Source organism: Micropterus salmoides, unplaced genomic scaffold, assembly GCF_014851395.1.
Source record: "Micropterus salmoides isolate LMB-PRFRI ecotype aquatic unplaced genomic scaffold, ASM1485139v1 Ms_hic_scaffold_9, whole genome shotgun sequence".
NCBI lineage: Eukaryota > Metazoa > Chordata > Actinopteri > Centrarchiformes > Centrarchidae > Micropterus > Micropterus salmoides.
Window position 1 is genome coordinate 6,130,363 of NW_024044681.1, and position 72,089 is coordinate 6,202,451.

General features: G+C 42.3%; 4 protein-coding genes across 4 annotated transcripts; all 4 read left to right on the forward strand.

Annotated features, from left to right (window-relative positions):
- Nucleotides 1-3,052: 3,052 nt before the first annotated feature.
- LOC119895618 (neuronal acetylcholine receptor subunit alpha-10-like) lies at nucleotides 3,053-26,342 on the forward strand. Its single transcript, XM_038708856.1, has 6 exons — nucleotides 3,053-3,205; nucleotides 18,978-19,123; nucleotides 19,207-19,361; nucleotides 19,482-19,728; nucleotides 19,804-20,089; nucleotides 23,026-26,342. The coding sequence occupies exons 1-6, from the start codon at nucleotides 3,148-3,150 to the stop codon at nucleotides 23,769-23,771; spliced, it is 1,638 nt and encodes a 545-aa protein (XP_038564784.1). The 5' UTR covers nucleotides 3,053-3,147; the 3' UTR covers nucleotides 23,772-26,342.
- Nucleotides 26,343-40,235: 13,893 nt separating this feature from the next.
- Nucleotides 40,236-42,126, forward strand: LOC119895462 (olfactory receptor 2K2-like). Its single transcript, XM_038708611.1, has 3 exons — nucleotides 40,236-40,639; nucleotides 41,148-41,374; nucleotides 41,704-42,126. The coding sequence occupies exons 1-3, from the start codon at nucleotides 40,236-40,238 to the stop codon at nucleotides 42,057-42,059; spliced, it is 987 nt and encodes a 328-aa protein (XP_038564539.1). The 3' UTR covers nucleotides 42,060-42,126.
- A 16,910-nt stretch (nucleotides 42,127-59,036) lies between these two features.
- LOC119895652 (olfactory receptor 52N5-like) lies at nucleotides 59,037-59,981 on the forward strand. The gene has a single exon (XM_038708906.1). The coding sequence runs from the start codon at nucleotides 59,040-59,042 to the stop codon at nucleotides 59,979-59,981; it is 942 nt and encodes a 313-aa protein (XP_038564834.1). The 5' UTR covers nucleotides 59,037-59,039.
- A 4,442-nt stretch (nucleotides 59,982-64,423) lies between these two features.
- On the forward strand, nucleotides 64,424-65,377 carry LOC119895463 (olfactory receptor 146-like). The gene has a single exon (XM_038708612.1). It carries the CDS (start codon nucleotides 64,427-64,429, stop codon nucleotides 65,375-65,377), a length of 951 nt encoding a protein of 316 aa, XP_038564540.1. The 5' UTR covers nucleotides 64,424-64,426.
- Nucleotides 65,378-72,089: the final 6,712 nt, after the last annotated feature.

Here is a 72,089-nt window from a genome sequence, read left to right on the forward strand (position 1 = left end):
TCCTCCAACTCTTTGACTGGCAGCTGTTCACAGCGAGCGCGTCAGGACAGTGAGGAACAGTAGATGGAGGAAATCTTCCCCGTGCAGAGAAGAACGACTGATGTGTTTAAACATCTGATTTCTGCATCATGATCCAGTGAATAATGAGGATGATATTATCCTAAAGTCTGACATTTAGAGAAGGCTTGTCTTGTTCTCTCACAGTCAGATGTTTCAGATGGATATCAGTTTGGTCTCTGTGATGATGCAGCCAGTGGAATCTGATGTTTGAAGTAACACCAATTAAAGGCACCAGACAGTGGTTTCTGTTTTCCTCAGCCCAGGCAGTGATGGGCACCACAAAATCCGGTCTGTTTGATTCAGGGTGTTAAAGATGTGGTGAAATTAATGAATAAGAACATTAACATTATTATAAATTTGTAGATCTTTCTACAAAATCAGTGTCACAAATCACTCTTAAACTCATAAGATCATGACTTACTTGTTAATTATTTCCATTGTTAACAAATGTTCTGACTTGTTTTTGTTGTTGCTTGTTTTTACCTTCTGTTAATAAGAACATGGCAATAATAACCGGTATGGCAATGGAATCGTTCCATGTCACCATCCATGATCCATTGTTGATCGGTGTTCCTATATACTTCACATTTTATGTAATAAAATAATTATTTATTTCACATGACAAGCCTCTTCTAGTTTTTTGTCAGTGTGCTGTCCAATGTTCATTTGCGTCACCTGATTCCAAGAATGGAAACTTCAGTCTTTATTTGTCACATATTATGACACCTTAGATATGTACATTATATAACTATACAGTTCAGTGAATTGCTATGTCGCCATGATCTAAGAGAAATTAATGCGTTCAAATAAGAGCAACAAAGTTAGCAACAATAAATATGAAATCTCTGGTTAGACTTTCAAAATAAAAGTACTTATTAATGTTAATGTGAAACGTTGCAATTTTAAAATTGAAATTACTTGTTAGGTTTAGGAAAAGATCATGGTTTTGGGTTAAAATAACTACGTTACATACAGCAGTTAAAGGTTCAGTGTGTAATATTTCTGAAGATCTATCGACAGAAATGCAGTATAAGATCCATAGATATCCATAGTTTTCAGTCATGACTGAGATCTATTTCAGCAGCTATCAAATTATTTATTTATTTATATTTTTTACTGCTATCAAAGCACCATAAACTGGCAGCGGGCCAGATATTATTGTTGGCGGGCAGTTTTGGCGAGGGTCCATAATCACAGAGAGAATGAACGTGTTTCCCTTCTCAATGTTTGTCTAAACTTTATCTAATGTGGTTTATAATGGACTGTGGTGCAGAAACAGTGACAGTGTTTCACACTCATGTTATCTGTCAGTGGCCAAGTCACAATAACATGTGGTTTTACTGAACAATTAAGTAAATACAATTTCTTAATAAATCTACCTAAAGAAACCTAATTTCTTGACTGACCACTGACACCTTTTGTCCTGTGTCAGCCACCGTAGCTGTCCTACGCTCTTTGAAAGGTTAGGGGGCAGTGGTAGAATGGACAGATTGTTGCAATTCACAACCCTCGCCACTAGATGGCACTAAATCTCACACATTGAACCTTTAACTTACGTAAATTAAGTAACGTTACATGCGTAACCTACATAACCCACGATGTCTATGAAGATTCTCAGTCATCCAGGTCATAGTTATCCAACGAAGGTTAAAGTCCAGGGCAACTGGATACTGGAAGAACTGAAGAAGTCCTTTGGATGAGGAAACGTCTTCTAGTATCTTCAACCAAGTCCAGTTGCCCTTGACTTTAACCTTCGTTGGACTACATAACCCACGTATATTAAAAATTTTAACTGTTGACTTTTTCTTTCACACGGGAAATCTCCTGTTTGAACGTCAAGCTTCTGGCCCACCCTCCATCTCAACCACCTCGTTACTTGGACATTTCTCTAAAAGAGGTGGTATTGCGCTCATTTTCAGGTTCAAAATCATATTTAGTGGTTGTACCAGAACAGGTTTACATGGTTTAATTTAAGAAAAAACACCATATGTTTTTGTCATACTGCACATTGCTGCAGCTCCTCTTTTCAGCCTGTGTTGAAGGCTTCGTTTTAGCTATGGAGTGATACATCTTGTCTCTAAATGATCTTTGTTGGGAGTTGCACATGCTCAGTTCCTAGTTAAGGACTACTAGCCAATCAGAAGCAGAGAAGGGCGGGTCAGCGAGAAGCCGGTAAACAGCTCGGGTTCAGCCGTACGTGTTGCCGACCGGCTCGGCAACACGGACTGGAGCGAGAGTTTCAGAGCGGTGAGTTATTAATCTGTATCCATAAAGTTTTAACTGAGCTCTGTCTCTACATCACAGGAACAACTTTCTGTCCACTGACTGCCTGGAGGGTAGCTAGTGTTTGGAAGGGAGAGGAGAGCTGTGTGCTGCAGCTCGCTGTTTCTGAGGGCGTGTCGGAGTAGCCGCTTGGCGAGCGTTATATGAGGCGCGTTTAGCTTTTATCCCTGTGACGTCACAGGGATAAGCAGAGTTTTCTGTGGGAGATGGGAACTCCCTTTGGGCTTTTTCACTTTGCAAACCTGTTACAGCACAAAAAAGGTATAAACTCAATAAACAAGAAGGGAAAAGCCAAAAAGCAGAATACTACCTATTATTATATATTACCTAGCCTACGCCTACCTTTACCGATCAAAAGTGACGCAACCTTTCCCCAGTGCATTACAAAGTGATGCAATCGGGTCTTAACCATATGTCCACATGTGACGACTTGGGAGTGAGAACGAGTAGCACAGTGAGGACATGCTGCTGATTATACGTACATACTTTTACTTAAGTAATGTTTGAATGCAGGACTTCTACTTGTTGTGTTTGCACAGTGTGGTGTTGATAAAGGATCTTCTTCCACCCCCGGTCACCAGCCTGTATGTGGCACTAATGACCCCTCATACATCACATGCAGCGACCGCCGCACTACAGCAAACACACACTGCCCCGCATCACCAGCTGCTCTCTCTCTCTCTCTCTCTCTCTCTCTCAGTGTGTTTCATCCTCTCCTCTCAGCGGTCAGATGCTGGCTGATCTGTCATCACAGTAGTGTAATCGATCGTTATTTACCGGATCAATAACAGTTATCAGAGCGGGATGAAGCTTCTCTGCAGTGGATCGATCGGGTTTCTCCTGCTTCTCTTCTTTCTTCCAGGTGAGAAAATTTTCAGCTTCACTTCTGCCACTTTAAAGGTAAATATAATATATTAATTAACACTCAGCCTTGGAACTCATGAACGAGAGTTAAGGTTTTATTCATTTACACTTTGTTATTTATTATTTCATTTTAGAAACAAGGTCATATACAGATGTTGTCACAGCCGCTTGTATTTTTATTTATTGGCAACTTTTCTGCAAATACAACAGGCTGATTTTCATCTGGAGTCTCTGAAGAGATGTTACAAAGCTCAGGTTTAAACTGGAAATGCTGTCGGTGATGCTGCAGACTGAACTGTAGGGGACATTTCACCTGCATCACGTCCAAGAAACACTAATTGTTCCAGCTTTAAAGCTTCAGTAATTACCCTCAGAGTCGTTTTGTGTTTTACACTAACATGCATTTCAACAGGGCTGCAAATAACAATAATTTTCAGAATCAGAACCAGAAATCCTTACTTAATATGTACAGTATGTGACAGAAAGTATAAGGAATAAATACTTATAATAATAATAGTGAGTGCTGATAATGCTGAGAGCTGGAATGGATTAAAATCCAGAGTTTGATGGTCACAAGCAGGAATGCGCATTTTGGACGGATGAGCGTTCAACACCAGCTACAGAGAGTCCAGTTCCAGCCTCACAACGTCAGGGGCCTTGTGGATCAGTTTGTTGAGTCTGTTAGCGTCCAGCAAATTGATTCAGCTGTCAGTTATTATCTTTTGATTAACTGATTAATCGTTTGGTTTAAAGAATGTCCAAATATAGTGGAACATGCACGTCACACTTAAGTCAGTCTTCAAATCTCTTGTTTTGTCTGACCAACAGTCCACAGCTTGAAAAATTACATTATGAAAAGCAGCTCAAGGCCGTAATCAAAATATATATTGGGTGGTACGCATCAACAGTTAAACATGATCAAAATGTCCCTCCTCAATATGTTGATAGGATATATAATACATATGTTGCTATTCTATGACAGGCAGATTTGGTCCTAATCAATTAATCGACTAATGATTTCAGCTTCAAAACTCCAAATGTAAATCTCAGTTTTTTGCACAAACCAAACCAAACTTTCACCGCACAGGCGTCACATCAGAATGTTTTTTACCACTGGTAGCAGCTTCAATAAATACAACAAAACATGCTTCTAACATAAGCACGCCTGCCCCAGCTTTAAGACGGATGACAGAGACGTGGTGGACGTGGTGTGAAGTGGCTGGTGGAGGGTTTTTAAACACCAATGAGCTTGTTCAGTGACTTAATAATTAAAGGGCCGGTACGACCACTCGTCTGATTTCTTTGTAACAGGAACCAAAACTCCCCCATCACCCCTTACACCTGGGTCCATATATTATAAATAAAGTCAGAAACTAAAGATACACAGCAAGTGTTCACGTCTCTTTAACGTCTTTCCCAGCTGAATGTGATGCCGCAGCTTGAATCTGCAGTAACAATCTGAAATTAAAGCAGATCAAATTTTGCACTCTTAATATTTTTAGTGATACTAGAGGCGTCGCTCTGTCGGTCCACCACTGTCGTCCAGGCTGAATGACCCTGCTTAGCATCAGCACGTTAGCCTTGTCATTTTGAGCGGATAAGACGCATGCCTTTGGAGTGGGAGATCGGGGTTCGATTCCCACTGCGACACGTCCACCAATGTGTCCCTGAGCAAGACACTTAACCCCTAGTTGCTCCAGAGGCGTGCGACCTCTGACAAATATAGCAATTATAAAATGCAGATGCAATTGTAAAGCACTGCTGTACTTCTGTCCACCCTCACAACTGCTAGCATGGCTGCAGACCCTGAGGCCCCATCCACACCACTCCATTTTGGTTTAAAAACAAGTTTTAAAACAAATACGATCTCCATGTATATTAAAACGACTGAAAACGCACATCTAGTGGCCGTTCAGTTACGCTGGATGCGAGCGTGCCGGTATAAACATGAAGCATGAAGAAAATTTGGCGAAAGAATAAAGTACTGCAGATGAAGAACCGCACCGGATTTTATTTTGCATGGACCAATAACGAGCTGGGACTTTTACTGAATATAACACGGGAGTTAAAAGTGGCTGTGGCGGCGGGAAACAGACTGGGAGATGCCGCAAAGTAAACGCCGACATGCACAGTACAAGTGTAGGCTGTAAGTGTTATTTGGATGGGACAAAATATTTTAACAAAAATAGCAACTCAAAAACTCTGTCAGCAGCATCGTGTTTCTGCTTTGCATGACTTATAAGAGCCAATCAGAGAGCCGAGCATGAGCGTCTGCGTCATCGATTCCAAAGTTATCTGTTTTTGCCCGTCTTCACTAAAACACTCTCCATAGTTTTGAAACGAAAAACAGGGTCTGCAGCCGTTTTAGTCTGGACGGGAGGAGCAAATGTAGAAAAAGGTCTCGGTCTTAAAACCAAAACGCAGCAGTGTGGATGGGGCCTCACAGTTATGCTAGAACTGGTTTGTTTTGACCGTCTTAATGGTCATCTTCCTGCAACATCTCGCCTCTCACGAGATTTCAGAGCATAAGGTGTCCTTGAGCGAGACTTCAGCTTCCTGTTAAAAACAAAGGGGGGTCACCTGGAGTCCCACGTAGGGATCCTTTCCATGATGTTGTGACACCTGGTGTAACTGGTGCACATATTTGTTGTTAATTGTTAATCTTTGTTGTTATTTTTCTATTGTCAATTTATATATTTATGTACACAATATTCTCTTCCGTTGCAACACGTCTGCACAACACAAACCCAGAATAATGCACATATTGTTCTTTCTCTGCAAATAGTTATTATTTTTCTTTTAATATTCTTATATAACTTGCATCTGTTTATTTTATATTTATATATTTCTACATTTATTTATGTCAACTGTATGTTTGTCTACGTGTAGCACCTCATCACCAAAGCAAATTCCTCGTATGTGTAAAACACTACTTGGCAATAAAGTTCCTTCTGACTCTGATTCTGAACAGTGTGAGCCTGTCGCTTGCAACAAGAAGCTCTTTCTGTGGACGCCATTTTGATGGGCGCAAACACCCCGAAGAAATACGTTGCAGCTGCTGCAGCTGGTTCAGCTGCCGGCTGAAGAATCTCCTGCATGGATTCAAAACTTTCTATACCTAAGAGTCATTTAAACACCAACATGTGTGGAAATGGTGGTTTAAAACACAGAAATGATCTTTTAACATTGCTAGATATTACCCAGCTTTTACATGGACTCGTGAAGACATTCATGTGGTGAACTGCCATGGGTTCAGGTTCGGGACATTTTTGCATGTTGTAGGTGTTTTTGTCTCTGTGTGTTTGAGTTATTCTTTATTGGACTTTAAAGCTAAGAATTTGCAACGGGACTTGCTGAATTTGTTTAGAACTGAGAGTGCAGGTAGATGTGATATAATCAAGGTGTTTGCAGAATTCTAAGTCAGGGAGATTCGGAGTTAACGTATCAGTTGGTTCTAACTTTTTAAAGTTGGTTGTCAGCTCTTGGACAACAGAAATACAGTAGCCTAATATTATGGAAAGGGTCTTCTCAAAGATAAAATGCATACTTCCCCATGCCACACATTTTGTAATGACATGCTGTACAGTAACACAGCTAAATGTGAATATCCTTAATGCAAAGTAAAAAAACAATGTTATTGGTGTGATATATTTTTTGAATAGGGTAACATGGGGTAAGACGCCCCCCCACGGTAATTCTAACAAAAAACACAAAATGTGGCTGGCTGCCGCTCGTCTCACTGAACAAAAATTTTCTTTTTTTTAATTGTGTTCAATTTAGATATATCTGTATATTTACATTAAGGGGAGCCTTAACATAAGTTATGCAATTGTTTAGAGAGAAAGATTTTTATAGTTTTTGGTTGAAGTAGTAAAATGCTAGATTAGTATGTTTGGGGTAAGACACCTCCCGGTCGCTGTGTCCCTTTATGGTTGATCTATGTAAGTTAGATGTTATTTAGACTCTGGATAGACCCGTCAGCCAACCAGCAGCTTCACTATGAGAAAGTAAAATTCTGAGGTTAGAAGCTCACATATGCTCACATTTCCAGCTAACTAGCTAGCTGGCATGCGCATATTTTACCTCAGACTTTCTGCTAATGAAGTTCCAGCAACCTGACTATTTAAAAGTCTGACAAATAAATGATAGGAAAGCTGATAACATAAGGAAAGGCAAGTTTAGTTTTACAGCATAGGTCTATAATCTTCTTGCTTTTAACCAGCTTACTTGTAGTTTACTTTATCTGCAATTTGGACATATTAAAGTGATTTCACATTTCAATATTATTTTACCCCACTCTACCCTACAATTTAAAAAATTACTCTAGATATGCTACTAGATATGTGCATTAAATTTTAAATTGAAACTCTGGATTTTTCTGAGGCACCAGTTCTTGATAAATGTTTATCAGGTCATGCAGCCAATTAATTAATGATTTATAGGTAACACACTAATTTATTCTCCCAACTCAAACAAATGTTTTAATGTTGAAAACATTAAAGTTAAATTAAAGAAAGACTTTGTACCTATTCAGCTACTCCACTACGGAGGTCCCCTCTTTGATAGGTAGTCACCAGTAAAGGTTGCAAGTCCCCTCCTGGCAAAAAACAAAAAAATTATTTATATTTTTGAAACATTTCTCTTCTATATTTGTTTTTTTTAATGAGCAGAATCAGTGGTCCACATTAAGTTGGTGTAAAATGATAGTCCACTGTTGGTGATGTAGGAGTGTGTGCATGTGTGTGGCTGATGTTGGGAGGGGGAGGCAGACTAAGCTGACAGATTCATCCAAAGCGACTTACAATTGCCATATTTGTCAGAGGTCGCCTCTGGAGCAACTAGGGGTTAAGTGTTTTGCTCAGTGACACAGTGGTGGATGTGTCACAGTGTGGGATTAAACCCGGGTCTCTCACACCATAGGGGGTAAACTCATCCACTGCTCCATCACCACCCCAAAAACCACCTCCTTGTTTATCTACTAGGCCTAAACTCAACAATGATGTTAAAGGGCTTCCCAATGCATTTAAAACTGATGCCAAGGGGTCCTGACCAAGCAATATTATTACGTATTTTTCCTCCAGTTGAAGGGCAAATGAAGATCAAAACAAAAACACATACGCAACAATCATCAGACCAGCTGGCTCTCTCCCTCTATCATAAATATGCCATCCAACATGTGAGCAAACAGGAAGTGCCCCAGCCCAACATCCTGGTAACATGATGTGTAAAAGACAAAATTTCAGTAACATAAAGATGAAGAAGAGCTTAACAATGACATTTAAAAGTAAAGAATGCAACTGGCTCTGAATGTAAATAGGATGAAACACACACAGGTCAGGTCATATTGACTTAACTTGCCATTAGCCATGATGCACACGGTTCTGGCCATCTGTGCACTTGCACAATGTATGGACTTGCTTGTTACCATGATGATGATGGTGATGATGAAAGAGATGAAGATGATGACATTACTGATAAATATGAGCTGCATGTGTATATGTGTGCGCGCCAGCTGGCGTGCTGTCAGAGCTGTTAGCACTAACGCTTTAACGCCGCCTCTCAAACTGCTGACTCGCCTGCTCACTGGACCACGAACACATTTGAACAATGAACAGAGACAGTAAGGGGCGGAGCTGCAGAGTGATTCATACACTTCAGACTTACGAGCTGTAAAAGATCTCACCTGCTAGAAAGTTTGCACACTCTATGTCAATGGATCTGTATCGCTTAAAATAAACCAGATCACATGCAGATCCCTTCTATACTGTGGTGTTCCTAAGTGGTTGTAGAGGGCCTTAAAGAGACTCTTAAATCAAGATAGAGGAGCTCTTCTTCCTCACCTGCTGATGTGAATGTCGCTGGTGGTTGGTAGACGGCTGCCAACGACCTTCTGTGCAGACTTTGTAGGCAACACCAAATTTATGTTTCACAACAATTAAAATATTTCATTATAAATATATGCACAGTGGTGGACAGTAACTAAGTAGCTTTACTCCATTACTGTACTTAAGTACAAATTTGAGGTATGTGTACTTTACTTGAGTATTTTCTTTTCATGCAACTTTCTAGTTCTACTCCACCACAACTCAGTGTTTACTTTCTACTTCACTACATTTATTTAACATCTTCACTTATTTTACTTTACTGGCGACCTGTCCAGGTTGTACCCCGCCTTTCGCCCGATGTCAGCTGGGATTGGCTCCAGCCCCCCGTGACCCTGTACGCAGGATAAGCGGTTGATGATGGATGGATGGACTTATTTTACTTTTTTAAGTTAAACTACCCAACAGTTTATACAAGTAGAGCTGAAATGATTAGTTGATTAATCAAGAAATCAATTGACAGATTAACAAATTTACAACTATCTCGATCACAAAGTCCTTTTTCATGTAAAACAAAGGTGTCACTTTGGGCTCTAGGCATTACTCATTATTTTCAGAATTGCTAAATCAAACATAGACTGTATATAGGAAGTGGGCGTAGTCATGGTGACATCACCCATTGGTTTGTGGACTGTTGTTTGGAAGCCTCGAGTTTGCCATGTTGATTTTTTGCAACCAGCGGCACCGGACGTGACCATATTTGGATGAGATGGAGCTAACGGCCGTGTGTGGAGCTAGCTAGCTTGCTTAGCTAGGTGCATCTGTAATTCGTTAACTCGTCATTTTAACACAGCTGATACTGTTGTCTTAAAACTAAATCTACTCACCAGAGAGAACAGCTGACTCCTAATAAGCTTTTTCAACGGCGCTGGTTAATTTTACACAGTGCCGTGCGTACAAGTCACTCTAAGCCTGATTGATGTCGCCATGGTAACAACTTGTCAACCATAGATAATCCCCCCCTAAAGCCTCCCCTGCTTCCTGGTCTCTGTTCCTCTAAATGGGACCATAATTTACTAAATGAACATCATGCTGTGTTGAAGAAGACTTGAAACTAGCGACTGAGACCATAAACTCATCAGGAAAGTGTTTACTGAGGGAATAAATCAGCTGACAAATAGAAACATTCTACCGTTATTTCTAATGGAACCGGTGTAGGTGCCAGATGTGCTCGGGTGGTCAGATCTGCTCGGGGGCCTGTGCCTGCTGGTAACGCCACATAACGTGATTGGCTGTACGTTTGTATGACGACGTGGCAGATGGTGATAGGCTGTATGTCGTAGTGTTTACAGATACTAGTTTTCGGTGAATTAATGTTACGACGCTAATGTTAGCTGCTGATCTACTTAAGCTAACATGTGTGTGTACGTTATTGCCATATTGCCAAAGTAAATGTGAAATAAAAGAAAAAACATTTAATAAAGACCCCGAGCAGATCTGATACCTATATTTATAACCAGGGCACTATGTAGTTTGTCCGAGTAGCTTAAGTTAGCTACCGTTAGCTTAACTTGATTGGCAGCTAACATTAGCGCTGTAACATTAATACACAGCTATTGGCAGGCTGTGTTAAGTCCCGTTTAATAATTAGAGCTGTATTTCACTGTATAAGTTCTCCCAGAGCCGTTAAATAAGATTATTTAACTTAAATAAGATTATTTAATGGCTCTGGGGTCTACATAGTTGATTTCAGAAACTGTTAAAACTATATCTGTAAGCACTCCGACGTACAGCCAATCACAATCTGCCACATCATCATGTTATGTGACATTATTGACAGGCGCAGGCCCTCGAGCACGTCTGGTACCTACACCGGACTTCTTTTTGCAATCAGAAGAGTTGCCCCCTGCTGGCCGTTCAATAGAATGCAGGTTTAAGGGACTTCCGCATTGGCTTGGCGTCTCAGACGGGAAGCACATTAATCTGTACTGAAAATAAGTATTGGTTTCAGTCCAACACAAAATAGTTCAAAATGAGCTCCAGTAAAACCCTGCTTTCACATGAATGCATGAGTAATAATAATCTGATGATATAATGTAGTATAACGGTCACAGGAAACCTTTTTTTTGTGCATTGAGTATTTTTACTTTTAATACTTTTTCCGTAACAAGTAAGAAGTAACACTTTCCATGCAGGACTTTTACTTGTAACAGAGTTTTGTTTTGTGTATATATATATATATATATATATATATATATATATATATATATATATATAAATAACTAATAACTAATCAACACTCATTAAGTTAAGTGTCATTTTCGGGACAAACAGTCTTGTCTGGTCACCTAGTTGAACACCTACTGGAGATTCTTGAACATTGTTAGAAAGCACTTTTCTCCACCATGAGGTTCTAGTTGTCAGTGACGAGGTTTTAGCAGGTAACTGAGTTCTTGTGGACACTGAGGAAGTTCTAGAGCTCCTTCAGGGGTTTATAGTGGGTCGTTAGGAGGTTCATGTGGTCACTGAGGCCGATGTGAGATTTTGGAGCGACAGCGCTCTCCTGCACCACCATCATCAAAACACCAAATAAGGGAATATGCTTGGAAAAAAAGGTGTTCATTCCTCCTGTAGAGATCCACATGTAGTCTCACGGAGACAATCTGTGACCAGGAACACTGAAGCCCTTCTCAACACCTTACGAAGACACATTACGTTGGGTTTTACCTTCATTTGTCACCAGTTTGCATATACAATGTCAAATTTAATGGAAACCTGGCCTGTAGTTGTTAGGATATCTTGCCTGGGGTGAAGGTGTTGGACACAGAGACAGGCAGCCCTGAGATGAGAAAATGTGGCATATTGAGTTAAAATGATATGTTGTCCCTCTTGTTGGTTTGAAGATGTTACATTAAAATAAGATTATAGATTTTCTACCAGCGAACGTATTTCCTAACGAGTCCTGTGTGTCTCACAGCCTGATGTCTCTTCTTCCTCTGAGCCTTCAAGTTTCATTGTTGTCCAGAAACGTTCAAAACCCTATTTACCTTTATTACCGCGAACACCATAGTTTTTTCTGACTCAGGCCCACATACACTGTCCTGCCAACACGTCCTCATACGTAAAGGATTTTTTACATTAAAGGAAATTTACATTACTGCTACATTTTGGTTTTAAAACCGAGACCTTTTCCTGCGTTTGCTCCTCCCGTCCAAACTAAAACGGCGAAAATGAAGACCTAAAACGGAGAAGTTTGAAAACGCTGCTGACCCCGTTTTTCGTTTCAAATCTCCAGAGGGTGTTTTAGTGCGGACGGGCAAAAACGATGACTCAGACGCTCTGATTGGCTCTCTGATTGGCTCTCATAAGTCCTGCAAAGCAGAAACACGATGCTGCTGACAGAGTTTTTGATTTGGTATTTTTATTGAAAGACTTTGTACCGTGCAAACAACACTTACAGCCTTCACTTAAGTACTATCTATCTGGTTCTTCGTCTGCAGTACTTTGTTCTTTCACCAAATCTTCTGTAACTACTGAACGAACCATCTGCTTCATGTTTACGCCGGCACGCACACGCCCAGCGTACGTGAACGGCCACTAGATGAGCGTTTTCAGTCTTTTAAGTACAGACGGGAGACGAGATCAACTCTGATACGCAGCTAAAACGCTGCTGTGGACGGAGATCGGACAAAATAAAACGCAGTAGTGTGGATGGGGCCTAAGGGGCCAAGACCACACCATAACCCCCCCTGCACCAAACTTTACACTTGGCACAATGCAGTCAGGCAAGTAGCGTCTCCTGGAAACCGCCAAACCCAGACTCGTCCATCGGATTGCCAGACAGAGAAGCGTGATTGGTCACTCCAGAGAACACGTCTCCACCGCTCTAGTGTCTGGCGTGCTTTACATCGCTGCATCCGACGCTTTGCATTACACGTGGTGATGTACGGCTCGGATGCAGCTGCTCGGCCGTGGAAACCCGTTCCGCGAAGCTCTCTACGCCCTGTTCTTGAGCTAATCCGAAGGCCACACGACGTTTGGAGGTCTGCAGAAAGTTGGTGACTTCTGCGCACTGCGCGCCTCTGCATGCACTGACCCGCTCTGTGATTTAATGTGGCCGACCACTTCATGGCTGAGGTTCTATTGTTCCCAGTCGCTTCCACTTTGTTATAAAACCAATAACAGCTGACCGTGGAAAATTTAGTAGTGAGGAAATTTCACCAATGGCACACAGGTTTGCACAGGTGGCAACCTGTCACAGTACTACGCTTAAATTCACTGAGCTCCTGAGAGCGACTCATTCTTTCACACGTTTGTAGAAGCAGTGTGCAGCCTAGGTGCTTGATTTTATACACCTGTGGCCATGGAAGTGACTGAACACCTCAATGATTCAGAGGAGTGTCCCAGAACTTTTGTCCATATAGTGTACACTAACATGTTGATTAAATGTGATTAGTTAACAACAACAAAAATATAGAATAATGCCAGAATAATCTAAGACTTGTGCGTGTATGTAAGACTGACACATAAACCAACACGTGGGTCAGCCTTAAACAGACCGAGCTGAGGGGAATCAGACCATCTCGTTCTCGGTATGAAATATCCTGTTTTTCATGCCTGTGTGACAGATTCACTTCCACATTTCCATTTATGCACAAAGGATGTTAACACTCAAACCCTCCGTCTACTTGTGTCTCAACAGGCATGTTGGAGTTTTCTTGTTATCTGAAGGCCATTGAACTGACCGTGGGCTTGTCGCTTCCTTTTTTGTGCAAGGCATGTTGCTAAACCTCTGTGTGTGAGTGTCTGAGTGACTGCGGCTCTTTATTTTTCTCTTTAATAGTGTCTCCTCTTGTAGTTAAGAATCTCTCTGTCCTTGTTGTTGTTTTCATATGATAATCCTGCTAATTCATTGGTTCCACTACTACAGGTTGGGGGGCCCAAGATAAATCTGAGGGGTCATTTAATGATTTAAAAATGAACACAATGAATAAGAAAGAAACTAAATGTTGTGGACAAATATGTTACCTTTTTTTCTACTTTGTGTCTTGTGAAATAAGGGACGGACACTAGAAAAATTCACTCTGGTTGCCAGTGAGCTGAACAGTCAGTTCGTGTTTTTGTGAAACTTTATTACATATAATCATGGGGGTGGGGGGGGTTGTGTTTGAGCTGCAGTCTGCGCCGTGGATGCAGGTGGAGGTGTGATGACATGATGCAGCTGCCAGCGTTCTCCTTCTCCCCTGCTGCTATCAAAACATTATGTTCACTCACTTTACTGTACTGTCACTCTCAAGTCAACTTTATTTCTAGAGCACATTTAAGCACAGCCTAAGCTGACCGAAGGGCTGTATAAAAATTAAAAAGGAAGACCCACAAAGCAAAACATACCAACGACAACAGAGGAAGGAAAGACCATCCTACCGGAAGCTAGTGTTAATTTTGTTCGTTTTAAAATTGAGTCCTGTGTCAAATGTCCTTGTTAGTTTTTGTCATATTTAGTCCACAGTATACTATTTTTTAGTCAAGTTTTAGTGGACTAAAAGTCTGGGTATTTTAGTCAAAAGACAATCAAAAGTATTTTAGACTAGTTTTAGTCATTAAGCATCATTTGAGTCTTGAGTCTGACTCATTAGGTCAATCTGCTCCAACCAAAATAGAGATATTTATCATTTTAGTCTTTATTTCACTGTTTTTTTGTTTTGTAAAATTTGAATTTCAGCTTTGTTCTCATTTTTATTGCAAAGGAGACATTAACTCAGTTCCCAGGTGGTTAGCGTTGATATGCTGCTTCAGGTTCGTGGTTGTGGTGTTTTTTCCAAAAATCTTATAACCACGTTGCTCACTGTTCGATATAATTAGGCACTCTGTCTTTTTTGTCCACCTCACTGTGTTTGAAGTAGGACCAAATATCTAAGTGCCTCTTTATTCCTAGCATGTTGTGTTCATCACCAGAGTTTGCTTCCTCCACAGGAACGTTTTCCTCAAAACAAACCGCTGAATGAACAAAAAGTGGAAATTTAGAGGGAGAAAATCTGGCCTGTAATATTTTGTCTCCTCATTATACTTACAAAAAGAAAGAGAGATTTTATTAACATTTTTATTTTATGAATTACATTTTAGTCTCGTCATTTTTCCTTCCTCACTTTGCACATTAATACAGCCACAGTCAGCGTCTAAGGACATTGTCGCCATCTCATTTTCATCAGGGAAAAAAAGAACGAATATATTTCGTTTAGTTTCTGACGAAAGTAACACTACCTGAAGCCGGGGTCAGTGATGTATCTCAGAACTGAACAGCAGCAAATAAATGTTTTCTTGAAGCCATGGAAAATCAAGACTTTAAACTATACAGGAAACCTAGTGGGAATTTTAATTTCTTTACAAAATACTCACTATGGTATTTAAAATTTACGTTTTTGTCGCACCAAATTCCTCCTTAATACAGACTCCATCCAGGGTCACGATGGAGAGGGGTGGTACCTTTGTTTGCCCAGGGTAAAAAATCAGAACTTTAGTTTTGGAACAGTTTCAGATCCGATGGAGCATGTTCCAAAATCTCTGCTGTACAGGGCACAGGAGGTCATAACTGTATCATCTGCAGACAGGTGATGTTTGCAGAATTTGAACTTGTCACAAATGCTGTTAATGTAAATATGAACATTTCCTCGTTACACAAGCCATCAGAAACTCCTATTTAGGTCTGACTAACTATAAATGTAAATCTACTTTAAATAACTCGCTATGCTAACAACATTAATGCAAATAAACACTTTCGTAACACTTTTCTAAGTTTGGGACCTCGACATTGTTCAGTTCTGTTGTAATTTCCAGACAAATAGTTGATCCACGATGGATAAAAACATTAATCAAGAACGAACTTAAGATTTTTTAGTTCTTGTATATTTTTCTTATATAAACTTTATATCTGAAAGTAAGTAAGAAATGACTCCCCAGAATGCACTGCAGCGTCCTCAGACCAGACGATACACTGAAGCACACGACAGCCAACACTCTCTCACCGTGACCTTTCAGGATGTTTCTTTGGCAGCTAAACTTCATTCCCCAGCTGTCTGAAGACGACCGACTGCACCTGATAGTGAAGTCTTTGTCGTTAGCAGATTTTATAAACAATTTACACGACAAGGCGTTTCACTATGTACTTATATGGTTACAGGACAAAAGATGCAGCCTGCTGTCAGCTCGATAGTTCTGCTCTCACTTTTCTGACATGTACTTTGAGTACATAAAATAAACATCTGCTCTTCCCATTTCTTATCATCATTCTTTATCCAGAGGTTTTTGTCCACCTGTTTCAAGCACTCCTCTGGTCTGATCAAACTTTTTGTGGATAAACACTCAGTGTGTGTTAGTGATTTGACACTCTGGCTGTTGTTGGGGGTTGTAATTAGGAAGGTGAAGGTGGTTTGTTTCTGTATTTTATTTGGACTACATGTTCATGAACCTATTCTTCTACTTGAAGATGTGACAGATCACTGTTCATCATGTCTTGTGGCTTCATTCTGGACATTTTACTTTCACTGTGGGTGTAATTATTTAGATTTATTCAATGCCACCTCTAGTTTAGGATCCTTCCTCTGGGAATCATGAAAATCCACAGGACATACACTGAGCAAAATTATAAAAGCAACACTTGTTTTTGCCCCCATTCATCATGAGCTGAACTCAATGATCTAAGACTTTCTCCATGTACACAAAAGGCCTATTTCTCTCAAATATTGTTCACAAATCTGTCAAAATCTGTGTTAGTGAGCACTTCTCCTTTGTCGAGATAATCCATCCACCTCACAGGTGTGCCATGTCAAGATGCTGATCAGACAGCGTGGGGACTGCACAGGTGTGCCTTAGGCTGGCCACAATAAAAGGCCTTAGACTGGCTACAATAAAAGGCCACTCCAAAATGTGCAGTTTCACTGTATTGGGGGGTCCTTCACATAGAGTTGATCAGGTTGTTGACTGCGGCCTGTGGAGTGTTGGTCCACTCCTCTTCAATGGCTGTGTGAAGTTGCAGTCAGGTCGAGACCCCGATGAGGACGACAAGCGTGCAGATGAGCTTCCCTGAGATGGTTCCTGACAGTTTGTGCAGAAATTCTTTGGTCTCAGACGATCTTGGAGGTGAAGATGCTGGATGTGAAGGTCCTGGGCTGGTGTGGTTACACGTGGTCTGCGGTTGTGCGGCCGGTTGGATGTACCGCCAAATTCTCTGAAACGCCTTTGGAGACGGCTTATAGTAGAGAAATGAACATTCAATTCACGGGGAACAGCTCTGTGGACATTCCTGCAGTCAGCATGCTCCCTCAAAACTTCCGACATCTGGGGCATTGTGCTATGTGATGGAACTGCACATTTTGGAGTGGCCTTTTATTGTGGCCAGCCTAAGGCCTTTTATTGTGGCCAGCCTAAGGCTTTTTATTGTGGCCAGCCTAAGGCCTTTTATTGTGGCCAGCCTAAGGCACACCTGTGCAATACCCATGCTGTCTGATCAGCATCTTGATTATCTCGGCAAAGGAGAAGTGCTCATTAACACAGATTGACAGATTTGTGAACAATATTTGATAGAAATAGGCCTTTTGTATACATAGAGAAAGTCTTAGATCTTTGAGTTCAAGTGTTGCCTTTAAAATTTTGTTCAGTGTAGATTTATTCAGTGCGAACTCTGTATTAGGCGCCATCTGAAAAGTGGCAAAGTGAGCTTAGAAGTATGACATCATGTGACGTATATGTAGAATTTATTTATCATTTAAGTATCTGATCCATAGCCATACATTGTCTTGTATACATCTAAAAATATGCAAATTCAAGGTCAATTCAATTACACTGGGGGCCTTGTTACCTCCTTTTGTTTTAGTTTTTTATTGACATGGTGGAGACATTTTACAAAATATATTGGAAAGACTCACACTAGCATCCTTTCTGTCTACCATCATCATTAGGTGTCACAGGATTTAAAGGAATTATCAGTCCGCTGCCGTTCTGCAGACGTTTTCTGATTAATGTTAAAAACCTGAGGTGATTACCAGGTTAATTGAACTGGGAAATGTGGTTTCGGTGTGTGTGTGTGTGTGTGTGTGTGTGTGTGTGTGTGTGTTTCTGTGGGACAGACTGCTGGAGACATGAGACACAGCGAATCGCTGCAGAGAAAAAGACTTTATACACACTTCCAACCTCATAACATTCAAAAATAATATGCAAGATCAGGAATCAGGTTAACACTCGACACATGAAGAGTCACATCAGAGCTTAGAGAGTCAAAATAGGGCAATAGTATGGTTTGTGTAGAAGTTTTCTAGGTTGATAAGAGTCCATCCTCACCTCCACCATCACCATCTGGTACGCTGCTGCCACTGCCAGGGACAAGGGCAGGCTGCAGCGCATCATTCGCTCTGCAGAGAAGGTGATTGGCTGCAATCTTCCTTCTCTTCAGGACCTGTACGCCTCCAGGACTCTGAGGCGAGCAGGAAAGATTCCAGCTGACTCCTCCCACCCCGGACACAAACTGTTTCAGACTCTCCCCTCTGGCAGGAGGCTGCGGTCCATCAGGACCAAAACCTCTCGCCACAAAAACAGTTTCTTCCCGTCTGCAGCCTCATCAGCAAGACCCGGGTCTCCTACTGACACTCCTTTCAAATACTGTATATCGTTGCACATACCCGGTATATTGCACATATTTGTTGTTTGTTGTTAAGCGTTATTCTTCTATGTTTTATGTTTTGTCAATTTATATATTAACATCTGTTTATTCCATATTTAAACTGTTTGTCTGCGTGTAGCACCTTATCTCCAAAGCAAATTCCTCGTACGTGTTAAAAACTACTTGGCAAGAAAGCTCCTTCTGATTCTGATCATCTTCATGTCCTGCTGCTTGGTTTCAAAATAAGTGTTAAGTTATATAGTAAAGATGTCTCTCTCATTCTCTCTGTTTTCCAGTTTACTTGGCCGCTCATGGGCGCTATGCTCAGAAGCTGATGAGCGACTTGTTCTCCAACTACACCAACGCCTTGCGGCCAGTAGAGGACACTGATCACATCATCAACGTCACACTGCAAATCACTCTCTCCCAGATCATCGACATGGTGATCACATGCTGACTGCCCGTGCAAATGTTCATGTTGTGTGTATTCGTGCCTGTGCTGATGTTCATGTGTCTTCTCACCAGGACGAGCGGAATCAGATTCTGACTACCTACCTGTGGATCCGCCAAGTTTGGATGGACGCCTACCTCACCTGGAAGAAAGAGGACTATGACGGCCTCGATACCATCCGCATCCCCAGCAGCTACGTTTGGAGACCAGACATCGTCCTGTATAACAGGTAGGTGTGGCGCCCTGCTGTCGATCTGCCTGGCCACACAACATTCGCCATCGCCCCACCTCCAATCCTCTGCTTCCTCTCCCTGCCTTCACACAACTCCCTCCACTTTCTCCACCACAGTGCGGACGACGAGTTCTCCAGCTCAATGGAGACCAACGTGGTTCTTCGTAACGACGGTCAGGTCATGTGGGACCAGCCAGCCATCACCAAAAGCTCCTGCTCTGTAGATGTGGCATTCTTCCCCTTTGATTTGCAGGAGTGTCACCTAACCTTTGGCTCCTGGACTCACAACGGCAACCAGATGGACTTGTTCAATGCTTTAGACAGCGCAGACCTGGCCGACTTTGTCCCCAATGTGGAGTGGGAGGTGAGTGGTTGCCTTGTTCATGGGTTCAGAACAAGGCCTCGTCCCTGAATCTAATCAAATACTTTTTCTAATCAGGTTCTGGGCATGCCAGCCAAGAAGAACGTCATCCTGTATGGTTGCTGTTCGGATCCCTACCCGGACATCACCTTTACCCTCCACCTAAAGAGACGTGCCTCCTTCTACATCTTCAACCTCCTCATCCCCTGCATGATGATCTCCTTCCTGGCTCCGCTGGGCTTCTACCTGCCGGCCGACTCGGGTGAAAAGGTTTCTCTGGGTGTCACGGTTCTGCTGGCTCTCACTGTGTTTCAGTTACTGGTGGCCGAGAGCATGCCGCCCTCTGAGAGCGTCCCGCTGATAGGTGAGAAGGCTGAGGAGTCTCTGATTTTTGAAGTTTACTTTGAGACCTCTTGCAGAGGCTGGGTTCCCATTCACAACGGTTTCCAAATTCCTGAGAATAATTTAGTTTTAACCTGATCAATCAGTTCTGCCCATGGATGGCTGGATGTGCACTTCAAAATATCCCAGAGTTTCATGTGGTACTTGAGTCTTGGCGAACAGGAAAGGCTGACTGAAGATGGCCAAATATTTTTCTAAACCAGTGTTTCCAAAGCACTGATTTCAAGCCTGAGAGGCAGAGACCAGTATGCTTAAATAATACTTGGCAGCACATCACAAACGCTGTGTTTGTGACATTGTCTGTCTGAATCCTGTCAAACAAGTACAACTGCTTCTGTTTGCTTGTTCTCATTGTAACATTAACGTCAGAGCCAAAGCAGAAATTATTATTCTGACATAGAAAAACTCATTGGACTCCATAAGATAACATTCAAAACAATCCTTTATAGCTTCTACTTTGGAACCCTTTGGTCATTTAACAAGACTACCGCTGATAGGAACATAGACTACGTTCTTACATATCTTGGACCTGTTTCGCAAGTGTATGTCCTATAGCTCCAGGGTGCGCACCTTGCTCCAGATTGAATTGTGTGCCAAAGGTTTGTCTATAATTATGCCAAACCAGAAATGCAGTGCATCGTCATCCTGAGAGTTACTGTAAGCCAAGCAACACTGGACAGACCGGAGAGGTTCGACATCACATTTCACATTTCATAGATGAAAGTGAACGTTTGTCGGAGCTACAGCAGAGCTGAAGTCGAGATGAGTTTTCTCTGAAGTACAATCTGAACACAGCCAGTAATACTTATATCTTAGCTCAAAATCTTGTCAAATATAACTTGCATTTAAGTTCAGAATAATTACATGTAATGTAATCTTAGTTTTACAGTACAATTTTGCTTTTTGACACTTTTCTTTGTATTTACATGGATGCTGCCAGCTGTCTGAAGATTAGTTGTCTGGATGTGTTCCCCGCTCCAGTTGCCACATCATGTGGACACAGCTTCTGCAAGAACTGCATTACTAAATATGTTAACTGACCTGAGCTCACTCAAGTCTCACAATAACACAACAACAACAAACAAAAGTCAAACAACACAAACTAACTAACCAACCGAGGCAGCGGTAGAGCAGCAACTTCCATGTTCTGCAAGGGAAAATTACTTTTTTTGTCAATGGAGTCTGGTGGCTTTGACGAGAGCGATATAGCATCTGTTAAACATTCTCTGTAGGAATCCTTTCCATCATGTTGTCAGACGCCTATAATAACAATCTGAGCCTGCCTGCAAAAACAAGCTCTTTAGTGAACATACTTTAATGGGGAGCAATTGCCTGCAAGGATTATGTTGCAGCCCTGTTTCACTGCTGCTGACTGCAGCACGCTCATGCAATACTGGATCAACTTCATTCAATGTGGTCCCAATGAGTCACATAGACACAAAAACATGGGAGAATTAAATCAAAATACCAAAGTAACACTTTAGGCAAATAAGGGTTAAATGCCATCCCCCCTAATATTGTGTTCCAGTTGGTACATGTTTTCTTCTTTTGTGTTGCCTTCAAATGGAAGTCGTAAGATTGGATGGTCAAGATGGGAAGTTAAGTACACAATGTGTATGTATGTTATTTATTGTAGAGGTGAGAGTATTGTTGCTCTGCACCTGACAACAAAACGGACACTTTTGTGATGAATAATTTTGTGTATTTTAGAAATGAGCAACGCCAGCCTTCATAACAACTCTGAACTTTCATCAGTGGTTCAAAGAAGGGGGTTTTCACACCTGCCACATTAATCCGGTTGAATCTTACCAGAGTTCATTTTGCCCCTTGGTGCGGTTCTTTTGAGCAGGTGTGAATGCAGCATTCACACTCGGGTGCGCACCAAAAGCAGACCAAACAAGCGTAATGAGACTTCCTTGAAGAGGTGGTCTTGGTATGGTATTGGTTCAAACTAACTCTGGAGTAGTTTCATTTGCGGTGAGAATGTGATCAGATCTCGAACAGACAACCCTCCCTTTTTTCACGGGATTCTCCTGTTCAAATGTTTTCAGCGTGGGGGATGGATGATACAAAGCTCAACAGAGTATTTCATTCAGGGGCATATGCTCCTAAAATTAGATACGTGAGAACTGGAAGACTGATTGACAATGTGCGCGTAAAGGCTACAACCTACAGTAATTATTCTGCATGAATGGATATGATTATTGACAAGTTAGTACTTAGCATTAATAAATTAGGGACCAGTGTAGATTGCATTTCTTGCACAAGGATTTAATGATTGTAAACAACCCACAGAATTTATATTAGGGTTTATCGTATTGGTAAACTATATATTGAATTATAATGAATATAGTGACTAAGTAGTAGTATGTTGACATTAAACTAACAGTATACTATGGAATTAATTTTATGGGATTTGTTTTCTTCCGTAAGTTCAATTGGAATTTTCTCAGATGTTAATTGTAACCAATCAAAGAGCAGGAAATACGTTCAGAGACACATCTGACCAATGACTTATGTTGCTGCTCTTTGGTTTCACCAACTCATCAACTGATTCAGACCAGAGCAAACAGTGTGGTGTGAAAAGGAACTACAAATGGCTGAAAAACGCTATTTAAATTTTTTGCCCTTGGGCTGGACCACATGAACCCAGATGTGAAACTCTTCTTGTAAACTGAGAATGTCCATCCAAGTAAACAGATGGCATTGGTCATTCCTTCAAAGGCTTAATTTGAACTATATTTATATTTTTCAGATGTGATTGTGTGAATAATGGCGCAGTGGTACACTTCCTGTATTCCCCACCAAATCTCAAAACAAAGCAAAACAGACATTTGTCTTTGAGACCTTAAAGATTTTACCGTACTCTTAATGATCTTTACTTTCCTCTTTCAACAGGAAAGTACTACATTGCTACCATGACGATGGTCACTGCTTCAACAGCGCTCACCATCTTCATCATGAACATCCACCACTGCGGACCCGAGGCTGGGCCCGTCCCACGATGGGCCGAACGCTTCATCCTTAACTACCTTGCTCGCATCTGTTTTGTCTACGAGGTCGGTGAGAACTGCCTCAGCGGGACTTCATCCAGGAAACAGCCTCTGTCGCAGGAGGAGTCTGAAACCCCATCAGCCAATGGCGGCAACGCCAAAGACACAAACTGGGATGTGAACGGGCAGGTGTGGGCAGGGAGGGTGGAGGACAATAGGGCTGGGGATTTGATCAACCAAACGGACTGGAAGGAGGATCTGTTTGTGATCATCGACCACTCGGAGGAGGAAGGAGCTGCTAGAGGACATGAAGGGGAGCAGGAGGACTCAAACAGTGCCAGTGGAGGAGGAGGAGGAGGGGGAGGGGAGGAAGAGCATGTGGAAGAGAAAAAAGGCGTAGGAGGTGAACGGGGAGGCGGAGCTGGGCAGAACAGGAGGGAGATCTTGGTGAGAACCCAGTGTGTGTGCTCACATCAGGGGCTGCGCAAGAACATTGAGTACATTGCCAACTCATACCAGGACCAGCGCGCCGGACAGCTGCGCATCGGGGAGTGGAGGAAGGTCGCCAAGGTCATGGATCGCTTCTTCATGTGGCTCTTCTTCATTATGGTCTTCTTCATGAGCATCCTCATCCTGGGAAAAGCCATCTGATGGAGATCCGGCTTCGAAGAATCACGTGAGAGGGTGTAGGAGCTGGTACACCGATAAAATATTGTCCATTAAAATCAGTCTTCATCTTGTCGAAATAAGTGATCAATTTTGTTCAAATATTTGAATTTTTGTTGGGTTTACAGGCTCAATCCACCATTTTTCCGTGCAGCACATCAACCCGCCTTAAATTTTATTGTTTGGGTGTCAATGGAGCTGTGGATAAGACAAATGCCTTGCTGTGGGCGATCTGGGTTTGATTCCCTTTGTGACATCCACCAATGTGTCCCCCAAGAAAGACACTTAACCCCTAGTTTCTCCAGACCTCTGACATACATAGCAAATAAGTTGCTTTGGATAAATGACTAATTATTATTATCGTCTGGTATCTTTTCAAATAATGTCTTCCATCAGAATTTAAAAAATGTAGATATGTGGGTTTGCACAAACTGTCAGAAGATCTGTTTGTCTAAAATTGTATGTTGTAGCACTACGATTTCCCTTAAGAAACACCACACCATGAAAAAACAGCCCCTGACAAAAGTATTGGGACAGGGGTGTCCCGGTACTTTTGTCTATTTAGTGTATCTCTGACTACTTCTTCTGTCTGGGTGACATGTCCAGAAATATGTGAAAAATCCTGGTATAAAACATTAAAAACAACAACTAATTTCAGGAGTTGTTGATTCATCCACGTAGAAATCTGTATCCAAACATACCAGGTGTCTCAAAATGGAACGTCCTCCTCACTAATGGTTAAAACTATAAACCAGCAGAAGAATGACAATTACAAACGTGGACCAGCATGTTCTGAACAGACAGTACAGACACTAGGTTATGAACATACAACAACTCAAGAGGTGAGCTGAACTTTTCTCTGCAGCGGCCAACAAGCGATTCTCCTCTTCTGTAGTCACACGCAGAGCTGAGCTTTATTATGACGTCATGGCTTCTTATGCCTTCCTGTATCTGCTGCTGTCTCTTCTTCTGCATCAGTGAAGTTAACATGATGATCTTCTGATACTGTTTCTAATAGTTATAGTGGATGGGCAGATGTGGAAAGCATGGAACACGTGTTTTATCATTTCATATATAATCATATATCGTTTACATAGTGTATAATAGATCACCAGATTTGCTCACAGCATGTGTAGAAAATACAACAGACGCCTAAACTATCGCTGCACAGAGCAGAATCGAGATCTGCCTCGCTGCCGGAACGGACAGCTGCCTCAGAAGGCATCACTTTCAAGTGAAGGCATATTTCAAACGGCCTTCTAGGGCAGCACTTACGGCAACACGTGACGTCAGCACGCCGTCTTGCCTCTCCTCTGGCTGTCAGAAGGGACGCTAGCCTTAGAATCAGCTAACTAGCTATTGAAAAGCCAAACAGCTGACAGACAGAAATCCTACTGAACAAACTTGGTTGGTTACAGTCACGGGCTGATATGATAGGTCAGTGTCTAGTTCTTGCAAACTTCCCTATAGCCAAGCGAGAAAACTGCTAAAAACCTTTTTAAAAACATATATTTGTAGACAAATTTAGCTTGTTTGTCCGCCATCTTGATCATGTTTCATAAGCTGCCGCAGCCGCGCTGGTTTATGGGTGATAGGCAGCATCAATGCTGCCTTCAATACCGGCTGTTACTGGGGCAGTTTGAAGGCGTCTTAAGAGACAGGAAGAGATCGTTCAAGACATTTGGAACAGCACTCGATGCGTCGCTGTCCTGTTAGAAACCTGCTGAGACAGCAGTTCAAACCGTGTAGAGCACAGCCCACTTCTTAGATTTGCCATAGTCAAGTAGGAATTTCTGTAATGTTGCCACGGTATGCGATGCGCTTCAGTTTACGGCCTCCATCTGTTTGTGATGATCAATTTGTTAACATGAAGCGATGACTGATCTGCTCTGCAGCCAACTCACTACGTCTCACAGCTGAACACACTCACAGTCGCCACACGTTTTTATATGAATATCTTTGAGTGTTGTTAAATTTTGACTTTAAAATGCATGCAGCCTTGAAGAAAAGTATTACTCACATTGAAATGGACGATATCTGGAACTGCAATTAACAATAATTTTTTTCTATTTGTCAATCTTTTTTAGTACACTATAAAATGCAAAATATGGCCGTATTCTCACCTCAAGTCTAGAAGCTTAAATCACCTGAAGTTTGAAAATTAAAATTGGACAAATCTCTTACACTTCAATTATCATAACAGTTACTCGGAAAAGCAATGTATAAAGGGGAGGACGTCACAGTTTAATGCCACACATGAGTTTACTTTAGTGTCACTCACTGCATGACCATTCATCATATCTGCACCTGCAAAATGTTTGACGAAAGTGAAAAAAACGTTTTGGCCTGAATCAAAAAAATGTTACTCAACTTTCATTTTTTGTTTGTGTTCTTCACAATGTAAAAACAAGAAATGCCAAATTCTTCACTTTGACTACTTGTTGTTTATCCTGTTTGTGTGGTGCATTTGTCAAAAGACATATTTACACGTGACACAGAGTTAATACCATGAACTACATTAAAGATTTCTTATTAAAACAACTTTGTTTACTAGAATTTGTTGCAACTTTTTTTTTCCAGAATTCCACCTTTCAACACTTCATATTATTATTTTTGTGCAAACAGGAAAACAAGGACCTGGACCAAAAATGCTGAGCAAGAAAGGACCAGTTTTCTAGTTTATATAATGAAAAAAACAAAATATCTAAACTTACCATGGGTGCAGACAGTGTCCAAGATCATCCAAGAAACATTCACAAACTAAAGTAAAATAATCCAAATAAGGAATGGCCTTTAACTCCAAAGTCTGCAGACAAAACAAAAACACAATAATCCAGGCTGAAAGCAAAGAAACAGGCAGATACCGACACATACACACAAGCAGGCAGGTGATGAACACAGGTGAGACACATTAGGGGATCATGACAGACAGGAAGGAAGTTCAAACAAGACACAGGAGGCAGACGGTGTCAAAATAAAACAGGAAACAAAGCAAACTTCAAACCAAAACGTGACAGAAAGGTGCTTTGGAGGGAGGAGAGCTGAACCTGGGGGGGTAGGAGATATCATACATAGTCAAGAGAAGGATGCAACAATGAAAAGAAAATAAGAGGGAAAACAGGTTTGTTTGTTCATGAAAGAAAATCTCAAACACTATGAAACAAGGGCATCACTTTGTGTTGACAAGAGCTCAAATTCGGGGTGGAGTATCAGGGTCATGAGAACAAGACGAGAAGATATTTGAACACTAATGTCAATGCTGAATGCTTTTTAGCATTTAACACAATTTCCTACATTCTGGAGAAATTTTCTGCACCAGTTTATGGTGGAAATGTCAATGTCAAAATTCAGGTGGCAGGTGACAACTCAAAATATATTTTAAAAAATGTAGTAATCAATAATATATATAAAAATATCAAATATAATAAAAATATCAAATATAATATTTTTTTGGACAATTCACATCTGTTTCTTCTTCTATATTTGTTTTGTTATTATGCAAATAAACCTTTCTCAAAGTATTTTCATTTGTTATTTAACATTTCTTGTTGCAAGCCATTTTTCAGAACATTTTAATAAATGCTTTCAAAAAGTGATGGGGACATGTCCCCAGCGTCCCCAGTGTAAATGACACCTATGCTATGAAACAATTTCTCCTGTTGTTTGGTTCATGCTTTTCCTCTTGTGCATATTTGTGCAAATACGTAGACATCTTCAATATATCCAGAGATTTACAAAAAAGTGTCTGTATCACAGTCAGACTGTTTGAGCTGCAGTCTGGTCTGTCTGCAGCAGAGGGCACCGCTACAAACACCGCTGTGTGTCGGCGGTGGATAAAGTGTTCATCGGATGGTTGGATGTCTCAGCAGGGTGACGAGGCTGAGTACAGACTTGTGGTGGTGGTGGTGGGGGACTTTGTCATATGGTGCGAGCAGAACCAGTTACAGCTCAACATGATTAGGAGCTGGTTGTGGATCCAAGGCACCAGGGACCCCTGTTTCCATCCAGGGGGAGACATTTCTACATTTATTCATTCAGCTGACGCTTTTATCCAAAGCTACTTACAATTGCCGTACATGTCAGAGGTCGCACGCCTCTGGAGCAACTAGGGGTTAAGTGTCTTGCTCAGGGACAAAATTGCAGATGGGTCACAGTGGGGAATTGAACCCAGGTCTCTCACACTAAAGGCAGGCATCTTATCCACTGTACCATCACGACCTCTACAGGAAGGGCCAGAGCCGTCTCTACTTTCTGAGGAGGCTGAGGTCCTTCAGCATCTGCAGGACGATGCTGAGGATGTTTTATGACTCTGTGGTGGCCAGTGCTATCCTGTTTGCTGTTGCATGCTGGGACAGCAGGCTGAGGTTAGCGGACGCTAACAGGCTCAACAAACTGATCCAAGGCCAGTGACGTTGTGGGGGCGGAGCTGGACTCTCTGTCGGTGGTGTCAGAGAGGAGGATGCTGGCCAAACTACATGTCATCTTGGACAGTGTCTTCCATGACTTGCTGCTCAAATACAGGACTCATCCCCCATAATGCACCACAGAGCGCCACAGGAAGTCCTGCCTGTGGTCATCAAACTCTACAACTTCTCCCTCTAAGTGTCTGACACACGGACACTTAGTTTAAACTGGACATTATTATCTGTTTTTGTGCAATATTCTCTGCTGCTATTCTGCCAGTATTTATTCACTAGTACATACCAACACTCCTTTATATTTTATATTTATACTCATATTTATATATTTCTTTATCAACCAACTTTCTATTATTATTTCTATACCTCCTGCCTTGATAAGTGTGCAACTGTGAAAAAAGAATTTGCCCTCAAGGATCAATAAAGTATTTCTGATTCTGATTTCTGATTCAGATCCTTTGCTTTTAAGTAAAAGTATTAATACCACATTGAAAAAATACTCATTACTGCATTGAAAATCTTACTTAAGTAAAAGTATGTATGTACAATCAGGAAATGAACTTAAAGCATTAAAGTAAAAGTACTAGTACTAGTGCACATTGAAACATGTCCCCTGTGACTGTATCACCATTATCAGTGTGACAGCAGGATTTTACTGTAGTAGTTGGTTACGGTTGAACTATTTTGTATCTATGATGATATTACTGATCATTTTCATTATGGATTATTATCTGTTGATTATTTTCTCCATTAATACATTTTTTAATTCTCAAAACAGAGAGAGATCACAGTTCATCCAGAGCCCAAAGTGACACCTTCCTGATGGTTGCTTTGTTAAACCAGCAGTACAAAGTTATCAAATAAATAAATCGAAATAATTAAAAGGAAAAGCAGCAAATCTTCACATCTGTGAACCATAAAAATAGTTGACAATTCATTTCACGGTCAGTCTAATAATCCTGCCGTACTAGTCTAAAATGCTGGGGAGGTTAATTTATAACATAACATAACATTTTCTAAACTCTTCATGTGTTTGTGTGTAAAAATCTGACTTTGTAAAATAACTGAAGCTGTCAGATAAATGTAGTGAAGTAAAAAAGTACAATATCTCCCTCTGAGAGATTGAGTGGAGCAGAAAGTGGTATGAAAAGAAAATATTCAAGTAAAGTACAAATACCTCAGTTTTGTACCTGGAATCCATCAAAACAGTCACTGCAGTCTTTGCAGAAAAAAATGAGTGAAATGAACGAGTTGCAGCAAGGACTGAACATTGTGTGGAAATATTACCAGGAAAGTATTACCAGGGTTAATAGTTAAATTCCTTGTGTGGCTTAATGGACATCGTTGAAAACATATGCAGACGTATTACTGTTAGAAATGTGATATTAAAAATTTCTAAAGTTAATTTTCTTTCTTTGTGGCTTGAGCCTATTTTGAATCAGCAGGATCTCTAAACTGCAGTATCAAAGAATGAGCAGCAGATGGAGCTAAAGAACTGTAAAATTCACCCTGAACTCCAGACCAGACCACATTTCCAAACAAGCCTCATTCATTCCTTAATATGTGCATTATCTGTATTTATTCTGTGTCTTTGGCATTTAAAGCACATTAACAAACATTCCTGTTAATGTGAGTGTCACCAAATATCAAAGCTTGTACGGAGCTGCCGTGGTCAAAGGATGACGAGCTTTGGCCTCGCTGTGCTCTGGTTGTTATGATTACGGCTGTGACACATTTGTTTTTAACACTGGCTACGTGCAGGGCTTATGGTTGTGCTGGCTCAGCGTTAAACATGAGTCATATCTGATAGAAGCACTGTGGGTTCCAATCCTGAGTGTCTCCTGTTAATAGAGTAGTTACAGTTTAGCTGATGTAGCCACAGTGTTAAAACTGAACTGAACTGTTCCTGTGGATCAGGGGAAACCCAAAAAATATTACATGAAGAGTCATCAAAGATAAACTCACATCTCAAATATCTTACACTATACTGCAGGTCTTAGGTTTGTGATTATGCACAACTTGTTTAATCTTCTTTTATTGCTGCTCTGTTTGATCTTGGAAAGGTGTATTTTTTTATGCCTTTAGGCTTTACTTACTATCAATACCTGTATTTATTATGAATGTGCATTTATATATTACCTTTATTCATTTTATCCTTTGATAATATTCATTTATTAACTGCTGTTCTCTTTTCTTTTCTACTGTATTTATTGCTGTACTCGCCATGTCAGTGCCTACAGGTGGTTTTTCCTGAGTGTCTAGACTGTGAAGCAGCAATGTGCACTATGTGCCCAAGAAATATTTCTCCTTGGAGGCAATAAAGTTGACCTCATCTTGGTCCTGTTTGCCCACTGAGCACAAAGGCTGCCTTCAGACTGCACGCCAAAGAGACTCACATTTGATTTGTTTAGAACAGTGTGAACAGGTCACATGGAATCTAAACTTTTCCAGTTCGGATTTGTGCCAGTTTCATACAGTATGTTGTCCAAACGATGCAGGTCAGATTTTTAGAAATGCAACCTCAGTCTGGAGATTGGTGTTCATGCAACTCTGACGTCACGCTAGAGCGTCCATTGTCACAAATCTGCACTAATGTGAACTAAAAATAATCTTTCTCTCCATCCTTATTATTATGACTTCTCTTTCTTCCACATGAACTCAACCTAAACAAAAACCATGTAGAGGCTAACCTCTGTGGCCTCCATGTTTAATTCCGTGTGACGTCCCTTGCAGGTCATTTTTAGGCTGTTCAGGGTCTGATATGGACCAAATTTACAAGATAATGTAAACAGTAAATCAAAAGATCAGATCTTGGCAATCCTTCAGAAATGAGCATTAAGGTCTGCAGTGTGAACGTAGCCAAAGAGACCTGAACAATTAATCCTGGTAGTAGTACTGTGAATTCCCTTTACATTAACACTGATACCATAAATATAAAATTAAACTTTGACTGATTTCAGATTCAGTTCATCCTAGTTGCATGTTGGTTCTAACTATGTTCTGACTCTGTACTGCATTCACACTAAACAAGTACAAAGTATACTATACAGAGCATCCTTAAAGTTTACATTAATTCATTTAGCTGATGCTTTTATCCAAAGCGACTTACAATTATTATATACACGTCAAAGGTTGCACACCTCTGGAGCAACGTGGGGTTAAGTTTCTTCCTCAGGGAAACATTGGATTTGAACCCAGGTCTCTCACACCAAAGGCATGTGTTTTATCCACTGCTCCATCACCACACCAAATGGCAGCATGCAAACAATAATCCTTGGCTTTCTGTGTGTGACATACACGTCGGGCACTGTTACCCCACTGAATGGAAACTGGGAAGCTGTTCACAGCTGGAAAGAGGGGAAATGTGAATGCTGGTACATAAACTTTTGAGTTGTTTCATTTATAATAAAACATGGCATTTTTTAAGCTCTTCATACGTTTTGTATGTAACACTCGCAACTGAAGTTAGGGTGACTGTGGCTCAGGAGGTAGAGCGGGTCGTTCACTAATCAAAAGGTTGGTGATGTGCTTGGGAAAGATACTGAACCTGCTTTGGTTCATGCTACACTCGTATAGACCATTTACCATAAAGTTATCAACTTTTCTCTAACAGATAATTAAAGCATATTATGAAACTGGAAGGCAGTGCAAGACTCACTAAACAAACAAACATGGCCAACAAAAGAGCTGCTGTTTTTTTACCTTTTACATTTCAGTAGCTTAAATTGTTCCATTTTAAAACAACTCACTCCACCCCGTGTTTTTTCAGTTGCCCACACTCTACGACAAAAAACCGTCAGTAATCGGTCAGCTCCCTCCTCATCCAACAGTCTGGTTTGGATCAGAACCAAACAGCCAGGCAAAATAGACTGCCCTCATGTTTAAAATCTAGTTTAAAACCTTTATTTTTTTAGTTTATTGTCTGCTCACAAGGTGCATTGTATTAAATCAACTTAGAAATCACATGGTTACACTATATTTGGATAGTTAATTGTGTATTTGTAACATTTCAACAGCTTATTATTTGAGATTCAACAATTCAACAAACAAAACGTTTGCCATATGGTAAATCTGGAGCCTGCTTATATTCCAGCTGAGGTGTTCTGGCTGGTTGCTGGTAAATTAAGTTTGTGTAGTCTGTTGTGTTCACTGTGCTTGATGTAAATGTTTGCTCAGGGGAGCCCTAACAGGTCATTATGCTATGCTGGTGCTTACCTGTCCACCATCCAGGACTTGTACAGTGCTTGTACGCCTCCCTGGTCAATAAATGGGAGATTGGTAAATGGTATGGAGCACCATACAACAAAACAACTAGACACTAAAACAGTCTCAGAACACAATAATCATGATTCTTATTCTGACTGTCCAAGAGCAGGACTGAAATAAATCTAAAAGCCAGTCCAACATGGGATATTTAGTAGTAATAATGGCTTCCTGTGCTTCCTGTGAGTTTTGCATTGTAAAACTTTGTTGTGAACAGTAAGCCAAAACATTGTAAAACTATAAACTGTCATGATTGGCACTCGGGGGACTACACTGTCTCCTGGTGGTCTGTCAGTTTCATCACTGTGTGTTCCAGTTGCCACAGCAGCCAGTAGCGAGTGTTCATGTTTCTGAAACAAAGGCGACCATTAATGAGGTCCACTGTGAGCTGCTTCCTAACAAAACATTTATCAACAGTTTCTGATGGTAATTAGCCCTCCGGGAGCAAAGAGAGAGGCCCAGTGATAGATGTTAATCAGAGCTCAGAGGATAACACTGATTACACGCTGCGTTAATGAAAGCTCCTGGGATCTACAGGGACCCCCTTCACTGTCACTGCATCATGAACCTTGTACTGCAGGTTTTCCAACATACTGTGCTTTGGTTTCCAGCAGAAAACTAAACAACTATCCCTAAGCAATCTAGGTGAACCCTGACCTGTCCAGTAGTGCCAACATTTGCTGTTTGAACAGATCACATAAGACATATAACCTAAAAGACTCCTGTGAAACTTCACTGAGCACACACAACTTTTGGATTTGAATGACTCATGATTTCCCAAGACCCTGCATAAACTGGATGAGTGGGTATGGACTCCATGTATTTCCTGGTTTGGGCTATGTCCCTTATTTCCAATGAAAGGAAATCTTCATGCAACTGCATATGACGATATTTTGGACAATAATAACTTTGTGGCAAAAGACCTTCTCCTGTTTCAAAATGACTATGTCCCAATGCACAAAGAAATGCTTTTCCCGGTTTGCAGGAACTAAATGCTTTATAAATAAAGTTGTAAACTTATTAACCTGGAACCGTGACAGCGGCTCATGCCAGCCAGGTGAAAAGCCTTTCCAGAACACACTCTTCTGCAGGTTCAGAGAAAGTGGCGATCATAAGATGGACAGAAGGAACAGAGTGAAAGAAGTGTGAATATGAAGCAAGAAGGCCGGTCTGCAGGCTGGAGTCTCTCCACAGAGGGGGAGCAGCTGTCCGTTGCTCCCTGAACGCCCCATTGCAGCTTTTAATTCTATTAACCTGCTGGTCACTGAGACACCTGGGAGCTCAGAGGCCTCCAGGACACTCATTAGAGCCCAGTAATAACACAGGTTTGAAGGTGTACACACACACACACACACACACACACACACACACACACACACACACACACACGTACACACAGGTTTCAATCCAGGCATACCAACCTGGAAAGGACCCCTACGAGGGACTCCCGGTTACCCCCTTTGTTTTTAACAGGAAACTGAAGTCTCGCTCAAGGACAGTTCTCGCTCTGAAATCTTGTGAGAGGCGAGTTGTTGCAGGAAGACGTTGGTGCAAATAATGGAGAGGAGTTTGTTATGAATGTAGAGAAGCTGCTAGTAAGACTTTATTTCCTAACATTACTCCTACAAAACAAATTCCTCTCTCCAACTCTGACTCACGCTCATACTACTGTATAAACGTGACCCATCAGACAAGGCCACCTTCTTCCATGGCTCCGTGGTCCAGCTCTGATGCTCAAGTGCTCATTGTAGGTACTTTCGGCAGCTGACAGGGGTCAGCATGGGCACCCTGACTGGTCTGTGGTTCCGCAGCCCCATACGCAAACAAACTGCAATGTCGCCGGTCCAACACTTTTCCTTTCTTGGATCACTTTTGATTGGTACTGACCACTGCAGACCGGGAACACCCCACAAGAGCTGCAGTTTTGGAGATGTTCTGACCCAGATGTCTAACCATCACAGTTTGGCCCTTGTCAAAGTCAGAATCAGAATCAGTTTTATTGCCAGGTATGTGTACACATACAAGGAATTTGACTCTGAATTGTATAATACAAAATCACAATAATAAAAATAAAATAAAATCAGACACAGACTTCTGTGTAGTCGACACAAATATACACTATGAACAAAAACAATATAGACATATTGACAAATAGTGCAATGAAGCATAGTGCAAAGGATGCTGGAATAAATAAGTATAAGTATTTTGTGCAGGAGTTATGACCTGAGGTAGGTGTATTGGTATACAGTATATACAATATGACATAGTATGAACAGCACTGAAATAGAGAATGGTGAATAAATAAATAATAAGTGGTAACCAGTAAACAGGTGCTGATTAGAGGCAGAGTTACTGGGTTATTGCACAGGAATTGTTCCTGACACTGTGAGTCAGAAATCAGCTGTTCATCAGAGTGATGCCTTGTGGGAAGAAACTGTTCCTGAGTCTGTTGGTTTTGGCGTACAGTGCTCTGTAGCACCTACCAGAGGGGAGGAGCTGTAACAGGTTGTGTCCGGGGTGAGATGGATCTGCAGTGATGTTTCCTGGCCGTTTCCTGTCTCTGGAAATGTATAAGTCCTGAATGGAGGGCAGGTTGGCACCAGTGATGTTTTCTGTAGTCCTGACTGTCCGTTGTAGTCTGCTCCTGTCCTTTTTGCTGGCAGATCCAAACCAGACAGTGATGGAGGTGCAGAGGACAGACTGGATGATGGCTGTGTAGAACTGGATCAGCAGCTCCTTAGGCAGGTTGAGCTTCCTGAGCTGACGCAGGAAGTACATCCTCTGCTGGGCCTTCTTGATGATGGCGTCAGGGTTGGGCTCCCACTTCAGGTCCTGGGATATAGTGGAACCCAGAAACCTGAAGGATTCCACAGCAGACACAGGGCTGTTGAGTATGGTGATGGGGGCAGAGTGGGGGGGCTCCTCCTGAAGTCCACGGTCATCTCCACAGTTTTGAGCATGTTAAGCTCCAGGTTGTTCTGACTGCACCAGAGAGCCAGCTGATCAACCTCCCATCTGTAGGCCGACTCATCACCGTCCCGGATGAGGCCGTCAGCAAACTTCAGGAGTTGGGTGAGTTTGGTGATGATGGTGTTGAACGCCGAGCCACAAACAGGATCCTTGCATTTGTCCCTGGTGAGTCGAGCTGTTGCAGGATGTAATGCAGACCCAAGTTGACTGCATCATCCACTGATCTGTTAGCCCTGTAGGAAAACTGCAGGGGGTCCAGCTAGGGGCCTGTAATGTCCTTCAGGTGGGCCAACACCAGTCTTTCAAAGGACTTCATGAAGTCGCTCAAATCTACTTCCGCTTGCCCATTTTTCCAACACATCAACTTTGAGGACAAAATGGTCACCTGCTGACAGTGGTCATAGTGTTTTGGCTAGTCGTTGAATGTGAAATTTGGCCCATTATTGTTGAATTTCTAACTTTGATAAATTACTTAGAAAAATTCAATGCCATTTCTCATACCTTGGTGGGAAATTATCACGTTGATTAAATTACTGAATGTAATTATTAAACTTATCAACTTATCTTAGAAATTAATTAAAGTTTAAGTAAATATTCATAACCGACATGTATCAAAAAGCCGATATTTATGACAACCCCAGGGCCCAGGTTTAAAAACACTGAAATTTAACTGTAATGTAATTACTGAGTTTGAATTGAATTATAATCTTTTACACTACATTAATTTAACAACTTACTCAGTAATGACTTACTGCCCAAAACTACGCCAATCGGAGGTCACTAAGATTAATGTTGAGTCGGTGTGTACATATGCAAAAACAATGTCTGGACCCCTGCCAAATCTGACCAGTGATGACATGTATAGCCGCATGACGTCATTCCGCCGCCGGTTGTCGAGGTGGTGTCCAGCAAACGATGTGGGCTTTGTAGATCATTGGCAGACTTTCTGGGGAAGACCTGGTCTGATTCGAAGAGACGGCATCCATCCCACTTGGGAAGGAGCAGCTCTCATTTCTAGAAATCTGGCCAAGTTTATTAGTGGACCAAATCCATGATAACCCAGAGTTGAGACCAGGAGGCAGAGTCGCAGTTCTCTGCCCTTCTAATTCAGCAGTTACCCACCCAAAACCCTATGCAGAGTCGCAGTCTCTGCTCCTCCATTTCAGGAGTTACTTAGTGAAAATCCTATAGTGACGGTGTCTGCCCCCCGACCATCGAAATTATTTAAAAAGGTAAACAGAAGAGGAGCTGTGCATAAAAACCTCATAAAAATTAAAACCACAAGAGCAATAGTGCAAATGAATAGGAGAGTTAAATGTGGACTCTTAAACATCAGATCTCTCTCTTCTAAAGGTGTACTAGTAAATGAACTAATATCAGATTATGATATTAATTTATTTTGTCTTACTGAAACCTGGCTGGGTGATGGAGAATATGTTAGCCTAAATGAATCCACCCCTCCCAGTCATATTAATACGCACAGGCCGAGGAGGTGGAGTTGCAGCTATCTTTGACTCTAGCCTACTAATCAGCTCTAAACCTAAACTAAACTATAACACATTTGAAAGCCTTGTTCTTAGTCTTTCGCACCCAAGTTGGAAATCACTGCAACCAATTCTTTTTGTTATAGTGTACCGAGCACCTGGTCCGTACTCTGAATTCTTATCTAAATTTGCAGAGTTTTTGTCAACTTTAGTCCTTAAAACGGACAAAGTTATTATTGTAGGGGATTTTAATATTCATGTGGACGTTGAGAATGACAGCATTAGTACTGTGTTTATCTCTCTGTTAGATTTCATTGGAAGAATCCCTCTTTATCTGACCACTGCTTGATAACTTTTGAGTTTGTATTGCTGAACTACTCGCCACTGGGCAAAAATTTCTATACAAGATGTCTGTCTGATAGTGCTGTAGCTAAATTTAAGGATTCCATCAGCTTTAAATTCATTATCAAGTCACAAAGTAACGGAGGACTCCTATGCTAATTTCAGTCCCTCCCAAATCGATCATCTTGTTGATAGTGATAGCTCGCTGCGAATGACACTCGACTCTGTAGCCCCTCTAAAAAAGAAAACAGTAAAACAAAGACGGTTAGCTCCATGGTATAATACTGAAACTCGCAAATTAAAGCAAATATCGCGGAAACTTGAGAGAAATTGGCATTCCACCAAAGTGGAAAATTCTCGTTTAATTTGGCAAGATAGTCTTAGAACTTATAGGAAGGCCCTCCGTAATGCTAGAGCAGCATACTACTCGTCATTAATAGAGGAAAATAGGAACAACCCCAGGTTTCTTTTCAGCACTGTAGCCAGGCTGACAGAGAGTCACAGCTCTATTGAGCCAAGTATTCCCATAGCTCTCAGTAGTTACGACTTCATGAGCTTCTTTAATGATAAAATTCTAGCTATTAGAGACAAAATTCACCAAGACCTGCCCTCAATTGGCACCGACTTATCTCTTAACTCAGGAACCTTAGAAACAGCTGTAGAACCAGATACATGTTTAGACTGTTTTGCTTCCCTCAATCTTTACCAACTAACTTCAATAATTTCTTCATCTAAACCATCAACCTGCCTCTTAGACCCCATCCCGACTAGGCTGCTTAAAGATGTTTTACCCTTAGTCAGCACTTCTATACTAGATATGATCAATCTATCTTTATCAACAGGCTATGTACCACAGTACTTTAAAGTAGCTGTAATTAAACCTCTTCTGAAAAAGCCCAAACTTGATCCAGATGTTTTAGCCAACTATAGACCTATATCTAACCTTCCATTTCTCTCTAAGGTTCTGGAGAAAGCAGTTGCTAAACAGCTGTGTGACTTTCTACATAGTTTATTTGAGGATTTTCAGTCAGGATTCAGAGCTCATCATAGCACAGAGACAGCACTGGTGAAATTACTAACGACCTCCTTATTGCATCAGACAAAGGACTTGTCTCTGTACTGGTTTTATTAGATCTTAGTGCTGCATTTGATACCATTGACCATCAGATCCTATTGCAGAGACTGGAATATTTCATTGGCATTAAAGGAACCGCTCTAAGCTGGTTTAAGTCCTATTTATCAGATCGATTTCAGTTTGTACATGTTAACGATGAGTCCTCCATGTTCCTCAAGGATCTGTCCTCGGACCAATTCTGTTCACTTTATATATGCTTCCTTTAGGCAATATTATCAGGAAATATTCCATAAGCTTTCATTGTTATGCAGATGATACTCAGTTATATCTATTGATCAAACCAGATGAAACTCATCAGTTAAACTTCAAATGTGACTTCAGGATGTTAAAATCTGGATGACCTGTAATTTTCTAATGTTAAACTCAGATAAAACTGAAGTTATTGTTCTGGGGCCTAAGCACCTCCATGACACATTATCTAAAGTTATAGTTTCCCTTGATGGCATCGCTCTGGCCTCCAGCACCACTGTGAGGAATCTTGGAGTTATCTTTGATCAGGACAAGTCATTTAAGTCTCACATTAAGCAAATTTCAAGGACCGCCTTTTTTCACCTACGTAATATTGCGAAAATCAGGAACATCCTGTCTTAAAATGATGCAGAAAAACTAGTCCATGCATTTGTTACTTCTCCTGTCTTAGCTTCCCTGCACTGGCTTCCAGTAAAATCCGGAATAGAATTTAAAATCATTCTTCTTCCCTACAAAGCTCTTAATGGTCAGGCACCATCTTATCTTAAAGAGCTCATAGTACCTTACTACCCCACCAGAGCACTGCGCTCCCAGAATGCAGGGTTACTTGTGGTTCCTAGAGTCTCCAAAAGTAGACTAGGAGCCACAGCGTTCAGCTATCAAGCTCGTCTCCTGGATGGAGGGTGTATGGATCAAACTGTCTGTCTTGTGTTTAGGTGTTGAGCACAAAGGTCGAGGGCAAGAGGAGGGATCCCACCCAATTGAGAGGCAAACGTTTTGGAATGATTGGCCGCCATGAAGCTAGGCAGCCGTGGGAGACGCTTCATGAAGCTCGACAGCAGTGAGTCCTTTCTCTGTATAGTTCAAAAATTAAACAAAACACACAAAGTCCAAACAATCCAGCAGGTAATAATTCTAAAGGCAATTGGGGATTTCCGTGCTGACTGTTCCATCAACCCAGGAACGACTAATCGAACAGTCAGCATGGAAATGTTCCCCATTTGCTTTTAGAATTATTTACCTGCTGGATTGTTTGGACTTGGTGTGTTTTGTTGTTAGTATAAAGACATCACTCAGGTGGTAAGAGGATATTCAGTCATTCTGTATGATTAGCATTATCTTTAATATAGGTAAAATGACATTCCAAATTATTTTAAAATCACTGCCAATCCTTCACCCGCAGTACCAGCTTGAGACACTTGATGGATGGTTTAAGGCGGGGATTATGTTTCTAAACAGTGAATTTGGGCAGGGATCTGTGTTACTGATGGACGCTCAGAGCACAAAGTCAAATCATAAAAAGAGAACACGCTCTCCTCGACAAGTCAGAGCATCGTCAATGCTCTGATGAGAAGACAGTAGGGCAAAGCAGGCTATTCACAAGAACCTTTATAGCTTTGTGATCATTAGACATTACCTTTAGTTCTATTATTCATACGTGTGTGATGAAATATTGAATTGCTCTTAGATGCCTGTTCACTAACTGTTATTTGTCTGTTTTACTGTAGGTACCACAAAGAAAGACATATGTCACAGGTTGTTCACATTTATGTGTTTAACAATTCTTTACTGGACGTGTGGTTGTTAATCTAAAGTTATTATCACTATCCATGATGTCAGAAAAATGACCTGTTTGGTGGGTTAAGATATGCTTGTCTTTTACAGAACCTTACTGTGGTGGATGGAGAACATATCAACTCCTCTCAAGCAGCCTATCGTGTTCGAGGTGGAGGGCTTCTATGTACCACCAGGCTACGGCACTTTCCTGTTCTTCCTGGCTCTGTTAAATTTCTTTGTAACGCTGTTGGGGAATAGCATGGTGGCGTGCGTCATTATCATAGACAAGAACCTCCACAGACCCATGTTCGTAATGGTTTGTAACCTGGTAGTGTGTGATCTGCTGGGGGCCATGGCGGTGCTGCCTCACCTGATGGTGCACTTCTTGACGGGACAGAAGACAATCGCCTACATCCCGGCCATCGCCCAGGCCTTCTCTGTGCACATGTACGGTGTTGCAGCGCAGACTATTCTGGGAGCGATGGCCTATGACAGGTATCAAAACGCACCACATCAAGAAAAATAGTCAAGGATTGAAGTTTTACTGTCATGCATAAATGGCACAGACTGACTCAGAGACTAATCTGTTTTACTGTTTCAGAATTCTAATTTTAGCTTTATACTATTATGTCAGACTGGGTGTTATTGTTGTGCTGTTACTGGACCTTGAAATGTTATTAATGGGTTAAGAAAAGACCTTTGCTGCATGTGCTGTACCTAAAAATAATTTTTAGAGAAACCTTGAGAAAATAAATTACTTCAATTTGCCATGATTGGCTTTCTCATATAAAACCATCCTCCACCAGTCTGGCCATCTTCTTTGTTGATTTTGCTGCAATAAAGTGTAACTGGTCTGTATGTGAGCAAAGCCTAAATAAGAGCAACTTTAGGTTATTTTCTTGCATACAGAAACAGATACCCGCAGTTAGAGATGCTTTGATCCTGTTAAACTTGGAAAAGCTAAGGATGGTTTTGATGTCTCTAACAGTGCTCCTCTCTGCAGGTACATTGCGGTGTGCGAACCACTCAGGTATCACAGCATCATGACATCAGCTCGGCTGCACTCCTGCTGTGCTCTGGCCTGGCTCGTCGCTCTGCTGTGTATTGCTGTGCTCTTCTCCTTCCACATGAATGTCCCGCTGTGTGGCAATACCATCAAACATGTGTACAGCAGCAACCGTGCCATTCTGAGCCTGGCCTGCAGTCCCACCCCTATCAGTGATATCTATGGTCAGTGCATTTGTTTAGAATGTAAAGACATACAGTATGTTGTTGAACACTAGCCCTTTTAATCAGGCAATCATGTTGAATCAGGGAAAGGAAGAAGAAGTAATTACATTCATTTATTACAGTTTGTCTTTATTTTTTGTCACTTCTTTTACTTTTTTCTTTCTTTTTCTTTCTTTAAGTAAAATACCAACAACACTAATGCAAAACAAAGTAAGACTACCTACAGCTTGAAGTGAGACCATTTCAATTTGACAGTGTAGTCTTGCTGGAGGGCAAAATGAGGCAATCGCATGACGGCAAGATGAAAAATTGGTTTTATGTTTCTCTAGGTCTGTCCATGACCTGGTCTGTGAGTACAGGGATCTTCCTCATCATTGCTTTTTCCTACTTCAGAATCCTGCGTGCTTCTATAAAATATGGCGCAGCTGACCGCATCGTCCGCAGCAAGGCCTTTCAGACGTGCACATCGCACCTTGTTGTGTATGTGCTCTACGAAATATCTTCATTGGTCATAATTGTGAGTCAGAGGTTTCCCTCAGTCTCCCAAAATATCAAGATGTTCTTCAGCATCTTGTTTATCATCATTCCACCAGCCATCAACCCCCTTATCTACGGACTGGTCAGTGAAGAGCTTCGTGCCAGCATCATCAAGCATTTAAGCATACACATCCATTATAAAAAATGAGAGAGGTTTAATATCCTCACTGTATTGCTGATAAAAATGTTGTAGAGGAGCTATTATTTAGGTTTTAGGGCATACCAGTGGCCTAGTGGTCTAAGCTACAAACCATGTAATGGCTTTGTCCCTTGTTTGGTTCTAGCTGAGGAACTTTACTGCATCCGCTTGGTATCCCTATTGTGTCCGGTCCATATCTAGTTTTAACTGTCAAAAATATACTATAATTATATATAATACAATATACACTATATATCTAAACTACACAACATCAGCATAAAATGTCATAAATTACATAAAATGGAATGAAAAAGTGTGTGACAATTGTTTTATCCTGTGTCGTGTATCATAGTGGACGGAAACTGACACCACATCTTTACATTACATTACATTTATTAAGTTAACACATTTATCCAAAGTGACTTCCAATAAGTAAATGTAAATGCTCTGTATTTGTATAGTGTCTTTCTATTCTTTGCGACCACTCAAAGCGCTTTTACACTACATCGCATTCACCATTTATACATTGAGCCTAAGTGCTCAAACAGAAACTAACACTCACACACATTCATAAACTGGAGGAGCCGAGGATTTAACCACCGATCTTTCCATTAATAGGAAACCCGCTCTGTCTCCTGAGCCACAGCCGCCCTTACATGCATTCAACCTTGTCGATACAAAACAAAAATTGACATCACTGAGCATAAAATACATGATTTTGAATATGATGTTAATACAGAAAGTTGTGTGTTTATTCATATCAGTGACACCTATAAATATACTGATGACCAATTTAATGACATGATAATGATAATCTTTATCTAAACCTTACTAAGACCAAAAATAATTTGAATACATTTAAAAGAAAATGCAAATGAAAAGCTCAATCTGAGACAAGGTTAAATCAAGAGAAAGGTATATATTTCCATATTGAGAGATATAAGTGAGATTATATTAACAGATAAGAGAGGAGGGGGGCCTGGCTCTGTATGTGTCCAGTAATTTAAATGTAAACCAGATGGATATATGACAGCTGTTATTGATGATTTAATGGAATGCATGACTGTGAAAATTGAAATAAAAGGATGAGATTTATTGTTGTAACTTGTGTATACAGAACACCAGGGTCTAACATTTAAAGATACGTAGTAATATTTAATAAATGGGATAAATGAAAGGGCATTTATAATATGTGGGTAAATCAAAATTGACCCCTTACCTAAATGTATATTAACATAAAAACACACCAGATTTCCTCGATGCATTATACAGAAGAGGGCTTTACCCAGTGATCACCAAGCGCAGTAGAATAACTAGAATAATAATTTTTTCAAAAGTAATTAACATTTTTTCAAAGGTCATATAAAACACTTAAAAGTGGGCTGGTAATAAAGATAGATATATGATTGTCAAATAAATAGAAAGGAGGAGGAACTATACAATAGATCTGTAGGTGTAAGAACTGATGAAGCAATAATCAAGTTCAGGAATGACCATTAACAAAGAGTGGAAAAGATTTTTTGTAGAAAAGGTAAATGCTGCAAATGAAACATGTCTAAATATCACTGCATGTTAAAATCTGTCCAACAATACCCTGCAAACATAATTGTAAGAAAGCATTGGATAATAACCAATAAATATAGAACAAAGACCAATAAAAAGCAGTACAAGGTTTATGAGTAAGTTTACAATAATAAAAAACAAGCCAAGAAAGATTATTATAATAAAGAAGAAAATAAAATTTACATCAACAGTACTTGGAAAATTCTACACAATGGAACTGGTAACGGGAAACGATAGTTACGTATTGTAACTCTTGATTCTATGAGTATAGGCGTAGCCTTCTAAGTCTATTGCTATTGTGTTTACCCCTACGCACGCATGTACGGCACTGAGAAAAGCTTGTCTACGCCCACCTGCGGTGTGGGCCTCTCCTACGTCCACACCTTGTACATATACAACGGTGAGACCTGGCCAATCGGCTCCCATAATGGGTTGTCTTCAGCACTGAGAACCACAGGTCCAGTGAGGCCCACAGCTTAGAGGGCCGCGCCTATACTTATAGAATCTGGAGTTACAATACGTAACTATCATCCTATTTCGTATAGACTTTGCCCTCTAAGGCTATCGCTATTGGGTTTAGAGGCGAACCAGTCCCCTGTAACCCGCTGTATTGGTGTTGCCGTGCGCGCAATCACCAATGGCATGGGAAAGCAGAGAACCAACCCATGCGTAAAAGGCCAGGGACTGGATGGGGAGCCCCACAGCTGTGTTGGTGCAGACGAGGTCACAACAGCCATCCCGCAGGTAGAAACGAACACCGTGCAGATGTTGCCCACCAACATTCCACCGTGCAACACCACAGAGGATGAGACGCCTCTCGTGGAGTGTGACCTGATACCGTCTGGGGGAGATTCACCAGTTAACACATAGGCCTGTGAAATAGCCTCGCACAGCCAGTGAGACAGGCGCTCTGCTGACAGAGGAAGCCCTTTGTACTATTCCATGGAGTGCACAAACAGGCCCTGTGAGCAGCACAACGCAGCCGTGTGCACCACGTAGCAGGAAGAGGTTGGACTTAGCTTCATCCTCAGACCCATGGGGGGGGAAGAAGCCCGAGAGAGTAATCACCCATGACCGAATGCAGGATTAGGGCGCAGGACAGCAGAGCTGCCGTCACCCTGGATCCTGAGACGCGACGGAGCAACAGAGAGGGCAGCTAGATCGCTGAAGGTCTTGGGCGACGTCAGAGCCACAAGCAAGGTGACCTTGGCTGGAAGGAACCACAGGTCTGCCGTCTCAAAGGCTCGAAAGGGGCTTGGATCAGGGCGTGTAAAACCAATGCCAGACAGGCCACCGGGTCCAACCCCCGGTCCAAACACCAGTGTTGGAACGACGATCATTTGGAGGAGTAAGAGGCTGCTCTCGACCCCTGGATGGTGCACACCACGTCATGGGAAAGACATAGACCCTCCAGGCGCCGCCTCTCAGCGTCCAGACCTACAGGAGAATTGGATATCTCCTGATTGCGCCCCCCGCCTGAGAGAGGGCACCCCCCTCGGCCAACACAACAGCAGCACCTGGAATCAGGGAAACCAGGATGTGCTCGTGTGTTCCGGAGCCACCAGGATCAAAATCACCAAGGATGAAAATTTTAGGCAGTCCAAGAGGCTAAGAAGTAGCAGAAAACATACAACAGCCAAGGAGGCCACAGGGGGAGTGCAAAGGCGTCCACCCCCAGAGGGGGGTAGTCCCACGAGCTTAGTGAAAACCACAGGGCACTCAGTTGCCAAACAGATCCACATCTGCCACGCCGAACCTGAACCAGATCTGGGCAATCAGATCGGGGTGAATGGTGCTACTCGTCTGCGCGAGGGCCCCCCCTCGACATATTGTCCGCACCCCACCCTTCACAAAGGCTCACCAACACTGGACAATAGAATAAGGAAAAACGTTGCCTGGTCTGATGAGTCTCGATTTCAACTGCGACATTCAGAGGGTAGGTTCAGAATTATGTGTAAACAACATGAAAGCACGGATCCATCCTGACTTGTATCAATGGTTCAGGCTGGTGGTGGTGGTGGTGGTGTAATGGTGTGGGGGATATTTTCTTGGCACACCTTGGGCCCCTTAGTACTAACTGAGCATTGTTTAAACCCAACAGCCTACCTGAGTGTTGTTGCTGACCATGTCCATCCCTTTATGACCACAGTGTACCCATCTTCTGATGGCTACTTCCAGCAGGATAATACACCAGAAAAATAAGGAGAGGCAGACTCTGTCTCTACATAAATGAAGGTTGGTGTACAGATGTCACAGTGTTGAAGAAATCATGCAACCCTCACAGAGACATTATTCATAAACTGTAAATCTTTTCATTCACCACAGGAGTTTTCCTTGTTTATTCTGGTCGCTGTTTACATTCCACCTCAGGCCTATGTTAGTGAGGCATTACTACACCTGGCCGACCAGATAACTAACGTGGAGAAAAAACATCCAGACTCCCTGTCCAATGTTCTCGGGGACTTCAAGAGAGCAAACCTCAGCCATGAACTTCCAAAGTACAGACAGCATATTAAGTGTCCCACCAGGGGCACTAACACACTAGACTACACAACATTAAAGGACGCCTATCGCTCTGTTCCCCGTGCAGCCTTCTGGTTCATCTTATCCCAACATAAAGGCAGAAACTGAAATCTGCTAAACCTGTTGTAAAGAGTGTGAAAAGATGGACCAACGAGTCAAAGCCGGAGTTACAGGCCTGCATTGACTGTACTAACTGGAGTGTTTTTGAGGCTGCAGCCACTGACATGGACGAACTTACAACCAAAAACCCTGGTTCGCAGCAAAACTCAGGCAGCTTCATCAGACCAAAGAGGCCTTCAGAAGTGGGAACAGAGTTCTGTATAACCAGGCCAGGAACACACTGACTAAAGAGATCAAAGCAGCTAAGAGGAAAAGCTACACTGAAAAGCTAGGAAACAGCTTCACAACCAGTAACCCTGCGTCAGTGTGGAGAGGCCTGCAGACACTAACTAACTATAGGAGACCATCCCCCAACGCTGCTGGTACTCAACGACTGGCTGACAAACTGAATGGTTTCTATTCTAGGTTTGAGAAGCCCACAGTCACACCTCTCCCCCGTTCCAACACCAACTTGAAACAATCACCTTCCCCCACTGCCACGCTGTCACCTTCCTCTCTGACCCCTCACCTGCACTCATGATCTGTGAAGAGGATGTGTGCCAGCTCTTCCAGAGGCAGAAGATCAGGAAGGCTCCTGGCCCAGACTGTGTGTCTCCATCCTGCCTGAAAATCTATGCAGACCAGATGGCCCCATCTTCACACAGATCTTCAACAGATCACTGGCGCTGTGTGAAATTCCCTCCTACTTCAAACGCTCCACAATCATCCCGGTCCACATAAAACCCTCCATCTCTGGACTAAATGACTACAGGCCTGTTGCCCTGACATCTGTAGTCATGAAGTCCTTTGAAAGACTGGTGTTGGCCCACCTGAAGGACATTACAGGCCCCTTACTGGACCCCACACAGTTTTCCTACAGGTCTAACAGGTCTGTGGATGATGCAGTCAACTTGGGACTGCATTACATCCTGCAACACCTCGACATTCCAGGGACAAATACAAGGATACTGTTTGTGGACTTCAGCTCGGCATTTAACACCATCATCCCGGACATCCTCAGCACCAAACTAACCCAGCTCACTGTGCCAGCCTCCACCTGTCCGTGGATAACAGACTTCCTGACTGACAGGAGTCAGCAGGTGAGGCTGGGAAACATCACATCCAACACCCGTACTATTATCACTGGCGCCCCCCAGGGGTGTGCGCTCTCCCCCTTGCTCTTCTTCTTCTACACCAACGACTGCACCTCAGGAGACCCCTCTGTTAAACTCCTGAAGTTCGGGACGGTGATGAGTCGGCCTACAGACGGGAGGTTGATCAGCTGGCTCTCTGGTGCGGTCAGAACAACCTGGAGCTTAACACGCTCAAAACTTTGGATCTGCCACCAAATGGACAGGAGCAGACTACAATGGACAGTCAGGACTGCAGAAAAGATCATTGGTGCCAACCTGCCCTCCATTCAGGACTTATACATTCCCAGTTTCAGGAAACGGGCAGGAAACATCACTGCAGATCCATCTCACCCCGGACACAACCTGTTCCAGCTTCTCCCTCTGGTAGGCGCTACAGAGCACTGTACGCCAAAACCAACAGACTCCGGAACAATTTCTTCCCACATCACTCTGATGAATAGCTGATTTCTGACTCACAGTGTCAGGAATAATTCCTGTGCAATAACCCAGTAACTCTGCCTCTAATCAGCACCTGTTTACTGACTACCACTTATTTATTCATCATTCTCTATTTCAGAACTGTTTATACTTTCCATATTGTGTATACTGTACACCAAATCCACCTACCTCAAGTACATAACACTTGCACATAATACTTATTTATTCCAGCATTCTTTGCACTCATCACACTGTGTACATGTATGTATGTATGTATGTATGTGAAGTTGCACCTGTATATCTCATCCACCTCCAACATCTACGTAATAATAATAATAACAATAACAGTAATGGTAATAATAATTTAGTCCTGCATCCTTTGCATGCACTATTGTCTCATTCTGTCTTTTTTGTTTCCAGTGTATATACTGTATAAATATGTGTTCTCTATATTGTAGCCTGTGTTTGATTTTATTACTGTATTATTGTGTTATTGTATTATTGTATAAGCAAGCACATCGTGAGCATTGTACAATCCAGAGTCAAATTCCTCGTGTGTGTGCACATACCTGGCTATAAAGCTGATTCTGATCATCTTAAACTGGTTTCTTCAACATGACAATGACTTCACTGTACTCCAATGGCCTCCACAGTCACCAGATATCAGTCCAATAGAGCACCTTTGGGATGTGTTGAAACGGGAGATTTTCTTCATGGATGTGCAGCCGACAAATCTGCAGCAACTGCGTGATGCTATCATGTCAATATGGATCAAAGTCTCTGAAGAAGGTTTCCAACACTTTGTTGAAAGTATGCCATGAAGAATTAAGGCTGTTCTGAAGGCAAAGGGGGTCCAATTCGGTACTAACAAGGTGGGCCTAGTAAAATAGCCGGTGAATGTATATGTTTGGGGCTGGCCCCTGAACTTTGCTGATTACATCATGTTTCCAACATGGCAAACAAAATCAAAGTTTTCAATAACCCCCTGAAAAGGACATAATGTTTCCTTAGTCACTGTAAGTCGACTCTGAGGACAGTGATGCTCATACACATTTAACTGTTGAGAGAAAGGAGAAGCCTTAAAATGGATGTGCTAAAAGCAGGGAAGTGATCAATGCTTAACGTGACCCTACAGTTTTTGCCAGCTGAAGCCATCTACCGATTCAAAAACCTTTTGTACCTACTAGTCATTTCAACCCCAAAGTATGTAAAAATAGGGCCCATCCATCGTCAACCGCTTATCCTGCGTACAGGGTTGCATGGGGCTGGAGCCTATCCCAGCTGGCATCGGGTGAAAGGCGGGGTACACCCTGGACACCCTGGACAGGTCGCCAGTCCATCGCAGGGCCACACAGACAGACACTCACGCGCACACTAAGGACAATTTAGGGTCACCACTTAACCTTGTCTTTGGATTAAGCATATCTTTGGATGGTGGGAGGAAGCCAGAGTCGGAGAGAACCCACGCAGACAGGGGGAGAACATGCAAACTCCACACAGAAAGGACGGGGTAACTGGGGTTTGAAACCACGACCTTCTTGCTGTGAGGCGACAATTCTAACCACTGCATCACCGTGCCGCCCGAAATAGGGCTCAGGTTTATTAATTAAAATTATCCTTTAACTGTAATGTCATTTCTGACTTTGTAGCTAATTTTCTAATTCTAACAACTTACTCAGTAATGACTTACTGCCCACTTACTTTTCCAAACCTCATCAGTGCTACCATACACTAAATACTAAAGTCTTATGTTTGATGTTTCTGTGGTAACGGTGACTGTGGGCAGGGATCTGTGTTGCTGATGGATGCTCAGAGCACAATGTAAAGTCATAAAAAGAGAACACGCTCTCCTCGACAAGTCAGAGCATCGTCAATGCTCTGATGAGAAGACAGTAGGGCAGAGCAGGCTATTCACAAGAACCTTTATAGCTTTGTGATCATTAGACATTACCTTTAGTTCTATTATTCATACGTGTGTGATGAAATATTGAATTGCTCTTAGATGCCTGTTCATTAACTGTTATTTGTCTGTTTTACTGTAGGTACCACAAAGAAAGACATATGTCACAGGTTGTTCACATTTATGTGTTTAACAATTCTTTACTGGACGTGTGGTTGTTAATCTAAAGTTATTATCACTATCCATGATGTCAGAAAAATGACCTGTTTGGTGGGTTAAGATATGCTTGTCTTTTACAGAACCTTACTGTGGTGGATGGAGAACATATCAACTCCTCTCAAGCAGCCTATCGTGTTCGAGTTGGAGGGCTTCGATGTACCACCAGGCTACGGCACTTTCCTGTTCTTCCTGGCTCTGTTAAATTTCTTTGTAACGCTGTTGGGGAATAGCATGGTGGCGTGCGTCATTATCATAGACAAGAACCTCCACAGACCCATGTTCGTAATGGTTCTAAATCTGGTAGTGTGTGATCTGCTGGGGGCCACGGCGGCGTTGCCTCACCTCATGGTGCAGTTCTTAACAGGACAGAAGACGATCGCCTACATCCCGGCCATTGCCCAGGCCTTCTGTTTGCATACATACGGTGTTGCAGCGCAGACTATTCTGGGAGCAATGGCCTATGACAGGTATCAAAACGCACCACATCAAGAAAAATAGTCACAGATTGAAGTTTTACTGTGATGCAGACTGACTCAGAGACTAATATGTTTTACTGTTACCGTTGGCTCTTTACTGTCATGTCAGACTAAAGGATTTTTGGTGCTGTTACTAGACCTTGAAATGTTATGGATGAGTTTTGAAAGGACCTTTGCTGCTTATCATCCTTCTTGGCCTCTTCCCAAGTCCACACTGTATCTATGGATAAGAGCAGTATTTCGTATTTCTAAAAAGTTGGCACTTTGTAGATTTTTAGAGAAACCTTGAGTCAAAACTAAATTACTTCAATTTGCCATCAAAACGCACCACATCAAGAAAAATAGTCACAGATTGAAGTTTTACTGTCATGCATAAATGGCACAGACTGACTCAGAGACTAATCTGTTTTACTGTTTCAGAATTCTAATTTTAGCTTTATACTATTATGTCAGACTGGGTGTTATTGTTGTGCTGTTACTGGACCTTGAAATGTTATTAATGGGTTAAGAAAAGATCTTTGCTGCATGTGCTGTACTTCTTGGTTTTTAAAAATAATTTTTAGAGAAACCTTGAGAAACTAAATTACTTCAATTTGCCATGATTGGCTTTCTCATATAAAACCATCCTCCACCAGTCTGGCCATCTTCTTTGTTGATTTTGCTGCAATAAAGTGTAACTGGTCTGTATGTGAGCAAAGCCTAAATAAGAGCAACTTTAGGTTATTTTCTTGCATACAGAAACAGATACCCGCAGTTAGAGATGCTTTGATCCTGTTAAACTTGGAAAAGCTAAGGATGGTTTTGATGTCTCTAACAGTGCTCCTCTCTGCAGGTACATTGCGGTGTGCGAACCACTCAGGTATCACAGCATCATGACATCAGCTCGGCTGCACTCCTGCTGTGCTCTGGCCTGGCTCGTCGCTCTGCTGTGTATTGCTGTGCTCTTCTCCTTCCACATGAATGTCCCGCTGTGTGGCAATACCATCAAACATGTGTACAGCAGCAACCGTGCCATTCTGAGCCTGGCCTGCAGTCCCACCCCTATCAGTGATATCTATGGTCAGTGCATTTGTTTAGAATGTAAAGACATACAGTATGTTGTTGAACACTAGCCCTTTTAATCAGGCAATCATGTTGAATCAGGGAAAGGAAGAAGAAGTAATTACATTCATTTATTACAGTTTGTCTTTATTTTTTGTCACTTCTTTTACTTCTTTCTTTCTTTTTCTTTCTTTAAGTAAAATACCAACAACACTAATGCAAAACAAAGTAAGACTACCTACAGCTTGAAGTGAAATTTCAATTGCTGGAGGGCAAAATGAGGCAATCGCATGACTGAATGAAGATGGAGGTTTACATGATAATTAACTAAAAGTTTTATGTTTCTCTAGGTCTGTCCATGACCTGGTCTGTGAGTACAGGGATCTTCCTCATCATTGCTTTTTCCTACTTCAGAATCCTGCGTGCTTCTATAAAATATGGCGCAGCTGACCGCATCGTCCGCAGCAAGGCCTTTCAGACGTGCACATCGCACCTTGTGGTGTTTGTGCTCTACGAAATATCTTCATTGGTCATGGTTATGAGTCAGAGGTTTCCCTCAGTGTCTCAAAATATCAAGAAGTTCTTCAGCATCTTGGTTGTCGTCATTCCACCAGCCATCAACCCCCTTATCTACGGACTGGTCAGTGAAGAGCTTCGTGCCAGCATCATCAAGCATTTTAGCATACACATCCACTATAATAAATGAGAGGGATATAATGTATTTACATCACTGTATTGCTGATAAAGAGGTGTAGATTTGTTTTCAAACCAGTTTCACCTGCTCATAAAGTTTTCAATAAATGAGCACATGTATGAAAGATTATTTAGGTTTTAGGGCACACCAAGGTGCAAACCATGTAGTTCTATGTCCCGGGTTTGGTTCTGGCTCAGTGACTTTGCTGCATGTCATCCCCCTTGGTCTTTCCCCATAAATGTATTTTCTTTCAACAATCAAAAAATATATTATAATTGTACATAATGAAATATATGAAACAATTATGCCAGGTTTACAACTAGACTACACGATAGTGGACGACAACCAACAACACAGCTTTACATTACATTTATTTAGTTGATGTATTTCCTTTTCTGTAACCTGTCGATAAATGATGTTATGGGTAACTCTCTCCTGGTTACACGGGTGCTTGTAGACATCCACGTTCCTTACTCTGAGCACCTTATTCACTACCTTGAGTGTGTGATGCAAACTCTCCTGTGAGAATGCATTCATCAATAACATCTATGGTCTCACTTTCACTGTAATCCTGCTCTCATCCTCTATCGGCAGTATAATGCATACCTATTCTAAAATCACAGCAACCTATCTGAAGTCTTTGAATTGTAAAGCCTTGAAGACCTGCAGCACTCAGCTGTGCCTTATCTGATCATGCTAGTCAGTGGGATTTCTGCCATTCCCTTTAACATTGTTCCGACAGCCTCAACCCTCTTATCTACGGCCTGCAGTCCCAAGAAATACGCAAGTGTTGGTCAAATATATTAAATCATATAAAAGTTAAGCAGACATTTTAATTCAAACATGAAAATTGTAAATGAGCGTTCTTTTCTTCATTTTCATGTATGAAACAGTGAACATGTACTATCCACATGGGAGGCATTTTCACTTAGGGGTGTACTCACTTTTGTTGCCAGTGGTTTAGACATTAATGTCTGTGTGATGTTTTATTTTGAGGGGACAGCAAATTTATATTATTATTATTATTATTATATTATTATATATTTATATATACACAAGCTATACACTCACTACTTTACTTTGTAGCAAAGTGTCATTTCCTCAGTGTTGTCACATGAAAACATTTAATGAAATATTTACAAAAATGTGAGGGGTGTAGATACTGTAAAACAGTGACCAAAGTAAAACGATGATGATAACTTCAGTCACAATAATTGACCATTAAAATGCCAAAAGTAAGTATGGTGACATTTTCACACTGATTAGATGAATACCCATAGTTGCACTGAAATGTGAAATACAGGACCTGTTAATGCATTTAATACAAAGGAGAAAAATATAAATATAGGGAATTGTGGACACTACAAGTCCACTTTGTTGTCACTTTATTAAATGGATGACCATGTAATGTTGTTTTACGTTTAGATATTTTGCTTGCACTAAAGACTAAGGGTAAATGAAGAAAGTGTGAAAGATGAACATTGTGAAACCATGTTGTTTCTGTATAAATTCCGAGATAATTGGCTTGAATGTTATTAAAAAAAGCTTTTCTAAAAAGTGACTTACTTTTTGTCACTTATTTTTAAAGAGTGCTTTTATGAACATATTACACCAGTGTTCACTGTGTTCACTCTTTTATTTTTAGCCATGTTAGCAGTGTGTCAGTTGGTCCAGACTGAAATATCTATTGGATGGACTGTGATGAAATATGGTGACATTCATGTGTCCCTCAGGATGAACTGTAATAATGTTGCAGATCCTCTTACCTATCATCTGGTGAACAATGGCCTTCCATTCAACTTTAACAACTAACAACTGCGCTGTGGTAACGTTCGCGTTATAACTTAAGTTCCGCAGAAAGCAACATGAAAAACAGCTGCAGGCTTCCGAAACACTACGCTTGTTACTTTGTGACCTTCAAATGAGGCTTACCGTTCACAGTTTCTCTTGACTGTCCCTCAGTATCACAGCGTTAGTCCGACATCGCTGAGCCTGCTAGCCACATTAGCTGCGCAATATACTAATGTCAAAATAGCTAACCAACATAATAAACAGTGAAACACCACAAGAAACAGCAACACTTCCAGCATCAAGATTTAAGTTGGGTCAGGAACAGCCCATGGCGATCAGTGAACCGTTACAGAGCTCGTTACACTTGTGGAATTTTTGAAGCACTAACATGCACTGAAGTGTGAAGTATAAACATTGTGGTTATGGTGGTGCTTGGCCAATAGCGTGTTATTTAAATTTGCAGTTATCGCAACAGCCCTACTTCTGCCAGTTTATTGCAAAGCGCAGACAAGACAGATGTTCCGTAAGCATCATGCATCAATGCGTCATCAAGCATCATGTGGAGCACAGAGCTCCTCTTGGAGCAAATTGGAGAGTGTAACTTTTCTTTATTACTCTCATAAACAGATTTTGCCCACGTGCAGCAGTGCTCTAGACTGATTGATAGAAACATATTCTTTATTGACATTTGGTTGGCTCTGAAAAGAGCTGTTGTGTCCAGCTGTTCCGAGAAGAAAACACATGTCCCCCGCGGGGAGGCCCAATGGACAGGTTGCACCAAGTGCACTGGAGTGGGGGTCCCAGCCAGGACCTGGTAGCGCCATGGATTTTGAGGTGGCGCTCTATTCCATGATGTGTGCCTGGGCATCCGCTGCCAACGTGGAGAGCGACAAAATGGTGGTGGTAATCTTTCTAAACTCACTGGTTAGCTTGGGAGAAAGAGCACCGGGCTGGGCGGCAACAGAAGACATGGAGAAGGCCAGCAGCGGAGATGATGCAGATGTTGCTGACCAAACGAGCTTGTGCTGTTCCTCAAGCCTGGGGGGCTCTGACACAGGAGGCGGGCTATAGATTCAGTGCCATGCTCTCATGGTTTGGCTCCAGAGAGGGACAGGCCAGTACGCCAGTGGTCAGCAATAATATCTGGCCCGCCGTCAGATTGCTTTGAAAAAAACATTAATTGAGAGCAGCTGGTGCTGAAACAGATCTCAGTCATGACGGCAGTTACTCACACAATCACTTCCTCTTAAGGGATTATGCCTCCAAAATAAAAGCGTGAGAACTTTTTGTGCAGCAATGCTTTATGACAGTTTATTGAGAGCTTTTACTTTGAAGAGTTCTGAACGACATTCAAAAGAGACTCTGGCTTGCTTGACACACCTCTGAAAAAGCCGTCAGTAAACGTGTGATTGGATTCCCCTGAATTTCCTCAGGGAAATGAAAATAAGCGTCTATAGGTTTATGAATGCGGATCAAATGCTGGGAGGAACACAAACTGCAGCATATGCTTTATGTGCAAAAGTGTCAATTTGTTTAACAAGGGAGAAATAAATACCTGCAGTTATTTGGAAATGATCTTACAACCTTTCAGACGGGAGTCCCGCACAAAACCGACTGCGCTAAACATGTACACAAGTATACAAAGATTTAAAATAATTTGAGCCAAGTAATGGCTTGAAAAAAATTTGGCCCCATGCCAGACTTATCTGCCGACTGCTGCTGTACGCCCTGTCCTTCCAGCTCAGCCGTTTGCTGCTTTGTGGTGACCACGCTGGTGCTACTCTGAAACCGAACCCCATCCTTGTTCCTAAGAACATTCGGAGATTGTTCAGGATGAGAACATTATAGCTGGATTCTTTCTGCCCTCCACCCCAGAAAGGTCAGAAAGGTAAAATTGCATCTCCTGTGCCTGGTGCATGCGTTGCCGTGTTACATGGAACGCACTGTCCCCGTCCGGCACACAGATCAGCTGGTTGTACATTATGGTGATGTTGCAGTGGTAAAGCTCTGTCCAAGAAATGCCTGGTTAGATGGCTTTGTGAGCGCATCTCCCAAGCCTATACGCAGGTGGGAAAGGACCCGCCCACGGTGGTCTGTGCACACCCCACGCACGGCATGGTGGTGGCAATGGCCTTGTTTAATGGGGTAAGTGTCAAGAATATCTGTATGGCGACATCATTGTCTACACCCCGCACGTTTTTATGGTGTCTGGTGTGTGTCAGATCCCTGTTAGAGTTAGGCCGCGGTGCCACTCAGATTAAAGTGCTGCTTATCTAGGTGGGCTGGGTTATGAGTAGTGGAGGCCTGTGGCAGTTAATCTGAGGCCAGTTGCATCAGTCGGGCTGGATTGTTGCCTTATTGCGTTTGGGAGTAGAGTCTTAAGGCTCAACCCACTGTACCCATACTGTCCAGTAGAGGGGGGGGCCTGTGTGAGATAGAACGCTGTTACGATATACTAATCCTAGTTCTAATAGCACAGGGGGAGCCCTCTACTGATGGGCCCTGATTCATACTCCACCCTGCACTACCATAAGAATAGTGATGACAGCTGTTCAGCCGCTGCCTCTCACCCAGAGAGTAATGCCAGCTTAGTCTCGCCGTCATTGGACAGGACCTCACAGAGGCTACGTTCATTCTTAACGCTCAATTCCGATTTTTTTCCCAGATCCGATTTTGTTTGTTTGACAGTTCACATTATTGTTTAAATGTGGTTCATATCAGACTCCAGTGTGAACTGTCCATGGCCTGAAAGTAACAAGCATTCGCAGAAGAATAAAACAACGTCACACAGTACGCTGTTGTACAGAAGTAAACAAGCTACAGAGGTTAATGTTCCAGTTAGCCCCGGTTAGACCCTCCCAAATTTCATGAGAAACTCCTGTATTTCATTGCCCTCTTGCGGTTTACTCCCGGGGTTACATCTCTCCAAAATTATGACAAATGTTCACAACTTTCTGTCCTTTCCACAACATTCATTACCGTTTCTGGCACATCCGCCTCACAACTCCCTCTCTCTCTATCTTTCTCTCTCTATATTGCATTTAGTAGCAGCAACACAGCTTGTGACCCGGTGGATTTCTGGTGTAAGAAAGGGAATTTATGAGCAGATGATAGCAAGATAAAGGCCACAAGTTTAATAATGGCTTTTATGGAGCTTTTTCATTCATCGTCGCTCTGTGTGGTGGGGGAACAGCTGCTCTAGAGGGACGTTGATTTGTATCAGATTTTGGGCCACAAATGAAAGTGGCCCAAATCCAAAGTGGAAAAGACCAGATTCGTTGTGACCTGGGCTGTTCACACTGTCAAAACAAAATCTGAGACACATATGAGCAAAAAAATCCGATTTGGGCCACTTTGACCTGCAGTCTGAACCTGCCTTGAAGTGCTTGAGTTTATGGCTTAAGACCTTGAGCATTTTGATCCAAACAACTGTGAACACCACATTGACGACTATGTAAGGGAATTAGATCACAATCCAAAGAGCGCCACTGCTGTACTGACAGTAAGATAGATACTAGCTTAGCATAGTTTACTTTTCTTGCAGTTACATAGGCAGACTTGAATTTGTTAGCAACAACAGCCTGAGCTCAGTTAGACACCCTGATATTAACTCATTACCTAAATTCTGATTAGACTGAGACACCACTGTCCAACTTTGCAAATACACTTGGCCCAGATAATTTCTCAGTAAGACTACTAGAGCAAAACAGTAGCTTAGGATACACCCCAGTATGAAACACAACTTCTATTATTTATTATTAAATAATACTAACAATAATCATCATTATATTATTTTATATTTATATTGATGCCATTTATTCCCAACATCAGTGAGTGTGCAAAACTCCCTATTTGCTGGGTTGTGTAATATGGAACCAGCCACTGACTTACAACAAGAAATCATTCATCTATAAAGCAACGACAAGCTCAAAGTTCGGTACAACAATCTCTCTCTGCTTGAGTTCTATAAACTATATGTATATCCTGAGGATTTTACCATTCTGAGGAGACATGTACTGAAGTTTGCATCTCTGTTTGGGATTAACTTCTGCTGTGAGCAGTTCTTTTCAAAACGGACTCTTGCAAAGACTCAGTTCTGTTTAACCAGCTCAGAGTAGCATCATCTTGCCGCAGAGAAACAGTCCTAGCCGCATGAGAGCGTCCTGTGATAAATACTGTCATTTAGTGTGGCCCTCAAAGGATGATAGTCACAGAACTACCCCGGGTGCCTGCCCCCCAGGCAGGATGACACAGGGCCATCAAGCCCAGGGCTTGTGGCAAAAGCTCCCCGAGAACCGACAACACCCTGCCCAGCCCTGGTAGAGTACCTCCCGGCCATTGGGGCTGGCATTAGACCGCCACATAAGGGAACAGGCCAGGACTAGCGGGATTCCCACCCAGGGAGAGAGCGGACCCTCCGGCCAATGGGGCACAGACCCATGGCCCCAACCACACCCAGGAGGCAAGGCCACCTAGCCCAGGCCAGAAGCCTGCCACTGCCACTGTCTCAGACCTAAAAGTTGGAAATTGTAGCTTGTTTACAGTTGCCTCGGCCAGCAACTAATCTTTTATGTTGCATGACACATTGTCTGACGCAATGATAATTGACTCCCCAAAGATAAAATCAAGTCTGTAAAACACTGCAACAGAGGAGATGTTCAATAGAGCTGGTGGATACTACCAGCAATGAGCAGGAAGACACAAGACAGAGAAGCCAAGAGACTGAAACAAGAAACAATCAAAGTAGGTATTACTGATCAACTGTTTCCTCACAACCGATGTACTTTTATTTTTTCATGAGTTATCAATTATCAATAACAGAATCATTTTTGTCATTTCAAGTTCTAAAAAAGTCAAAATATGTAGACTTATAGAACATCACTTATTTAGCTCATTGTTTCTGCTTGAACTGTCTGAACTTAGACATTAAAATCTATCATACGGCTGTTTAGCATACTATCATCTAACACATACACAGTGCACATTAAGGGAAAACTGCAGGTTTCTGCTGTGGTTAGTTGGACATTAGTACTGTGATTTAACATGATCTCTGATACCTAGATTGCCACGGTATTACTTGTGACATTTACAGCATTTTGTTCTTTCAGGTTGATGGAAAACTACACTTACAACAGCTTCACACTCCACCTGGAGGGGTTAAATGTCTCAAAGGAGTCCATTTACCCTGTGTATATTTTAATCTTTTTATCCTACTTGTTTATAATTGTTGCAAATGTGGGCATTGTAGTTGTGGTTGTCATGGAAAAAAGCCTTCACCAGCCCATGTATCTCCTTTATGGGAACCTGTCAGTCAACGATCTACTTGGAAACACTATCGTTGTGCCCCGTTTGCTTGTAGACTTGTTGAGGCCTCCCTCTGAACGCGTCATCAGTTATTATGAATGTGTGGTCCAAGCTTTCATAACACACATGTCTAGTACCGCTGTTCACACTGCGCTCATGATTATGGCCTTTGACAGATATGTGGCCATCTGCTATCCCCTGCGCTATGCTGCCATAATGACCAACAAGATGTTGATCAAGCTGACAGTTTCTGCCTGGGGAGTGGCCTTTGTTCTGGTCGGGATTCTTCTCGGTCTGACCATACGTCTGAACCGATGCAGGACTCTGATCAAAAGCTCTTACTGTGACAATGCTGCACTGTTTAAACTCTCCTGTGAAGATGTTTCTATTAATAACATCTATGGCCTCACTTTCACTGTGGTCCTGTTCACAGGTTCAATAGGCAGCATTGTTCTCACCTACACCAAGATTACAGTAGTCTGTCTGACCAGTAAGAACAAGTCTTTGAACAGTAAAGCCTTGAAGACCTGCAGCACTCACCTGGTTGTGTATCTGATCATGCTGATCAGTGGATTTGTTGTCATTATTTTGCATCGTTTCCCCCAGTACTCGGACTACAGAAAACTCTCTGCCATTCTGTTTTTTACTGTCCCAGGCATCCTCAACCCCATTATTTATGGCATGCAGTCCAAAGAGATACGAACATTTTTGTCTAAGTTGTTTGAGTCTAAGACAATTTTGCCGTCATAATAAAACAATTTGCAAGCTGTTTCTGTACATTTATGAAGACAAATAACATTAAATGTGAACCAAGAGGAGCCTACTGTATTCCTTGGTCTTGTGTTCTAATGCAAGTTAGCTCATATGATTTTTTCTCTAAAGGAGATATACATATTGGTTTTGTTTAGCCATCTCACAGTTGTGCTTTACTACAGAAACTCATGTGAGTCCATCTTCTCCAATCAACTGTGTAATGTGAGGAGGGAATGAGACACTTTGCTTGAAATTTCATGTAAAACGTGTTGATGTCTCACTTTAAGTCATATAGTTTCCTACCTGGAAACCCACATGGTAGTTTCTGTAACCCCCCCCCCCCCCCCCTACACACACACACACACAAAAAACAGTGCTCTGAAAGTGCATATGCACCAAATGCTAATTTCAACTTCAAGTTATGGATATGTCTGGATAAGTTGTTCAATTAATGGTCAGGTGTTGTGATGTCGTTGTCCAGTACAGGTGCATCTAAAAAGATTGAATATTGTGGAAAAGTTTTTTTACTGTAATTTCATTAAAATTGGTGTCATTTTTTATGTATTATAGATTCAGTAAACATCATGCAATATGTAGAGCCGAACTGATATTGATTTCGAGATTATGAGAGAAATTCAAAAGGTGCTGCAACTGTCAGGGTGTGGTGTGATGAGCAGGTTGGTGGACCCAAACGCAGGACACTGAGCAGAGTAGGTACAGTACAAAAAGGTTTATTTAACATAAGACGAGCACACTTACAGGCGGAGTGGCAGATAAACAGAGTCCAAAAAAGACAAGGTAATCCAAACTGAAATCCAAAGAAACACAATGCAGAACAGTGGAATGACCGAACAAGGACTAAACAGAAACGGTAGGCAGGCAGGCAGACAGACACACAGACAGACGAGCAGGGCAGGAACAACACAGGTGAGGGACATGAGGCTAATGAGGCAGGCAGAGAGACAGCAGGGAAAACAGAGAGAGGCAGGCAGACAGAGATGGCAAAGGGGAGAACAGAGATACTGACATGCAGAGGGATTACTGGGGTAACAGACACAACATAAGTTACTGAACACTAAACAAAGGCCATAACACAAGATGTAACAGATCAGAATAACAAGAATAACAAACTAATCCAGACACCATCAGACATATCACCACTAAACTAACACCAACAAGGAACACAGACTGAAGCTAAGCAAAACTGGGAACTGGGAACTAAGACTCCAAGAAGAGAGACAGAGTGAAACCCAAAACACAACAGACTACATAACAAATACTGGACACAGGGCAAAGACAGGACTGAAACCCAGACACAGAGAAACCAAAACTTTACTGGTTTGATTAAGCTACTGGACACAAACACTCTGGATTTGAGACATCCAGAGATTAGTGAAGCAGGGATTCAACAGACTTCTGGACATCAGGTGTAAAGAGAGGAGACTGAGTACAGGGAGCTGGTCGATTGTTTGTGTCGTGGTGAGGGAATAACCACTTCATCTTAAATGTGGCCAAGATGAAGGAGATAGTTGTGGACTTTAGGAGTAATTTGAACACCATTCACATCTGGAGAGAAGAGATGTCTGGATGTTCACCTTGACGAAAGAGTGGACTGAAAGTGTAACACTAAGGCTGTCTGCAGGAAGGGACAGAGCAGACTCTACTTTTACTACTATTTATGAGTCTGTGGTGGCCAGTGCTATCCTGTTTGCTGTTGCATGCTGGGGAAGAAGGTTGATGTTGGTAACGGACGCTAAAAGACTCAACAAACTGAGCCAGTGAGGTTGTGGGGGTGGAGCTGGATTCTGTTTCGGTGGTGTCAGAGAGGAGGATGCTGGCCAAGCTACATGTCATGTTGGACAATGTCTCCAACCCACTCCACATCGTGATGCTTAAACACAGGACTCCCCACAAAATGCATCACAAAGTCCCACAAGAAGTCATTCCTGCCTGTGGCCATCAAACTACAACTCCCTCTAAGTGTCTGACACACTTAGTTATTTAGCTGGAAATTATTATCCATTTTGTGCCATCCATCGTCAACCGCTTATCCTGCGTACAGGGTCACAGGGGGGCTGGCGGGGTACACCCTGGACAGTTTGCCAGTCCATCCCAGGGCCACACATAGACGAACAACCACTCACACCTAAGGACAATTTAGGGTCACCAATTAACCTAGTCCGCATGTCTTTGGACAGTGGGAGGAAGCCGGAGCACCCAGAGAGAACCCACGCAGACAACATGCAAACTCGACACAGAAAGGTTGGGCTTGAACCCACAACCACCAAATGGTGGAACCAAGCTGAAACTGAAAAATGTCAATCCTTATCCTTCAGTGGAAAGTTGGTTATCTTTAAGTAGGATTTGTTGCATTTTCTGCGACTGCAGACACTATGGGATTTGGAAACTGCTTTATCACAGCATCTGTGGAAGGGAAAAGGAAATATTTTGTCTATGTCAAAGCAATATTACCTCTAATTACCAACCATTGTCAAAATGTTTATTTAGTTTAAAGTTGCTGAAACAACTTCCGTGGCCTCTAAGCCATCTGACTGGAGGCCCCAGGAGGCCTTCCATGAGGACGGCAGAGAAGAAGTAACCTCTCCGGAGGTCGGGCTAAGGGGCGACTGGGATGAGGGCGAGACCTCTCCAGAGGCCGGGGATTAGGGCTGAAGGCTGGCAGCGAGACAGCAGTAGGGGAAATCAGTGACAGAGCTGCTGGGCTGAGGGCCGGTGCCGAAGCAGGAGCAGGGGGAACCAGAGACGGGGTTGGAGGGTTGGGGACCGTGGACAGGGAACAAGGAGATGGCGTGGTCTGGGCCGCGGGCTGGGCGATGGCCTTGGTGCTAGGAGCAGGGGTCGGCCGGACCACCAACGGGGCTGAAGCCGGTCGATCCACCAACAGGACATGAGGAGCAGTTGAAGTGCTCCTCCTTGAAGTGCTTGAGTTTATGGCTTAAGACCTTGAGCATTTTGATCCAAACAACTGTGAACACCACATTGACGACTATGTAAGGGAATTAGATCACAATCCAAAGAGCGCCACTGCTGTACTGACAGTAAGATAGATACTAGCTTAGCATAGTTTACTTTTCTTGCAGTTACATAGGCAGACTTGAATTTGTTAGCAACAACAGCCTGAGATCAGTTAGACACCCTGATATTAACTCATTACCTAAATTCTGATTAGACTGAGACACCACTGTCCAACTTTGCAAATACACTTGGCCCAGATAATTTCTCAGTAAGACTACTAGAGCAAAACAGTAGCTTAGGATACACCCCAGTATGACACACAACTTCTATTATTTATTATTAAATAATACTAACAATAATCATCATTATATTATTTTATATTTATATTGATGCCATTTATCCCAAACATTAGTGAGTGTGCAAAACTCCCTATTTGCTGGGTTGTGTAATATGGAACCAGCTGATGTGCCACTGACTTACAACAAGAAATCATTCATCTATAAAGCAACGACAAGCTCAAAGTTCGGTACAACAATCTCTCTCTGCTTGAGTTCTATAAACTGTATGTACATCCTGAGGATTTTACCATTCTGAGGAGACATGTACTGAAGTTTGCATCTCTGTTTGGGATTAACTTCTGCTGTGAGCAGTTCTTTTCAAAACGGACTCTTGCAAAGACTCAGTTCTGTTTAACCAGCTCAGAGTAGCATCATCTTACCGCAGAGAAGCAGTCCTAGCCGCATGAGAGCGTCCTGTGATAAATACTGTATAGTCATTTAGTGTGGCCCTCAAAGGATGATAGTCACAGAACTACCCCGGGCGCCTGCCCCCCAGGCAGGATGACACAGGGCCATCAAGCCCAGGGCTTGTGGCAAAAGCCCCCCGAGCACCGACAACACCCCAGAGCCAGTGACCACCAAATCCTGGCCAGCCCTGGTAGAGTACCTCCCGGCCATTGGGGCTGGCATTAGACCGCCACATAAGGGAACAGGCCAGGATTAGCGGGATTCCCACCCAGGGAGAGAGCGGACCCTCCGGCCAATGGGGCACAGACCCATGGCCCCAACCACACCCAGGAGGCAAGGCCACCTAGCCCAGGCCAGAATCCTGCCACTGCCACTGTCTCAGACCAAAAAAATTGGAAATTGTAGCTTGTTTACAGTTGCCACGGCCAGCAACTAATCTCTTATGTTGCATGACACATTGTCTGACGCAATGATAATTGACTCCCCAAAGATAAAATCAAGTCTGTAAAACACTGCAACAGAGGAGATGTTCATTAGAGCTGGTGGATACTACCAGCAATGAGCAGGAAGACACAAGGCAGACAAGTCAAGAGACTGAAACGCAAAGAAGACTCAAAGTAGGTATTAACGCTCTATTGTTTCCTCACAATGATTGTACTTTAGATTCATGAGTTATCAATATCATTTACAGAATACTGTCATTGTTGTCATTTCAGGTTGATGGAAAACTACAGCTACAACAGCTTCATACTCCAGCTGGAGGGGTTCAGTGTCACGAAGGATTCAATGTACCCTGTCTTTTGCCTGTTCTTTATTTCCTACATTCTTTCAATGGTTCTGAATTTAGGCCTTTTGGTTATAATTTGGATTGACAAGAACCTTCACCAGCCCATGTATCTGCTGTTATGCAACCTGTCAGTCAGTGACATTATTGGAAGTACTCATATTTTGCCCCGTATGCTTATCGATATCTTGAGGCCTCCCTCTGAGCGTCTCATCAGTTATTATGAGTGTGTGGTCCAAGCTTTCACCACACAGTTTTTCAGTAGCACTTCCCACACTGTTCTCATGATTATGGCCTTTGACAGATATGTGGCCATCTGCAATCCCCTGCACTATGCTGCCATAATGACCAACAAGATGGTGATCAAGCTGACAGTTTCTGCCTGGGGAGTGGCCTTTTTTTTTGTTTGGATTCTTCTCGGTCTGACCATACGGCTGAACCGATGCAGGACTCTGATCATGAATCCCTACTGTGACAATGCCTCACTGTTTAAGCTCTCCTGTGAAGATATATTCATTAATAACATCTATGGCCTCAGTTACACTGCAGCCTTGCTCACCTCCTCTATAGGCAGCATGGTTCTCACCTATGCAAAGATTACGGTAGTCTGTCTGACCAGTAAGAACAAATCTTTGAACAGTAAAGCCTTAAAGACCTGCAGCACTCACCTGGTTGTGTATCTGATCATGTTGATCAGTGGATTTATTGCCATTATTCTGCATCGTTTCCCGCAGTACTCAGACTACAGAAAACTTTCTGCCATTCTGTTTGTAATCGTCCCTGGCACTCTCAACCCCATTATTTATGGTGTGCAGTCCAAAGAGATACGAAAATTTTTATTTGAAATATGTCAGTCCAAAAAATGCTTGGCATGGTGGAAAAAATAAATGTTTACCCTTTTTGGCAAATAAATAAATCATTTAAAAAACATGAACACTGAATAAAAGCTTTTTTGTAATCATTCTTTTTTTGCTTAAAACATAGCAAACATGTACTTTGTAACTATGTAAGTATTTATAAAAAAATATGTATGATTTGTTGACATCCACAGCTCTGTAGATGTCAACAGCTTTGTTGCTAAAAACTGAATAGAGCCATCGTTATTACTGTAAAGTCTGTACATTGCTTGGTGTAATTGTATTTAAAGAAGTCATTCAAATTGTGGTCATGATGGCAGTGTTGGTTTCCTTTGTAAAATGTGTTCTGTGGCCTTGCCTTCACCAGCCTGCTGCTGCTTTCTGCCTGTAGTCAGTACAGTCAGAGGCTGCGTTCATTTTGTTAGTTAAAACTATTATAGACATTTGTTTTTTGATGACCTTTGTTCACATCAAAAGCAAGTAGATAACTAAATAAAATTAACCTTTACAGGACAAACTATGATGAAATGCATTAACTGTTAATGGAAAACTATGGTTTAATTCAATTTGAGTTAAAGGATTATTAGTGACATTAAGGGTATGCTCACTTTTGATTTGGTTTGGTTAGTGAGGTGTTCTTTAAAGAATAAAATTAACTGATACATTTAAAGTGAGTTTAAGTGAGCTAATTACTATTATAAACCAAATTACTTGTCCAAATACCTGCATGCATTAACTGAACTTCTACCACCCACAATATAACCTTTTAAAATGTTGATTTAGCTTGCAGTGATAAGCAGCAGGAAAATAACAGAGGGGGTGGATACAACATAAAAACAGGCAGGCCATATTGCTTGAATTTAGGAAAAAATAAGCAAACATAACATTTTCATGTGGATGTAATATTAGAGTTTTGTTTTGTTTGCTTAAACACATCTGACCACTCTGACATCACATTTTCAGCAGTTTCAGCAGTTAGCATGCAGGCTGAAAATGAAGCTTACTAATAATTTTGAACAAAATAATAATTTTGTTTTTGCAAAATGCTCACAAAACATTAAAAACATGCAAGAAAAGTGAATGTTTCCATCTAACAACACAAGTTGTGGTCAAATCAATATAATATTTAAATCAATCATTATATAATGATAACAAAATACAAAATGCAGTCGAACCTTAATTTGTGTTATATTTCTGTGCCATTCATTGATACTTTACATAGTTACAGTATGTTCCACAAAAGGCAAACAGGCATATCACAGCATGAACCATATTATTTTCACCAAACAAGATTTTATTAGAGACAACAAACCCTGCTCCATCATGCGTTTTTTAAAACATTTTTTTTGAGATGTCCTGTTGAAATAATATTAAAAAAAGAGACATTTCCTAAGAAAGTTTTTGTACTACATTCTTTCTTCAATGAACAAATAAAGAATTTCACTCAAAATCAGAAATACTCAAACAAAAACTTTTATTTTGCTGCATCAAATGTTGAATGGTATAAATAAAAATAAAATACAGTAAACATAAATATTAAACACCATTCATTCACAAGGAGGGAGTGGTGGAAGGCCACATTATCCCAAAGGAATTCATTAAGTGCATCGAGAAATTTGAAGAGGCGTTCTGTATTGTAGGGGCCAATAGTTAGATAAGGCGCCCCTCTGACCTGACACTCTAGCAATGGCCTGAATCTGTGCATTGATGTTCCTCCTGCTTCTCCTCACTTTACAGAAGCTGAAGCAGGCTTCATCCACATAAATTAATTTGTGTTGTGCCCCTTCAGCATCGAGCCCCATTATTCTCTAAGAAAAAACACATCAATAAAACAAATTATTCCAGTTGCATGTAACTGTATAAGGCATTACAATAACAAATCCTTACCTGCACATAAGGCCCGGGGATCATACCTTGGGTGTACCAGGTCTTTCTGTATGATGTTTGCATGTTCTCCCAATGTCTGTGTGGGTTCTCTCCAGGTGACCGGCTTCCTCCCAACGTCTAAAGGCGTCCAGGCTAAGTTAATTGGTGACTCTAAATTGCCCTTTGGTGTGAATGTGAGTGTGAGTGGTTGTTCATTTCTTTGTGCCCTGCGTTAAACCTGCTACTAGATTAAAATTGACATTATGACAGTCAAAACAATGGGACTGTCAACTGCTGTCCTGTAGACAATGGACTGTATAAAAGAAGTGGGAGTAGTCATTGTGAGATAACCCGTTAGTTTGCCTTGAGTTTGGCATTTTAACTGTCGCCATCTTGATTTTTTGCAACCAGTTTCATTAATAATGTCTTACCAATCGAGAAAAAATGTAACGTCACTTCTTGTCTGCTATCATGTTTCAGTTTATATTCCATCAATAAAAATGAGTGAGATTAAAGTAGGCCGTCAAATATCTGAATCTTCCTCTTGAATTTTGCTTAAGAAAACATTTAGCAAAAACAATTTCGTTTTTACAAAACAATTTTGTTTTTAATTAATCATTTAGCTGACGCTTTTATCCAAAGTGACTTACTATCTATCTATATATATATATATATATATATAAAATCTACATCTCTATATATCTCAAGTTATAAAACCTCTATTTGCACAATTTTCTGCTGTAGCGAGAATGCTGCACGTGTTGATTTTAGATAGCAGAGGGCATAGCGTTGCTGGCCAAACAGCTGCGTGCTTGCCGAGAGGTCAAGGGGCGCCGGGAAAATACAGGAAGTAAACTGCGCTATTTGGCGTGGACTGGCTGCTGCTGTTATCGCACAATGTGCTAATGTGTTTGTTTAGTGGTGTATGATGTATGTATTAAATTTCACATTGTATGTAATTGTTGCGTATAGCCGATGCTTGTGGAAGAAACCATGTGGGCCACGAGAGCTCGTTATACGTGAGTTAGGTATGAAACGGAAGTTACCTAATAAATGTTGTTTTTATTTGTATAACTAATGTATCTATCTGTGTATGGACACATATTGTTTAGTGGTTAGCACAACTGATGTGTAATGTTTACTGTACAGTGTTGTAATTGTTTTTTTGTCCTCTTAATAGAGGTGCCACTGCCATATTTTTGTAACCGTGTTTATGCCGTATATGTGCCAACTTTGGGCTGCATTCCTGTTATGTATACGTAATATAATAACACAGACTCACCGCTCTGGCTACCCGCCTAAAGACATACAAGGGAGAAGCAGAAGCAAGATCCAAAGAGTACTCTTAGTAGCAGGGTAATAACACAAGATCAGATCCACCCAGGGCTGAGACTGAACAGTACTGGAAGAGGCTAGTGGATCTTAGAACAGATCACAGCAATCTCCCAGAACAATAACCAGTAACCATTACAACGGCAGACATCCAAGAAAGAGTGGCAGGTATGAAGAGCTGGACAGCACCAGGCCCTGACATGATCAACACCTACTGGCTGAAGAAACTAACTGCACTCCATAACTGGCTGGCAGCACAAATGAACCAACTGCTGATGGATGGGACCCACCCAGAATGGTTAACCCAAGGACGGACAGTCCTGATCATGAAGGACCCCCAGAAGGGAACAATCCCATCCAACTACCGGCTAATAACCTGCCTCTGCACAACATGGAAGCTCCTGTCAGGCATCATAGCGGCTAAGATGAGTAGGCACATGGCTCAATACATGGACAGGGCCCAGAAGGGAATGGGTAGTAATACCAGGGGAGCCAAGCACCAGCTACTGGTTGATAGAGAAGTCACTCAAGACTGCAAGACCAGGCAGACCAATCTGTGCACCGCCTGGATTGACTACAAGAAAGCCCACGACTCAATGCCACATACATGAAAACTGGAACGCTTAGAAATGTACAAGATCAACAGGACACTAATAGCCTTCATCAAGAACTCAAAGGGGCTGTGGAAAACAAGTCTGGAAGCCAACTCAAAGCCAATTGCACAAGTCACCATCAAGTGCGGCACATACCAAGGCGGTGCACTATCCCCGCTGCTGTTCTGCATAGGCCTGAACCCCCTCAGCCAGATCATCACAAAGACTGGCTACGGATACCAGTTCCGAAGTGGAACAACCTTCAGTCACCTCCTCTACATGGATGACATCAAGCTGTATGCCAGAAATGAGCGAGATATCGACTCACTGATCCACACTACCAGGATCTACAGCAACGACATTGGAATGTCGTTCGGACTGGACAAGTGTTGTCTCGTGGTATCAAAAAGAGGGAAGATGATCAGAACCGAGGGGATTCAACTACCAGAAGGCGACACTGCAGATGTTCAGGACAGTCAGAAAAGTCAGCTGAATGAGAAAAACAAGATCTGAGCCATCAACACATACGCCCTGCCAGACATCAGATACCCCGCTGGCATAATAAACTGGCCAAAGGAGGAGATAGAAGCTACTGACATCAAGACGAGAAAGCTCCTCACAATGCATGGAGGGTTTCACCCCAAATCCAGCACCCTGAGACTGTACACCAAGTGTAGCGAGGAAGGCCGAGGGCTCATGAGTGTCAAGACCACTGTCCAGGATGAAACGACGAAGATCCAGGAGTACATTAGGAAGATGGCCCCCAAAGATGAAGGGCTTAGTGAGTACCTCAGGCAGCAGAAACCCAAAGGTGAGAACAAGGAAGATGAAGAACCGTCATGGAGGGACAAGCAGCTGCACGGCATGTACCACAGACAAAGTGGCTGATATCGAGAAATCCTACCAGTGGCTGGAAAAGGCTGGACTGAAGGACGGCACAGAAGCACTAATCATGGAGGCACAAGAACAGGCACTCAGTACAAGATCAATAGAGGATGGGGTCTACCACACCAGGCAGGACCCCAGGTGCAGACTGTGCAAGGATGCCCCTGAGACAGTACAGCACATAACAGCAGGGTGTAAGATGCTGGCAGGAAGTGCGTACATGGAACGCCATAACCAGGTAACTGTCATAGTGTACAGGAACATCTGCCATGAATATGGGCTGGATGTCCCAAGGTCAAAATGGAAGACACCTCCTAAGGTAGTTGAGAATGACCGAGCTAAGATCCTGTGGGACTTCAAGATCCAGACTGACAAACTGGTGATGGCTAACCAACCAGACATCGTGTTGATCGACAAACAGCAGAAGAAGGCTGCGGTGATAGATGTGGCGATCCCAAGCGACAGCAACATCAAGAAGAAGGAACACGAGAAACTTGAGAAATACCAAGGGCTGAAAGAGGAGCTAGAAAAGATGTGGAAAGTAAGAGCAAGAGTGGTGCCAGTGGTAATCGGAGCACTGGGGGCTGTGACCCCCAAACTGGGAGAGTGGCTACAGCAGATTCAAGGTAAAACATCAGAGGTCTCTGTCCAGTCCTAGGAACAGCTGAGATACTGTGGACCCGAGTTTGAGGATGACAAATACCACCTAGCAAGGGGTGAGAGGGGGATTTTTTATATATATATCTCAGAAGTCTTGCTCAGGGACACATTGGTGGATGTCACAGTGGGAAGCGAAGCCGAGTCTCCCACACCAAAGGCATTTATTTTATCCACTGCCCCATCACCGCCAGATTCCGCCAGCAGTCACATGAGATTAGATGGTGTTTTAATGGTAGCTGGTGATTTTAATCAAACAGATCTTAGAACTAATTTACCTAAATTCAATATTATAGCAATATTACTAATTACCGTATATGTACTTGTTATATCGTATGTGTTGCTGTATTAATCTGTAACCTTTTTCTTAGTAGTTTCATCTCCACTGACGTGCACCTGTGTTCCTTGTTGTGGTGGCAGCCCGGCTGACGGTGAGTGTCTGTTTTTTTCTCCTTTTTATCAGTTATTCTGCTTTTTCCTTGGTTTTCTGTTCCCTGCCTGCCTTCCTGTGTTTTCTCCCCTGTGTGTGCTCTCTCTCCCTCTGCTCCTGAGCCCAGCCAATGACCCGCACCTGCACCTCATCAGCCACCTCGTCAGCCTGCCACTCAACCCCTTGTTCCCTCAATAAACCTCCTATCCTCTGAGCATTGCATTTGGGTCCTCTCTGTCCCCACACCACACCACCCGAAACAGAACGATCAAGCCAACTATGGACCCAGTAACCGCCCTTCAGGAGGCAGCAAGTCAGCTGTGCAAGGAGCTGTTGGAGTTGGAGGAAAAGTGGAGGGGGTCAAGTCACGCGGGCTACAAGCTGGCTCTTTTGACCTTTTGTCAGGTAAAGGTTTCTCAGAGGCCGTGGCTGAGAGACGCCATCCCAGAGTGGCTGGCCAGATTTTTCCACCTCCCCGCTAGCCCCAGTGGACTTCTGCTCGATCTGCTAGCTGCAGGCTGGGAAGCGTCTCCCTCTCCTGCCAGACTAGCGCCCCTAGCCCCCAACCTGTTCCCCGGCCTGCTAGTCCCCAGCCCGGTCCCGAGCCCTCTAGCGCCGTTAGCCACCAGCCTGTCCCTCGTGATCCCAACGGCCTGCTGGCCCCCGGCCTGTTCCCCGGCCTGCTAGCACCGCTAGCCCCCAGCCTGTCCCTTGGCCTGCTAGTGCCCCTTGCCTCCAGCCTATCCCTCCTGCTCCCCAGTCGGCTGGCCCCCAGCCTGTCCCCCCGATCCCTGGCCTGCTAGTGCCGCTAGCCTCCTGCCTGTCTCTCCCGATCATCCAGCCCCTTAGGGCCGCTAGCCCCCTTGGAGGACCGACCGACGTCAGGCCTGTCGGTGGTCGGACCAACCCCCGCTCCTCTTACTCTTTTGGATTGACTGGCTGCAACCCCACCGGTGGTCCGGGCCGACCCCCGAACCTC

What these genes read in the sequence shown, in the direction of transcription:
- LOC119895618 (XM_038708856.1), top strand. Translation starts at nt 3,148, where the DNA reads ATGAAGCTTCTCTGCAGTGGATCGATCGGGTTTCTCCTGCTTCTCTTC. An exon ending in TCTCCCAGATCATCGACATG is followed by an intron (nt 19,124 to 19,206) that starts GTGATCACATGC and finishes TCTTCTCACCAG; the next exon opens with GACGAGCGGAATCAGATTCT. An exon ending in GACATCGTCCTGTATAACAG is followed by an intron (nt 19,362 to 19,481) that starts GTAGGTGTGGCG and finishes TCTCCACCACAG; the next exon opens with TGCGGACGACGAGTTCTCCA.
- LOC119895462 (XM_038708611.1), top strand. Translation starts at nt 40,236, where the DNA reads ATGCTTGTCTTTTACAGAACCTTACTGTGGTGGATGGAGAACATATCA. An exon ending in GGAGCGATGGCCTATGACAG is followed by an intron (nt 40,640 to 41,147) that starts GTATCAAAACGC and finishes TCCTCTCTGCAG; the next exon opens with GTACATTGCGGTGTGCGAAC. An exon ending in CCCTATCAGTGATATCTATG is followed by an intron (nt 41,375 to 41,703) that starts GTCAGTGCATTT and finishes ATGTTTCTCTAG; the next exon opens with GTCTGTCCATGACCTGGTCT.
- LOC119895652 (XM_038708906.1), top strand. Translation starts at nt 59,040, where the DNA reads ATGGAAAACTACACTTACAACAGCTTCACACTCCACCTGGAGGGGTTA.
- LOC119895463 (XM_038708612.1), top strand. Translation starts at nt 64,427, where the DNA reads ATGGAAAACTACAGCTACAACAGCTTCATACTCCAGCTGGAGGGGTTC.